This window comes from Watersipora subatra, chromosome 10 (genome assembly GCF_963576615.1).
Source record: "Watersipora subatra chromosome 10, tzWatSuba1.1, whole genome shotgun sequence".
NCBI lineage: Eukaryota > Metazoa > Bryozoa > Gymnolaemata > Cheilostomatida > Watersiporidae > Watersipora > Watersipora subatra.
The window spans coordinates 42,718,372-42,790,460 of record NC_088717.1 but is presented as its reverse complement, the minus strand read 5'-3'; the positions used below and the strand labels follow the sequence as shown (position 1 = coordinate 42,790,460).

Sequence of the window (72,089 nt, the reverse complement as noted above, 5' to 3'; positions counted from 1 at the left end):
TGTTTTTTTCAATATTCAATTTTTTTAGTAACAAAATTTAAGTCATCTTTTTTATTCGGTGTTCACTGAAATTGATGTCATTTTTTGCGCAAACAAGCTATTCTTAGATTGAAAAGTCACTTTTTTGGTTAAAATCTCAGGGGTCGGACAGTCTCTAAAACAGGCACCATGTGCACACCAAATTTCACGTCCTAAGGAGTATATTATCCCAGTCATCGCATTAACGTGCTATGGGTATATTTTTGTAAACTAGATACATTAACGTGGTATGGGTCTATGGGGTCCGTTAGTAAGGCTTGTTAGAATGTAGAACTTGATTATAATAAATTATGTAATCCATAATAGCTAACTGTTGTAATCAATTTAAATAGAGGTATTAAATTTTCACCGCTACTACCAATGTTGATGGCAGTTTCTGATAGGGCGATAGCGGAAACAAACTAAGGACCTTTGTGTGAAAGCAAATACCGCCCCGTATTAAAAAGGGCATAGATTTATGTTTACAGAGCTGATTGGCTGATTTGGCTAATTGCGCATGGCGTGAAAAAAATCTTGTTTGTGTATTTCTATTCACCTTTTACTGGCAATCCCGCCGGGGCCTGTCCATGTACCCTCTTCTGCAGGACAGTATTCACCTGTTTGAAAATGGTACTGCAGGGAGAGTCCAAGAGAAATGCCGAGCGTCCTCTCGGTGGGGGGAGGGGGGTTCGGGGATTCTCCCCCGGAAATCTTTTAGTATAACTAGTCAAAATGGTGCAAATCTAGCACACTTGGCTCCTGGTGGGGCACATGTTCTAACATCAAATTTGACATTATAATCCAGTTTTCTAAATATAAAACTGTTTATTGAGATTGTCTTTAACAACGCTTATCAAAAATATAATGTGAATGAGAGCTGCTAAAGGGGTTGGCCACAGCTAGCATGTGGTAGAATTATCACCGGGTACAACGCTGAATGGTGTAGGAGAGGAATAGTCTCCTATGAAATAGTTCAGTTTAATAATATTGTACAGTTGAAAAGTAAAATTAATAGAGCGCCATGTTAAAAATAATGCGCTTATACTATAGTCTATAATACTGAGCAAGTAGTAGTAGATTTACGTTTGAGCTATGCATGTTACATGCATAGCTCAAACTTAAATTTATTTCTATGAACAAAATATTTTATACATAAGCATTCATTTACATATCTACTACTACAAAAAATACAACCATGTACAATTGTATTTGTATGAAATGCTTGGAAGCATTCCTTTCGGTAGAGTCCGACGCTATAACGTTGCCGTACGAGCTACCATAACGATCGTTTTTCTCTGTATATTCCAAGTATAATAAAAGTCTAAAAAGTTTACATCACTTCTATCATCTGAATTATTGTTATTTTAATCACACCAAAAATCACTTACGATCGGAGGTTCAAATAATATTTTATTTTACCGCTTTGAAAGTCGAGCCGGTGTTTACTGGTATTTCGAGCTTTTATTCTTTTCCAAGGAGGCCCGATTTCTTTAGCACGAAGCAACGCCTTTTGGATAATCGTTTCATATTTGAATTTATCGACTAATATCTTGTTGATGATATTTAAAACTTACTAGCATTCATATCCTTTGTTTAACGTTACGAGACGGCAGTTTTGTAAACGTCTACAGAAAGCGACATAAGTGTCGTTTCCCCACGCAACCGATAAACGACATTTTGATCATTTCCCCAGCCAAGGTGTTAAAATCAAGCAAAAATGACATGAATTCCGGAATTTTGAGCCTCAAAAAGTGGTACTGCCATGGCAGTAGCTGCAGTATAGGAGGATACGGCCCTGCTCTTCTGTAAATGCAGTGATAAGGGTGTAAAACTGTGTGTTATGGTGACTATAAAACATGCAGCGCAAAAAGGGTTAATTTTGAAATAATAGTTGGTGGGCTATGGGTCATTTGTTAAAACCCTAGGAAAATGGGCTATGGATCCAATTCCAAACCTAGGTGTGCACATGGTGCCTGTTTTAGAGACTGTCCCATCCCTGGGGCTAAAATCAACAAATTTTGAGGTCAGACTCTGTATTGCCCTAATTATTAAATTTCACAAGGTTTGCCTCATAAAGGTTTCACTTTCATATATTGGTATTTACATGCAACAAATTTTTTATCCATTTTTAACAGGTTTATACCATTTGTAAATATTTAAGTTGTTTCATCGCTTTTCTTTTGCAACCCAATGAGTTTCACTCACATTCAATCGTTTTATATCATAAATTTGAGAATTCCTAGTTTTTTTTATTGTCGATGCTTTACATCGCTAAACATACGAGTAAGTAACAGACAGTTGTATCATCCCTTATCCAAGAAAATTTCTACTTCATCAAGCGCTGTATCCTTGCCAGCTTCCAATCTCACAGTTATTATGTAATTTTTGACTGATTATCTTTTTAGTTATTCCAGTTCTCTTTCAACTTGCCGCTTCCCAAAAGATGATGGGAGCCTGGAGTATTCGTCCATCAAGTACACGGCTAATCAAGCATTTGATGGAATCTTTCTCAACGGTTTGTTGTTGAACTCTTATCAACGTTCAATTGTCCTTTAATCAAAGCGAATTTCATAACGCACTTCTATTTACACCATTTACACCTTGTGGCTGATACACAGGACAGCTTTTTATGTAGTCCGCCTGTTTCCTGTGTTCCAGATTCTTGTTAAACCACCATCTAAAATGTAACTCGTAATGCTATGCACTTTGCAGAGTACTCCACTGCCAACTTCTCAGTACTGGAAGGACTTCAAATGATTGATGTGACTTTTACGTCGGGAACAGATTACTCCATCCTCGGAATCACATCCATGCAGGATTGCTACACTTCCTGTCTTTGGAGAAACGCTGAGACGTGCTTCTCATTCAGGTGAATATCGGAAATATTGTTTATTGCTGTAGTTTTTCATTTGCTGACCAACAAAGTTGGTTTATTTTTAGAATGCTCGTTTTGAGACTGTTGCAATTTTCAACAATTTCGATCTAATCCTAGAAACTGATGCTTCGACGACATAAATCTTACTAGGATAGTAATAATGTTAGTGGCCTGATGACACTAGGCAGAAGTACACTGATGTTTCTCCTTAAGGATGAACTTGCACAGGGTTTTAGTAGGTTTTATCGGAGAGTATCGGTATTTCTCTATCATTTGCAATCATTTTTCATATTTGAGGTGATCTGATGGCCAGAACGTTTAACGATTAAAATCGACAAAACTTGATCGCGGTTAAAACACTCGGATCAAGCAACAGTGTGATTATGACGTCTATAGTTGTAAAAAGACCGACAATATAGAAATGCATAACGCTACAACTTGAACGCAATAGCCGATACCAACTATAGCAACGGTAGCAACTAGTGGCATCATTTTACAAATATTTTTCTGCTGAGCATTTTAATCAAGATCAAGTTTTTTCGATTTTAATTTTGAAACATTGTGGAAGTCAGATCATCTCAAATATGAAAAACAACTGCAAATAATAAAAAGTACCAATAGGCTTACTTTCTGAGAAAGTCTGCTAAAATGTTGTGCAAATTTATTCACGTTAAAATCTTGGTACAGGCTGCTGAGAGTTATCTCAATGTAGGTCTGTATACAAGTTTTGTATACATGGTCCATACATCTAGATAGAAGAAAGAGAAGAGACTGTCAAGTGTGTGTGGTGAGGGAGGCTCAAACTTAACATATACAGATAAGAGATGACAAGCTCTGGGAACAGAAGTGATCATCTGTAGAAATAACTAAAATTAGCTCTAATAGGCATACATACATAGCGATATAAATTCAGACAGAAACACAAATTAATTGTCCCATGAGACAAGATACATTTTCCGTACTTAAAACATAGCTGGCAAAAGTTCTTGAAACTGCCACAGAATCCGATTAATATGTGCTCACTTTTTACCTTATGCTTTTTTAATTCTTGTAGTTTTTCTGCTGGTGATAAAGAATGTGTTTTCCCAATCGGAGAAGGAACTGTAGAGCTGGATGACATCACAGGAACAGCTAGTCTTGGCTATGAGACTTTTTTGGAGACTAGTTAGTACTCAGCGCACTACTACTATATTCATAGCTACTTAGTACGACTATAGTCAGAGTTACTCACTTTGACTATAGTCAGAGTTACTCACTCTGATTATAATAGTCAGAGTTACTCACTCTGATTATAATAGTCAGAGTTACTCACTTGAACTATAGTCAGAGTTACTCACTTTGACTATTATAGTCAGAGTTACTTAGTTCGACTATTGTCAGAGTTACTCACTTTGGCTATAGTCAGAGTTACTCACTTTAACTTTGTCTAGAGTAACTTCTGATGCACTCAGATTTATTCGAGTCTTATTATTTTTAGAGGAGTAAAAATAGAATATAATTCAATTATAATATCATTGTAATAAATATATATAATATAACAAAACATAATATAACTATTTATATTTTTAATTTAAGTTTTACTACTTTCTATTCTATTTTGTTTGCAAATGCGAGTCATTGAGTTACATATATATAGATTCTATGATACCTGAGTTCAATCCTGTAGTATAGTGAAATACTTTTAAACCAATTTGATAGTGAGTTTTATATTATCACTCTGTTCAGTGTAGAAGCTGGTCTATTTTTCATTATGGAGGTACTTTGACAATTTTATATATAAAGATTTTGTTTATTGATCCTTTTACTTTATCCATTAGATTTTTGTAAAGTATACTTTAAAACTCTGTTCTTTTTATATACTTTCTAGTAGTACTGCACAAGTTCTTGTGGCCTGAGATATAGTAAGACTCTCTTTTGTAGTCAGTTACAATCGCTGAAATCTTAGTACTAATAATATTCTGCCCATTTTAACCAATGGAATTGAGCTAGGATATATAGCTAATAGGAGGCTTTGGGAGCTGCGCTAATTTTTCTATCAATTACAACAAATAAAAGAAGTATTCGGTGATGAGATGTTTTCTGTTACAGACTATACACATGCCAACCTAACGGCCCAAAGCCGTATGAGTATATCCGATGTCATCTATCACACAGGCCTAGTACCAGGCGAGGATGACAACTTTCTGTCTTCAGGTTTGACAAGCGAACAGGACTGCTACTCATTGTGTCTCTTTAGAAATAGAGGGTTCTGCTTCTCTTATAGGTAAAAAATGACAACTTTGCAGTTTATCTGCTTATCGATCTCGTAAGACAGAATTTTCGCTTTGAGTTGATTTCTTGTATTTTAAGACAAACCGTTTATTAGACAATTTTTTTAATTTTTGAGGAGCTTTAAATCATTGACTTCTTTACTCTTTCACTGATAGATAGTCAATGGTTGGGTGAACAAGAATTGCCATAGGAATGCTAACAAATGGCTTTATTGAGATATTTTGTTCCATGTCTATGCTATGAGTGCAGTCATGTCTTAGTGGAGATAAGACTACTTGTAAGCGATATTCGTACCAAGTAATTGTTCAATATTCTATAGCCTATTTGATACTTATATGTTTTATTACTGAAAGTTCATGATTAGTAGAAAATTCTACTATTTAATATTGGTTTCTTTAACTAAACCTGGTAACTTTGCCAATTTTTAGATGTTTAGGAATGTAATGTCATGATAGTGAAACATTGCATGGCTCCTCTGGAAAACAGTTAAATGACTACCGTGTAAAACTAAAATATTTTTATTTAAAATTGTTTATCAATAATAGGCAAAAAGTCACAAACTACTGTAGGTGATAGTCAAGTAAAGTTATTTTTTCACTCAAGTTCACGCTTAAATATTTAAACTATTAATCTTTAAAAATTGCTGACTTCAATGTTTTTAAACAAATCTGGGGGTCTGTCACCCTCCTTTTCCTTTATTTAGGCAAAATCTATTTTTGCTTAGATTTTAAAAGATATACTGTTATTAAACTGCAAGATCACTACACAACCCATTGATACTTCGAGCCTTTTAGTCAGCAGAGTTAATGATTTAATTCAGTTGTGTATTGTACTCATAACGTGTACTGTACTTGTAGTTATGCTAGTAATGGCTACATGTGTGCTTTCCCTTTCGCCGGTCCAAGCACAAAACTTGATGAAATCGACAATACAGCGAGCTACAATAATGCGAGCTACACGACCACTTACTTCACAGGTATATTTGTCTCCACATTTTGAATTACTGGAGTTGTCTGCTGTATGTTCCTGTGATATCCAGCTAACTTTTTGGGAGCATAATTTAATTTGGTGCAAGTGAGTCATGTTTTTACTAAACAAGCTGCTTTTGAATTTATATTTAATACTTTAATGATTTTGTTTAATTTGATGTTAAACCATGTCTTTTGATGTCACCATAGAAACTACTGTATTTTCAATTTTTCTTTTGTCTCAAAAATTTTAATCTTAATCTTATAGAATAATCTGTTGATCATTCTATACTTATATATATATTTATTATTATATTTTTTTTAATATTATTAATATTATATTATTACTTTATTTAATATTATAATTATTTTTATTTATATATATATATGTATGTAATATATATATACATGTACATATATATATATTTCATATGTATTCATAAATTGATATACTATACGAAACATACGAAAATGTATATATAATTATATATGTATTTTATATATACATATAATATATAATAATCAACAGCCCACACTGTGAGCTGTTAATTATTCTATACTTATATATATTTGTATATATTTATTATTATGTTTTATTTAATATTATTAATATTATTACTTTATTTAATATTATAAATATTTTTATATATATTTATATATGTATGTGTATGTAATATATATACATGTACATATATATATATATATATATATATATATATATATTTCATATGTATTCATATTTTGATATACTATATGAAACATACGAAAATGTATATATAGTTATATGTACATATAATATATAATAATCAACAGCCCACACTGTGAGCTGTTAATTATTCTATACTTATATATATTTGTATATATTTATTATTATGTTTTATTTAATATTATTAATATTATTACTTTATTTAATATTATAAATATTTTTATATATATTTATATATGTATGTGTATGTAATATATATACATGTACATATATATATATATATATATATATTTCATATGTATTCATATTTTGATATACTATATGAAACATACGAAAATGTATATATAGTTATATGTATATTTTATATATACATATAATATATAATAACCAACAGCCCACACTGTGAGCTGTTGGTTATTCTATACTTATACATATATTTATATATATTTATATATATATAGGTATATAATATATATACATGTACATATATATATTTCTATATTTTTATGTATTCATATATATTGATATATTATATGAAACATACGAAAATGTATATATAGTTATATTAATATTTCATATATATATTTATGTATACACATTCTGTACCTCATGGTTCATATCCTACAGGACATATATATATATATATATATATATATATATATATATATATATATATATATATATATATTTATGTATACACATTCTGTACCTCATGGTTCATACCCTACAGGACAATATTCTTCACATATTTATATTTTGCAAAAGTTATGTTTTAGGCATTTTTGCAGACTATTTTATTCATGGGGGAACACATACACAAATAAATTAATCCGTGTATCCGGCTAGCAATAGAGTGCAAAATCTCTGTTTGCGTGAAGCACGAGTTTAACTTTCTATTTGATTTTCTAATCTATGTGTAAACGTATCTGTAAACGTATCTGTAAACGTATCTGCAAATCGAATCATACACATATCATGTCTAAATAAAAAAAAAACTGTTAATTTCATCAACTTCAGTATTAGAAGTTGATGTAGGTGATTTCACTGTGAAAAACTGCAAGAGCAAATTTTGACGATGACATGCTGAATTCTGAAGAAATTGTGCCAACCTTGAATAATTATGTAAAGAATTGTGATGCATTAGCAATGGGTGCAACTGTAACCCCGGGATGATGGCTACAAAAAATTTTGGAACTCAGCTGTTTACTAGCTAGGCCCGGCGGCTAGTTTTAAATTTTTTAGTAATTAGTTTTCCCTTTTTGTTTAAGAAAATAGATAACAACTAATTATTTGCCGGTTTTAACCATTCATGGAATTGTCTGCCCGCGAGTTTGTGAATTTTTAATCCATAGAATAATATCATCCGTTAGGGTACCAACTAAACTACTTATGTTGCATGCTCCCTAGTCTTTCCATCTTTCAAATGATTATTATTATTTCTTTCATACCTTATTAGACATGTTTTGCTATAAAATAGGCTTTTTTACCCGGTTTGTAATATTTAATCTTGGAGTCTTCAGAGACTTTGTCTTAACTTGTGTCAAATGATGCAGATTAATGCTTTCGATTTTCTGATATTGTGGTTTAACCGCTGCGTGGCCGCTATAGTAGTATATCAGCAATATACTAAAGCTGGTTTGTCACAAGGGATACTTACTTGTTACCTGGTGTTACCTGCATGCTGTCATTTTATCCCAATATAGGGGCACTAGCTAATCACGGGACCCATTGGTGTACATGTAGATGCCAACTAAATTTACTATTAATGTGGCAATGCTTCGGATTGTATAACCTAATGTCAGTTCAAATGAAAAGTTGAGCAGCTCTCGTCAACTGTTTGAAATATAAATTATATATACATGTGTATATATATATACATGTGTATATATATATACATGTGTATATATATATACATGTGTATATATATATATACATGTGTATATATATATACATGTGTATATATATATACATGTGTATATATATATACATGTGTATATATATATACATGTGTATATATATATACATGTGTATATATATATATATATATATATATATATATATATATATATATATATATATATATATATATATATATATATATATATATATATATATATACGTATATATAGTAACTAAAAGCAGGTGCAAAAGCATATAAAAAAATAACTCTACACTAAAAACCTAAAAGACATATATACATGTACATGTATATATTTCATATATATATATATATTTGTTTATAATTAAATGATGTATAACATATATCTGCTGTATAATATTTTGTATGATAGATTTTATGGTTTATTGTAGAATATGGCTCAGCAGATTACCCTCTCCAATCTGATGAATATCTTCTACTCAGACCCCTCAAGATATATATAGAGAGTGACTCCAGCCTCAACTTCCAATCAAACGGAGTAGAAGAAAACAAAGACTGCTATACTCTCTGTCTCTCAAGGCACGAGGGCACCTGCTTCTCCTTTAGGTATTTAAATTCTCTTCAATCTCATGAATTCTTTACTTGTAACACCAAGTTTTTATAATTGTTTCCATAACGAGGATGATGCGTATTTGGAGTTGCACACCCGTTGAGTTACTTTGACATAAGTGTGTCAATGTGCAATTGCATGTTGCGGATAAACACTGACGCCTTGGTAAAAGGATTTCTACACCGGAAGTCATTGTGGTGCATTCTGAACTGTTTAAATAGAAATAAGAATCACTGAAGTGTGCAGAATGTTCAACTGGAATAGAATAGTATTTAGTCATATAGTCATAGTATTTAGTCATATAGTCATAGTATTTAGTCATATAGTCATAGTATTTTGTTGCACATCATCATTTTTCCACTATTCACATGCATGAAACACACCGTAGAAGTTTGTGAGTAACAAATCGACTTTCAAATTTTTGCTGTTTTCATCTTGAGGAGGATGCAAACTTGCAGATTACCTGCGTCACGGAAACAGTGATTACCTGTGTCATGGAAACAGTGATTACCTGCGTCATGGAAACAGTGATTAACTGCGTCACGGAAACAGTGATTATTAGTTAAAAAGCATTTTGTTACTGTGCAAGGTAGCAAACCATCATACCTGATCATATCATTCGATACCTTCATAAGGATGTTTTGGATTTCTAAAAACTGCATCTCCTGCTTATTCTCAGATGTTTAATATCTCTGGTTTAATATTTTATAACACGAATCTGTTGTGTTAAATTGTTTGCTCTAAAAATTAGGAATCTTTTTGCGGAATTGGGAACTTCAAAAGCTCCTGAAGTTATAAATGAATCCAAGATTTCAATTCAGGCTACTAATAAATGGCAACTTCTTACGTAATAATCTTTTATTTTTTGCTATATTTTGATGTGTTAATTAAATGTGTACCAAAATGCAATATATACACTGATTTTTAAATGACCATTACAACCAGAACCGCTGTTCAACTCGTTATTTAATGACTTGAAAAGATTAAATAAAACTTTGTCAGTCGTTTACAAAATGCTTTTATCTCATCAATTGCGCATTTGCTTAATTAGAAATTCTAGCAGAACTCAAACAACATCAATGCTATATAACTTTGTAGTCCTATCATATCAGTCCCTCAATGATATTGATTTTTAATTTTAGTTACAACAACGAGACCAAACACTGCATTTTTCCTCTTGATGATGATTTGCATCTTGATGATGTCACTAAAATGTCGACAGATGGATATGAGACATTCCTTTTCACTGGTAAGTTCTTCAAACTAAAAGAAAAAACTTTGTGTTGAGTTAATCTCCTCTTTGAATATCTTAAAGATGCTTGAGTATGTGGTTCTCAGCACAAGTGATGTTTAAAAGATCAAGTTAACTAGCGGAGACCAACTCAATTAGAAAATTTGTGAAAAAAGGGTAGTGCATATATACATTCAAATCTATTAACTGATGCAGCAGCATAATGTCAATTTGAAGAAGCACTCTTTCTCACTACGGTGGTAAGTCTTCATTTTCTCTCTGTCATTGTGATCATGGAGTAAGTGGCCAGCTTGTCAACCCTATATAGTTGTAAGAATCTAAAAAAGGTTTAGAGTTTTATTACTGTTGTTGTTATTGTCCTCAGCATGCTATGATGTATCTATTATATATAACTAGCTGTGCGACCCGGCGTTACCCGGGTATTAAATATCAGCTGATAAACAATGAAAGGTAATGAGAGTTACCTGCCACTTGCTACTAGCCTGGTACAATGCCAATGGAAATTTCATTTAGTTCACTAATAAGAGCTCGGCTTCTAATGACGGTACGTCAGCCTAGCAGGTCCACCAATCTCTGTGGCCGAATCGGTACATCGTTGGACTGGTGAATGGGAGGGTCCGAGGTCAAATTTTCTTCAGTACGAATTCTTTATTCCAAGACTTTAATAATAGCTATAGCGGGTCATACCGAAAACAGACGACAAACTTTGAGAAATATATATATATACTAGCTGTCCCTCCCGGCGTTGCTCAGGTATTATAAATCAGTTTACAAAAATGGGATGTGATGAGAGTTGTCTACCACTTGCTTTTAGCCAGGCAAATTACCAATGGAAAATGGTATTAAAAATCAACTTATAAACTATGAGAAGTAATAAGAGTGGCAAGTGGCAAGTGGCAGGCCATTGCCAAATGACTTGGCACATTGCCAATGGAAAATTTCAGTACACTTGCAATACCACTAGGCTTCTAATGGCGATACGCCATTACGTTGTGTCAGCGTTGTCCAGCTACAGCTATTCTAATCAGAGCTATTATATTGCTGAACATACCGAAAACAGAAAACATACTTTATGAAATATATATAGATAGACTAGCAATCTGGCAGTCCTCTTGAGAGTGACGTAAGAGATCATCATGTGTAACAAGTATATGCATAGTTAATCCAAGTTTCAGTCAAGGGGCCAAGTGGTGTTAGTAGGGGTTGCGTGCATGATTTCAAATCGCAAAATCGGCGTTCGACTCTAAAGGGGTACAATTAATTTTTCCAAGTGTTCCTGTGTTTGGGTGAAAAGACGGACCCGGCTCATATTATATATAGCAAAGATTATATTAGCGAAGCATTATTATTTTAGTGCGCTGCAGATCATTTATGGTTGTTTTGTGTAGACTACAAGAATGTCACAATGCCACCAGTTTATTTCACCAACCTCACTGATGTCATTGTCTATACTGGAACTAGCAAAAATGATATAAATAATAACTATATCATTGATGGAGTACGGAACATCCAGGACTGTTATGTCCTCTGTCATGAACGAAATGAAGGTCACTGCACCACTTTCAGGTGAGAACCAAAAATCTTTTGTAAATACTTTTTGTTCCACTTGATAAAGTTATTAAAATTTTGCGCTTCCAAAGAAATGATAAACTTTAATTCAGGTGTGTTTTATTGTTGTCATGGCATACCATTAAAATATATTAGACAAATTTTGTAAAGTAGCACCGACCATAGTTGTGCGGTTTGCACATTTTTCAATGTATCGTCAAAGGTAAAGCTCAGGGTCTAAAAAGCTGTTCAGGCACATTTTAATGGTTGTAAAATATTAAGGCAAGAGGGTCTAGTTGGTGATGAGTGAGCAACCATATTTTATATACATGTAAATAAAAACAAATAGCTAGATCATCCATCGGCCAATAGCTGAACAGTATAAGTCGCTGTGTGACTTCATAGAATGATTGCTGTGCGATATCTAGTCAATAACATGTTTCCCTTTTTATGACATTCATGCATTAGCACAATCATCTAATATTGGTGCATTTCATCTGAAACCATTGACTAATAATTCTGGACATGGAAAATGAAATGGATAGTTGTTTGCACATGTTGACATCTCATCCAAGAACATTGTTTTAACTTTTCTTATAAAGGAGCTTGCACAGAATTTTAGTACATTTTAACAGAAATTGTCAGCATTTTTCTATCATTTGCAATTGTCTTTGATGTTGGAGGAGATCTGACTGCCATGATGTTTTACGATTAAAATCGACCAAACTTTTTTGCAGTTAAAACTCCCGGTAAAGCACTGCGTGCAAAATGACATCACTAGTTCTTATCGCTGCAATAGTTGATATCGGCTATTTTTTTCAAGTTGCAGCGTTACGCGTCTCTATTCTGTCGGTCTTTTTGCAACTATAGATGTTATAATCACATTTTCGCTTTATCTGACCATTTTTACCGTGATCAAGTATGTCGAATTTTATCTTGAACCATCCTGGCAGTCAGATCACCTCAAACATCAAACACTATCGCAAATGATAGAAAAATACCGATACTTTCTGATCAAATTTTGCGCAAGTTCATTTTTAATTAAATGTTCATAAATACCTAGCCAACATTTTTAATTATCACTCCTTTTGGGTGCACTTAAAATCGTTTTTTTAAATTTTCAAACAATTCAATGGATAGAGAAAATATATACAATATCTTGATAATGAGAGCACTATCAATCGCATATGATCTCATGAAAGAAATTCAAATTAAAAAGCGCTTAAAAATTGAAAAGCGTTTAGCTCATTTATAGTGTGGTAACTTGGGAATAAATACCATGTTGTTGTGTTCTAATGCTTTTATCATCACATTGAACTCACGGTTCAATGTGATGCATTTTCAATTCAGGTTTGAGTAATTTCTGTAAAATACCAAATGATTATGTTTAAAAAGTGACGAATCATGGCTTGCAGTGCAGGCAATGTACTTCATTGTCGGGCAACATATGTAGCAATAATAGTGTTTTCATGTTTTACTGGAATGTTATACATGACAATTTGGAGTATTATTTTTATAAATGCATATATTCTATGTGACTGAAGCTCTGGTTTCATTTGTACTTGTTGAAACTATATGCATTAGTAAGATTAGTAAACCTGGATTTTACTGGTTCAAATTTTACACATTAATAAATGAGAATTGTCAAAATATGATTGATTGAAGTGTTCCCTTTGAAACCTGTCAATGTGAATTATATATATCAGCTCTCATAAATTTCTTACCAAATTTATAGTAAGCTCCACTTTAGTATCCAGCACTTTATGCCGATGTCTAGCCTAAACTTTATTATATATATATTAAAGTTTAGAGCCTAATTATAGCTTAAACTTTAATATATAATACATATGTTTTAAAGTTTAGGCTATATATATATCATAGATAGCCTTATATATTATGTATATATTATATATAATATACGTATATTATGTTATAGATTACAATATACAATTTAATATATAATATATATTATATATTACAATATATAATATATATATGATACATATATTATGTGTTATTGAAAACCTGATTCAAAAACCCATCTGTTTATTACTGCGTCACAGTTTTAGTCATGAGCTGCAAATGAATTCATCAATCATTATGATTGCTGCTGTTCTTCAACAACTTCTGATCAGTGTTTTAGCAGTTTGGGATAGTTTTCTGTTTTTACTTCTAGTTACTCCGAAGAATCTGTAAACTGTCGCTTTCCCAAAGATGATGGTAGCCTGGTTTTCTCTGACACTCTCTACCATTCAAGCGCTACATACATGGCTGGTATCATCAATGGTAAGCCATTCTGTCACTGTTAGCATGATTTTCTCTGAAACTCTCTCCTATTTGAGGGATAGATACAGTGCTGGTGTCCTGAATACTGAGCCGTTATGCCACTATGCTGTGCGTGTGAAGTTATTTTTCTTTTAAGTTGTTTGCATATGGCTTTGTTTCGTTTGTGAAACTTTGTAATTTACATACAAATGACATGACAAACCATTAGATTAGCTCACTGTTTAAACTTGAATAAGAAAGAATGATTTGTCCAAACTTTGCAAAGAAACGCTGGCTTAAGTTGAAGCAGTTTTAATGTTTTGTAGTAAGTTTTTTATTTACGGCAAATATAATTCAATTGTGTGGTATATAAAAAAAAACTTACGGAAGTAGTTGTAACACAAACTATAAATACAAGATAACTCTGTCTTTATACTAAAATTAATAGTGATGCGATTTTTATCTTCATCAACAATAGTGGCTTTTTTAAAATTTGAGTGCAAGAGATTTATTTTCATGTAATATGTGGCTTCTACACATCCAAAATATAATAGAACAATCAATGTTATACAGTTGAAAGCCAATGTTAACAAACTTTAAAATGTAAAAATGAAATGTGGAATGCTGTGAGATGTTTCATTTTTATAAAGCTTCAATACTCAAAAACACTCAAAAAGGCGTTTTATTGCCATTTTGCCATTATGCTAACCTAGTTGACAGTCAATTTCTTTCCTAGTTGATGATTTTTTTTTATTTGCGTTCTAAATCTAACATTTTTTAGACAGTCGCAATTATTTCACTTTTCAAAGAAGTTCTAATTTGATTTTTTCTTCTTTTTTAGTTTTTGTTTTCAAGTTTGCTTTGTAATTGTCAGTTTTAATTTAAATTTTTCTTACTTTTTAATTTTCATTTTCAAGCATGATTGTAAAACATTTTTATTGTACGAGATTTATCCCTATAAAGTTTTGGTAATTATATTTTTTTGATTTTGTAGGTAATGCAACAGCTCTTCTTTCTGACATCAACACAATCACACTCACAAATGTAGCGTATACAACTGGCACAGACTTGGAGATGTTTGGTGTTACTTCTCCAGAAGACTGTTATACCTTCTGCTTGTACAGAACAGGCAGTAGTTGTTTCTCTTTCAGGTGACTATTTGCGTGTCAATTCTCCTTCTTCGTTATTTTTTTCCTTCTGTTTTGAAACTAATTTTGGAAAATAATTTTCAATTCAGGGTGCTTTCCTTTTATCATCTCTTTTTAAAATGTCAAGTTGTACCTGGTGACTTGGGATTACATTTTAAAACAGCTACTCATATTAAGTTCTTATGTTAAAATTTAAAAGTTTCCTTAGACTTATGGTCATACTTGTAATTTGATTTTGAAGTTATTTGCAATAGTTGGGCAAAAGTTGAAGTTTAGTTTGTGCTTTTACATTAAAAGCTGTTGTAAACTGTGAGATGAGTGTTGTAGTTAGTATATACAAGCTGTTGTAAACTGTGAGATGAGTGTTGTAGTTAGTATATAAAAGCTGTTGTAAACTGTGAGATGAGTGTTGTAGTTAGTATATAAAAGCTGTTGTAAGCTGTGAGATGAGTGTTGTAGTTAGTATATAAAAGCTGTTGTAAGCTATGAGATGAGTGTTGTAGTTAGTATATAACATTGTTTTAAACTGTGAGACGAGTGTTGTAGTTAGTATATAACACTGTCCAAAACTGTGGGATGAGTGTTTTAGTTAGTATATAAAAGCTGTTCTAAACTGTGCGATGAATGTTGTAGTTAGTATATAATACTGTTCAAAACTGTGGGATGAGTGTTGTAGTATATTAAATTATAGTATTGAAAATGGTGATAGCCTCCATTTTTATGAAGCTTTGGAGTTGAATGGAAAAGCATTTAAGGTGGTCTATTATGAACTGTCAGATATTCAGTAACCCTTGGCAACTGCATACCTACTACTGCTAGTAACAGGATTTAGTTCTCCAAACAGCATGCTTATCAACACGCTAGTAATAACGTAAGTTTTATTTCCTATAGCATGCCTTCTGTTACTTACAAGATAGTCTGCACATCTTATCACATGTCTCATGCAACTTGTTGCATGCAACCTCGATCATTTTTATGTGAGACTCGGCTTGTTTAAAATTATAAAGAAAAAACTGGGGGTAATGTTTTTTACAACTGTTTCATGGGTGATACCTTGATATTATGAATCGGGAAGACACATTATCAAAATATTATGCAAGCTCAACTAACTTTGACCATGTTTGAGATGGAAGCAGATGAATTATATTGATAGGGAAGGATTTTATATGTTAAAACTATCTTCCAGTTTTTACATGAGACGAGTGTCTTGCATAGACTAATAAAATTGCACTATCTGTTGAAGTCATGCGGAATCAGATGGGGGCTGTAAATTTCCAATCGATAATAGTGCAGGGAGTCTTGATGACATTGTTGCCACTCCAACAGATGGTTATGATACACAGGTCAAAACAGGTGAGCATATCGTGTTTCACAACTTAATTTTGTACAAAAAGATTTTAGTTTCTAATTTGGGCTTCTTTTTTTCTGTGACGTAACAAGAGAGCTTTAATCACATGCATGTATCGTTAGAATAAGTTGTGCTATGATTTTAAACCTGTTGCATGCTAATGTTTGCACCACAGAGAAATTTTACTTCAGTTGACTGCTGGCCATTTTATTACCAAGTTTCCATACAACGATAGGGCAGTGACACTTGGGTGCACCAGTGCGAAAGGGCTACTCTGGGCCAACAATCAGATATTGTTTGCATCGGGCGCTATAATATCGGACGCTATGTCAAGGTCCTATTTAAGACCTATGAGCACGCGCCAGTGCGACACCATTGGTCGACAAGGTCGTTTTCATGGCACAAAGATTGTGCATCGCACATGTGTTTCGCATCCAGACAACGACACTAAATGAGTCCGACACAGCTGTTTCCATGATGGCATATGGGGGTACATATATGGGGTATATGGCATACGCTATATGGGGGTATATCACTATACCACCGCTATATGGGAGTATATCACTACACCACCGCTATATGAGATTATATCACTACAACACCGCTATATGGGAGTATATCACTACACCACTGCCATATGGGGGTTATATCACTACACCACTGCCATATGGGCGTATATCACTACACCACTGCTGTATGGGGGTATATCACTACACCACTGCCATATGAGGGTATACCACTACACCACTGCTGTATGGGGGTATATCACTACACCACTGCTATATAGGGGTATATCACTACACCACTGCTATATGGGGGTATGTCACTACACCTCTGCCATATGCGGGTATATCACTACACCACTGCCATATGGGGGTATGTCACCACACCTCCACTAAATGGAAACTTAGTATATATGGTACTATGTTTACTAGTGCATATGTATGCCACTGTTGTATATTGTTCTCATATCATTATATAAATTGCAGATTATACCGAGACTAATCTCACAGAACGAAACAGTATTACTGCTACAGGTGTCGCATACCACAAAGGTTTAAGTGGTGCCGATGCTGGCAACTTTTTGACCTATGGTGTCAACAGCAAACAAGACTGTTACTCACTTTGCCTCTTTCGCAATGGTGGAGTTTGTTTCTCCTACAGGTTTGTGACTCTCTTTTGTCTGGCTCCTTTGATGTGCACAAGATGTAATTATCTTCTGTAGCTAACCATATTAAGGTTATGAAGCGTTCTGTTATTCAGCCATATTACCCAGAATAACAGAAAGGGTTAACCCAATACCTTTTTAAAATTGATCTCTAAGGTTTTTATAGACTAGTACGCTTGTAATCTTCTGGGTCATGTGAGATTGTCATGTGTAATAACTATGTGCACAATTATTCTTAGATATGTAAAGGCGGGGGAGTGGTGTAGTTGAAACATGCTTGGTTTTGAATCCGAATACATGTGTTTGATTCCTGTATATTGCAATCTTTTTTCCTAACACTCTTAGCGTCGGAAAGACGGCCAGATATACGAACACAGTTCTTGTTATAGTAAACATTTTCCCCAATGCAGTCAATGACCAGAGACATCTTCATTTTTTTGGAAAGATTATAGTGTGCGAATGGTATTGGCATGTAGAATAATATGATCTTTTGCTTGCATATTGTTCATGATAGCCCATTGAAATAATCAAAATCAGTTTAAGCCATCTGTTGTTAACCATTAACTGAGAATGGTAACAATTACACCATTTAGGATTTTTTTTGTGCTCCATCATTATAAAATCAATATTTTAGTGCAGCCTTTGTTGAGCCAACTGGCAAAAGCTCTTGAAAAAACTTGTACATTCTATTTTGTTAGTAATCTTTTTGCAAGCTGATTTTGTCTATAGTATGGTTACAAGTCATAACTACCTTGTCAGAAAGACCATATTTTACAGAAGTTTTCGGTAAACCTTTTTCTTTATATTTAATAATTTGTAATGTTTTTTGCTTAATTGCACCACAACTTCAATCATCTTTACAAATAGTTTTTCAAGTTGGTTAATCGCTTAACTGGTTACTTCTACACGTTTTAAATTTATCTGTCATTTATAATTTCTATAGTAAATATTGTGTGGTATAACTTATTAAATTAAATTATTAAGTTACAACTTAAATATGGTATCATCACTGTAACTACTTTGAGATACGCTAAGCGTTAGCTCTCATCTCCGATTGTTTGTTTCAGTTACTCAGCTCAGAGCATCACCTGTATTTTCCCTCATGCAGACTCGCAGACATCTCTGACAGAGATCAGCACTAGTGTTGGCAATTACACGACTGAGTACTTTACCAGTAAGCTCTTTCACATTAGCTGTTGTCTTCTCCTTCAGTAACTTCTTTCATGTTAGCTGTTGTCTCCTCTCTCAATAACTTTTTTATGTTGGTTATTGCCCTCTCCCTCAGTAACCTCTTTACATTAGCTGTTGTCTTCTCCTTCAGTAAATTCTTTTACACTTGTCTTCTCTCTCAGTAAATTCTTTTACATTAGCTACTGTCATCTCCCTCAGTAAGCTCTTTCATGTTAGCTGTTGTCCTCTCTCTCAGTAAGCTCTTTCATGTTAGCTGTTGTCCTCTCTCTCAGGAAGCTCTTTCATGTTAGCTGTTGTCCTCTCTCTCCCTCAGGAAGCTCTTTCATGTTAGCTGTTGTCCTCTCTCTCAGGAAGCTCTTTCATGTTAGCTGTTGGCCTCTCTCTCTCTCTCTCAGTAAGCTCTTTCATGTTAGCTGTTGTTCTCTCTCTCAGTAAGCTCTTTCATGTTAGCTGTTGTCCTCTCTCTCAGTAAGCTCTTTCATGTTAGCTGTTGTCCTCTCTCTCAGTAAGCTCTTTCATGTTAGCTGTTGTCCTCTCTCTCAGGAAGCTCTTTCATGTTAGCTGTTGTCCTCTCTCTCAGTAAGCTCTTTCATGTTAGCTGTTGTTCTCTCTCTCGGTAAGTTCTTTCATGTTATCTCTTATCTTCTTTCTGTTTTGTTTTATGTTCAACTCAACTTTGAATTTTACTAGTAGCTCTCTGCTTTATTTAGTAAACTTGAGAATTTGCTGGTTGCGTGTATACAAGTTTAACGGCATTAAACTATGATGGCACTGTAATAGAATATTATGATATCTCGACCTTTGGGACCTCAAAAGAAAGGATTGCGACCAAGGAAATGTCTTATGATGTTTATGGCAGCCCTTGTGGTTAAAAATACCTACAATTAGTTGTTCACTTCTTTTAAGTTTCTACAGACAGTGCAGTTAAATCTTCTTAAACATCATAATTTCAAATATTTTCACATTTAATCGATGCTTAAGTTTCGTCTTTTTTATATAAGCTTCATTAATTTTCTCTAAATGTTTCTTTGGAAAATGTGATATAGTCGTGAAAGGAATATTAAATAATGATACATTATTTAAAGACTATTGAGTTCTAACGCATTTTATTTCTTTGAACATGTTTGTGATCAAAGTTAAAACTCATGTTTTATGTCAGTTTCAAGTTGTTTGTGTGAGTTAGTTACATTTTCTGATTTAGATGATTTTATGATTTTACTGGAAAATTACATTGATCATTTTAAAGTTTATCATGCTATAAATTTTTGATGCTCGCTCTAAACGCCTTTACAAGTGAACTATATACGTCTTTACATGAGACGTATATAGTTTACATTTACAAGTGAACTATATACGTCTTTACATGAGACGTATATAGTTTACATTTACAAGTGAACTATATACGTCTTTACATGAGACGTATATAGTTTACATTTACAAGTGAACTATATACATCTTTACATGAGACGTATATAGTTTACATTTACAAGTGAACTATATACATCTTTACATGAGACGTATATAGTTTACATTTACAAGTGAACTATATACATCTTTACATGAGACGTATATAGTTTACATTTACAAGTGAACTATATACATCTTTACATGAGACGTATATAGTTTACATTTACAAGTGAACTATATACGTCTTTACATGAGACGTATATAGTTTACATTTACAAGTGAACTATATACATCTTTACATGAGACGTATATAGTTTACATTTACAAGTGAACTATATACATCTTTACATGAGACGTATATAGTTTACATTTACAAGTGAACTATATACATCTTTACATGAGACGTATATAGTTTACATTTACAAGTGAACTATATACGTCTTTACATGAGACGTATATAGTTTACATTTACAAGTGAACTATATACATCTTTACATGAGACGTATATAGTTTACATTTACAAGTGAACTATATACGTCTTTACATGAGACGTATATAGTTTACATTTACAAGTGAACTATATACATCTTTACATGAGACGTATATAGTTTACATTTACAAGTGAACTATATACATCTTTACATGAGACGTATATAGTTTACATTTACAAGTGAACTATATACGTCTTTACATGAGACGTATATAGTTTACATTTACAAGTGAACTATATACGTCTTTACATGAGACGTATATAGTTTACATTTACAAGTGAACTATATACATCTTTACATGAGACGTGTATAGTTTACATTTACAAGTGAACTATATACATCTTTACATGAGACGTATATAGTTTACATTTACAAGTGAACTATATACATCTCATAATTTACTTGTAAATGTTAGCAATCTGAAATGTGTTGTATAATGTAGCCTGTTGGTACTTGATCACATTCTTTCTCGTTATTCTCATAGACTATACAGCTGACAGCCACAACATGTCTAATGCACCATCCGTGGTAATCGGTAATCGAATGTTCTATATAACTGCTCTTTCTGAGCCAGAGAACTTTCAGTCAACGGGGGTAGCTTCTCTGCAAGACTGTTACCTCCTCTGCCTCTCAATAAATCATGGCTCCTGCTACATTCTGAGGTAAAACTTTCCTTTATTTTTTGCATCATAAAGTTATACAGTAGCGCATCAGTAATTTTCTTTTAAGAAAATGACTTTCTACTCACCAAGTTAACGATCGACTAGCACAAAGCTTTAGGAGATTTTATAAGCAGGTATCGATATTTTTCTTTCATTTGCGATTGATTGTTTGTTGATGTTTGGGATGATCTGACTTTCAGGATGTTTCAAAATTAAAATTGAAAAAACTTCGATGACGATAACTTTGAAATGACGTCACTAGTTGATATTGGCTATTGCATTTAAGTTGCAGCATTGTGGGCCTCCATTCCATCAGTCTCTTTGCATATTTAGGCGTCATAATTACACTTTCACTTGATCTGAGCGTTTTAACTACAATCAAGTTTGGTCGATTTTAATCTTGAAGCATTCTGTCAGACAGATCACTGTAAACAACAAAAACTATCACAAATGATAAAAAATACCGATTGTTTTTGACAAAATCTACTTAAGTTTTGGATAAGTTCATTTTTAAAAGAGCAACTTTCTCAAACTCAAGCTAATTCTTTGATGAAATCTACTGTTTAGCGGCACATAAATTGACTTTTAAATCTTTGTTAACTTTCCTTTAGCCACTTGAACTCGGACGGCACCTGTATAACACCAAAGGTAGATGCAAGCAACAGTTTGAAGACACTTGAGAGGCCTTATACGATTGATTGGCAGAGTTATGTGTTTAGCAGTACGTGCATTCATCTTTATCTGTTTTAGTGCTGTCTTTCATGAGTTATTATTTATGGGCTACCTTGCCAGAAAAACTTTATTTTGTAAACTGGTCATGCGCAAGTCGACTTCCTCATAATTCCATGGCTGTTGCTTTCTTAGAATCACACAATCATTATGTTTCTTCAAAATGAAAACGACAAAAGCTCACAAGTCGAGCAAGTTTTGAGTCTCGCAAATTTTTAACTATTGTTTTGTGCATGTGAAAGATGAAAACAGCATTTGCGAATGATGCTCAATAAAATTTCATGCTTGTTTTTTATTTCGTTTTAAACATTTTCCACAATTTGGCCAATCGTATTTTGAAAGCGTGCTGTTAGGCGAGACAGGCGCCTCTATGACCTTTAGCGTAAACTTCCTTATTTTTTTAAACAAAGCGCTTGTGTTAAGACGCAACATGCGAATGGCCATTGCAACACTAATTGCACGGTAAATCAATGTGCGCACAACTCCAAATCTGAATCATCCGCACGATCAATAGAAACAGTGATAGTTATGTCGCCGACATTGCTTATGGAATGAAGTGATAAGAGGTAAATCCAAGTTTGAGTCTTGTTTTTGCTCTGGCTGAAAACAGCTGGGTTTTGCTTGGGTATCAGTCTTCTGCTCAGATCTGCAAGGCCATATAGTAGAATAATACAATACTTGAACCTGGATTTTATTCTGTTTTTACTTCATACCACAAATTTGTTGTTTTACCTGTCGACTTGTTTCTAGTCATTCCAAGGACTAAAAAGTCTTTATACGATGTAAAAATATTTATTGCTTTAAAGAAAACATTTACTTTTTGTTAACACCTTTCCATTGTATTCATGACTGTATAGACTTCAAAGTCACTTTGGAGTTGTGTCTCCATAGTGTTTGAACTCCAGAAAGCAATAATTTATGCATATTCTAACTTATTTCTTTATTATATGTATATTCACTTCTCATAGCTGACTTAGCACACAATAAGATCCTCAATGCTGCCGACGGTAGACTTACAACTGGTTGTAAGATAATTCACCCATTGGTGTTTATGAAAAAAAGTTGCAAAATCAATCTGTTTTTAGCTATACTTTAGCATAGCAAATAATATGAAAACGGCTTAGCAATCAAGTTAACTTTAGTACTATGAAAGCACAATATTCAGTTTTCGTTTTCATAATTTCATTATAACTTCATTTCATAATAATAACTTCATTTTAACATTGAAGTTGAACATTTTTAAACCCGTTTGACATTAGAAATATTATAATAGTGTAATATACCAGCTTGTGATGACAAAGAAAATTAATAAACAAAAAAATTTATTTGTTTTTTGCAATGTTTATCATAATTATGTTAAAATGCAAATTAATTTTTGCTTAATATTTGGCTTCCTTTAAACAAGCTCTCACAGATATCTCAAGTGCAAAAAAATATGTATTTGTTTGTATTATTACTATTATATGTATATTATATAGAATATATTATATAATTTATATTATTATATAATATAACATATACAATAATATATAATATGTAGTATGTTATATTATATATATTATATATATTATATCATACATATATCGTTATATACATAATATATTATATATAATTGTATATGTATTATGTATTGAATATGTATTATTGTATTATTTATAATATATTATATATGTGATATGCTATATATAAAATATTATATATAATAGTGTATACATAATATGCAATAGTAATAACATATCACCAAATATTTAGATCAGTTGGGATAGTTGTGGTTGTCAATCTTGGCTTCACCCACTTATGCTTTCATTCTACGTATAAGATTGTTTCATAACAAACTCCCTCCAACTTAACATAAAATTGCCTTTTTTTGTGGTAAGTTGCACCTCCTTTACCTGAAAGTTGAACGATCAAACCAGCTTTACCTTTTCCCCATTGTAATAAGTTTATGTCAACTATAGAGCCAGGTGTATATTTGCTAGTTGTTGGTATTCCATGAGGCAGATGAAAAAATGTTCGCTAATAAAAGATTTCATATTGTAGACTACACTACTACGAGTATACCGGATTATATCAAACTCACTGATAAGGTTCATTACGCCGGCCCCAGCAAGACTAACCGAGAGTTCAACTTCAACAGCAAAATTGTGTTAAATGAGCAGCAGTGTTATGCTCTATGTCTCCACCAGAATGAAGGACGTTGTTTGACATTTAGGTAATGGCAGCTATCGAGTACAGTCGATGCCCCTATAATGTAAACCTCTTTGTACGAGTATAGTCGACGCCCCTATAATGTAAACCTCTTTGTACGAGTACAGTCGATGCCCCTATAATGTAAACCTCTTTGTACGAGTACAGTCAATGCCCTTATAATGTAAACCTCTTTGTACGAATACAGTCGATGCCCCTATAATGTAAACCTCTTTGTATGTAAATTCAACTGAGCGTATTTAATTTATGTAAATTTCTTGCAAAGCATCATGGGATATTTCATATGCATAAAGTGTCAAGTTGGTGCAAGTTCTCAAAATCAATTTGAATAACGAGAGTTTCATAGCCTTAAAAATATAATTTTTTCTCTTGCCATACTTGGTAAAAAAAACTACGTTTAGGGGTGTGTATATATATAGGTATTTTACTACTTTTTTAGCTGTTTTACTTTATTTAGTATTTTGATCGATTTTGATCTTGAAACATCCTGGCAGTCAGATCAATTTAAACATCGGAAACAATCGCAACTGATAGAAAAATACCGATACTTTCTAAGAAAATCTACTAAACCTTTGTGTAAGTTTATCTTTAAATAATTTGAAAAATCTCATTGAAGATCGTATATCGTTTTTTTGCCTGGAAAATCAAATAAAATGCATTTTAGTCCTATTAATCCAATTTATATGTAACTGATTGCTATGAAAAGTTATATGGCCCTTAGCCGGCATTTTAACATTTTAATAAATTAGTTATTTTTTTAATACCAACACATAGATGTTTATAGCTTTATTTAATAGCAATCAAGCTTTAATGGTATGATAAAATGTTTTGCCAAAACGTTTTATCATTTCATTAAAGCATGATATCATTTCATTTTATTACATTATTTTAAGTTCAAACATTTCATTGGGTTTTAAATGTTTACATTTTCTCTTTTTTATATAAGCTCATACGTTTTACTAAATCGAATTGCTTTTTTATTTGAATTGTGTCTTTCATACATAAAAGTTTTAAAATAAAGGCCAAGTTTTTGTTGCCAGACTACCATTTAGATTTAGTATCAAAGGTTGATAAGATCAGAAAATAGTTTTATCAAAACTTTTACATGTACAGTCATACCTCAACATACGAGCTTAATACGTTCTTGGACTGAGCTCATTGTCAATTTACTCGCATCTCAAAGCACTATTTCCTATATAAAATAATTAAATAAGAATTAATCTGTTACCATATTATGAAAAACTATTTAAACAGGATATTGCGGTAGAAAAGTGTTTTTAATTGTTATAATTCAGTACCTACACTAACGAAGTAACAAATACCTATTAAGTTGTTATGATCTGGAATAAAATGTAACACGACTATGTACACTATTGAATGGAGTTTTTACTTTTGAGACAGGCATTGTTGATAACGGCGATTTGAGAGAGTGACTTGAGTGAGAGCAATGCATTCAGTTCACTAAACTTTTGTGACCATGTGTAATAAAAACTTTAATTTTAATTTCAATGAATTTATCTTACTAAACACGCACTTGAAGCTAAGTTTTAATCTTTTATTAAACTTACTTTAATTTTGTCATTATATTTTTTGCATCTGTTTCCGGTTATGGGCTTTTGCCTCACGTTCACTATAACTTTCAGACAACCCGTTAAAAACTTTTTTTAAAACTGATTTGAGGAGAAAGAACGAGCGATACTGTCCTTGAAAGCGATCTCTTGCATACTTGGTCATATAGTGTAGTGGCCATCGAGAACCAGCTCATTTGCTCATATCTCAAATATTACTCGTATCTGAAAAAAACTTGCTAGAAAGTTGGCTCGTATCTCAAACTTCGGGACACTCGTATGTAAAGGTACTAGCTGTATATATTTAGCATTTCTAATTCATTATGTTTCTTTTGGGACAAAATTTGAAAACTATTACTTGAGCAGATTTTATTTTATTGTTGTGTAGCTGAATAGGTCAATGATTTTTTTGATTTTCTGGTTTTTGATTTTGACTGGTTGATACTTTAACTTACAGTTACTCCGAGTCAAATGAGGACTGTCAGTTCCCTGTTGTTGGTGAAACTGATAACCTTGGAAACTTGTCACAAAGTTCATCAGCTGGATACATCACTACCATCATGACATGTATGTCTATTCAAGTCTGAAATTCATAATAATAAATTATTTTAAATGTAATATCTAAATTTTTCACTAGCTGGCCAGCCATAATATAGGTCTCTGTGAGTTTTTTACAAACTTTTCTGAAAATGCAAATATTTTTTATTGAGGTTAGCAGTTGGGTTTAGTTTATTTTGTTATATTCATAGTTTGTTTGGATTTTACTGCAAGACTACCTCTATAGAATTTTAAATGTTTTTTATTCAATGTTTTTAACCAACTTTGTTAAACCAATTATTGACCTACTATCGTGTATTTTAAACGGAAATAGGAATGTCATATATATATATATATATATATATATATATATATATATACATATAAACAAGATCTTTTTACTAAAAATTTTCTTGAGTTTTTAGTGATAGTATAATTCAGAGAAAATATGGTATGTTTGTGATTTCTAGAAAAATAATCATAATCTGTAATATTGGTGTGACCACAGGATCTCCAATACCTTACTAGTTACTCCTACACATGATTAGCTGGTCCAAAAGTTTTAGTAGTTTATGTATAAATTTAGCAATTTTTTTAGTGTTTGCTGATTCCTGAATGTCATCTGAAATAAATGAAAAAATCATAGTAAACCGTCTATTAGGGTTGACGTAAATTGATGACACAGGTGTAGAAGTTTGAGACATACTTTTTGTTGTATTTGGGTGGTTGAATGTCCTCTCAAACTTGCCATAAAACTATCTTATGCAGAGAAAATGATTAACTTTGGTTGCAGTAATCACCAAGCAAAGGATTGCTTGTTTAGGATTGCTTGTTTAGGATTGCTTGTTTAGGATTGCTTGTTTAGGACAACTGCTTAATGTCCTTCTACCAACTTATACATGATAGTGTTATACGTAAATGATATATAAAACAGACTATTTTAACTCATTCTTTCTAGAAACGCTATCCATAAATGAAGAATGTATTGTTGTTCATAACAATAGTTTATTGTAGCAGTGATTTCTTTTAAGTTGCTAGGTAAGGTGGGTGCGCGTAAGAGCCTTGGGACAATTTTATTACAGCGTATGTTTCCGCAAACCTCAGTGAAAGGCTTTACGTCGTATTGAATGACACCGTGCTCTCCCTCGGAGATAACTATGAAGTTGGAGTTGACACTATTCAGATCTGCTACATTCTTTGCCTTCAAAGGAATAATGGCACTTGTATCGGTATCAGGTATGATGGCATGATATGGCTGCCATGTTGTATTTGGCAATGAGTGTCTAAAAACAAAATTAAGCTTTTTAAGTACTTTTTGTAATTACTTTATTCTTATTGTTAAGGAATTCAATGGTTTGACTTTCAATATGCTCTAGATAGTTTTTTATTTTGAAAACATGTGATAAGTGCTCGGCACTGGAGTTTTGTAACCTGGTCACCTAGAGCAGGGCAGCAAAAATTAATTGTTTTAAGACAAATCTTTGTGCATGAAATATGATGAAAATGTCTTTGGCAAGTCCACTGCCAATTTTTGTGCTACCTTGTCAATTTTATTTCTAAAGTTTGAGCTTTTTAACAGATCTTGTCTGCAGCTGGCAGGTAGCAACAGGTGTAGTTTGTATCTCACAAATAGCAGCAGGTGTAGTTTGTAGGTGGCAGGTAGCAACAGGTGTAGTTTGTAGTTGGCAGGTAGCGACAGGTGTAGTTCGTAGCTGGCAGGTAACAACAGGTGTAGTTCGTAGCTGGCAGGTAGCGACAGGTGTAGTTCGTAGCTGGCAGGTAGCAGCAGGTGTAGTTTGTAGCTGGCAGGTAGTGACATGTGTAGTTCGTAGGTGGCAGGTAGCGACAGGTGTAGTTCATAGCTAGCAGGTAGCAACAGGTGTAGTTCGTAGGTGGCAGGTAGCAACAGGTGTAGCTTGTAGCTGGCAGGTAGCAGCAGGTGTAGTTCGTAACTGGCAGGTAGCAACAGGTGTAGTTTGTAGCTGGCAGATAGCGACAGGTGTAGTTCGTAGCTGGCAGGTAGCAACAGGTGTAGTTCGTAGCTGGCAGGTAGCAACAGGTGTAGTTTGTAGCTGCAGCTGGCACTCGTCAACAATCGGCATCATTGTTCCGTTTTGCCGGCTTCAATAGCTTTTGTGACTAGTCATAGCACAAAATGGGTCGAGCAAAGCTTTGTATAATAATGTTGACATATACTAAGTATTTTATAGAGATCGTAATTTGATGGTGTGTTATAATTACCACGTAACAAAAGATGTATTTCTAAAGTAAAACTGTGAAAAAAATTTTGTATGTACTTTAATAACAGTACTTATGCTGCTGTCATTTGAGTGCAAACTACCTTCTTCGTCTGCTTAACTTTCATATCTTATACAACTTTCTCACTATAAACAGCTATACAATTATATTCTTATCAGTGGTGAATGTATTTTAAAGTCTTGTGTTTTGTTAGTATCCCTGACTAGACAATTAATATGTTCTCAGTGCTTTTAAAGACTAACTTGCACAAATTCCAGTAGACTTTATCAGAAAGTATTGCTATTTTGCTATCATTTGTAATTGTTGTTGATGTTTGAGGTTATCTGACTGCTAGGAGGCTTCAAGAATAAAATCCTTAAAACTTGATTACGATTAAAAGACTCAGAACAAGTGAGAGCGCGATTGTGACATCTATAGTTGCAAAGAGGTCGGCAGAATAGGCGCTGAATATAACGCTACAACCTGAATGCAATAGCCGATATCAACTACAGCAATGATAGCAATTAGTGACATAATTTGGCAAGTATTTTTTTTTCTGAGCATTTCAATCACGATCAAGCTTTTTCGATTTTAGTCTTTAAACATCCTGGCAGTCAAATCACCTCAAACATAAAAAAATAATCGTAAATGATAAAAACTCCCGACGCTTTCTGATAAAATCTACTAAAATTTTTTGCGAGTTCATCTTTTCAAAACCTAGTAATAGTTAATTATTTGGTTTATTCGAGAATTAATCGCTTGTTTTGCTGGTTGTCAAAGGCAGCTAGTTTTAAATAGGTTTTTGGCTTTGTAGAAACTTTTGTACATTATAAGCTAATAGCATCTCAATTCTCAAACACGACGATTAAATTAAACCATGCAATGCACAATGTATTGAGCACTTGATATGCATTCAGCTATGTAATTAACAATTGTAAAACAAATTAAAACTTTTATTAAAATATGCAAAATAAATTAACTAGATGGTGTGAATCATTTTAACCTTTGTAGGCCACATGTTGCAAAAATAATCCTTGAAAAATTTGAGTTTAATAATTAGTTTTATCTAACCAAGAAGATTGCCTTTGGTAAACTGTGAAAACCTAGTGCCATTTGATTGCGTGACATATTAAAAGCTTTGGTAAACTGTGGAAACCTAGTGCCATTTGATAGCGTGACATATTAAAAGCTTTGGTAAACTGTGGAAGCCTAGTGCCATTTGATTGCGTGACATATTAAAAGCTTTGGTAAACTGTGGAAACCTAGTGCCATTTGATTGCGTGACATATTAACAGTTGGCAAGATCCTTCAATCGCTATACAAATTGTATAAATTCTCTTTTTAAGTTTTGGTGTACGTTAACTAATACAACGCTGCTAGTTTTTAGTTAATTTGTTGTGGCGGCTAATTTGCATTTCAAGCGAGCACTTTAGCTGGTCTACATCATTGATTGATATTATCTATGCAAATAAAACCCTGTTCCTGCTGGCTACTAGCGCATTACAAGAAAAGAATATTTGTATTGGCACTGGCAAAGTAAACTTGAAAAGTAAATGATTGTGCTTGTAATTGTAGTCTGCTTATTGAACAAGTCGGTCTACAGCGTGTCTGATTGCCTGCCACATTTTTAGTCTGTCAGCAGACATTCAGAATCCTTTGGGAACTTCACCAGCTGACCGAGAGCTTGTCCGAATGTGTACCAAATGCATTTGATTGTCGATTAGTGCACACACAGCGTTAAATGTGTTGGTTTTCCTATAGCCTTGCTATCATCTTGGCATTTTGAGTTCGCGTAGCTCTAAACAATTGATGATATTTTAAAGTTCTTAAGATTGTGAGATGCCAGTGTGTTTTTTATATTTGGTTTTGTTTGAATTTACTTTGTTTGGTTTGCAGCTACAACTTTGATACCAGTTTCTGTTCCATTCCTGCTGGTGATGTCGCCCTCTCATTAGGTAGCCTCGTAGCAACGGACACTGTGGGAGCCTACACCCTTGTTTTCTCAGGTAACCTTCTGTAAAAAAATAACCATTATTTTGTTATAGTGAATTGCATATATTTATTCTTTGCTGTTAAAATGCTGTACACTAAGTATTAGTGAACCTTGTGAATGATGTATTAAGTGAGAAAGGAAAGCCACTGGTACACTAATGCGCTATTTACTGCAGTGCATTCATAAAGACAATGCATTCATTCGTGCAATTCTCTTTCGAACGTACACTAGTTAGTGCAGTTTATTCATTGGTGAAGTACATTCATTGGTGTAGTGCCATAATTACTGCAGTACACTATTGAGTGTGATGCATTCATAAGTGCAGTGCGGCTATTAGTGCAGTGCATTATTTAGTATAGTGCATTAATTAGTGCAGGGAATTAATTAATGCAATGCATTAATTAGCGCATTTCACTCATTACTGCAGTGCATTCATTAATGCAGTACACTATTTAATGCAGCACATTAAACAATGTACTGCATCCATAAGTTCATTTTGTTCAATGTTACAACTCGTTTTTTAGTTTAATGCATTTAATTTAATAATGTTGACCATTGTGCAAACTAGTTCTCTCAATGAGCTGTGCAAATTTTTTCTTGGTAACTTTGTAACCTTTTTCAATTAAATTGTTGTAATTTTTCATACCGAACGGTAAGCATTTGTTAAGGCGCATTACATAGACCTTACATACAATATTTTGCCTATACAATTAGATATAACTTCAACGATAGTAATGTATCATTAAATATGTGGTAATGTACAAAGATTGGTTCAACTTGTAGACTATGTTCCATCCCTTATGTCTGACAAGCTCTACATCACTGTCCATGATACTCTCATGCTGGCTGCCGTTAACTTTGAGACGGGTGGAGCCAAATCTCTCCAAGACTGCTATACTCTCTGTCTTGAAACAAACAATGGAACTTGTTTTTCTCTCAGGTATACTTCAGACACCAAAACATTCTATAAAATGTTCAAATAGTTTTTGATTCTTTTGTTTATTAGAGTGTCTTGTAAATGTGTATGTTTATGGGACAGATGCTTTCTTTTTCAGGATTATGGTTGTTTTACAAAACTTGCACCTTAATATTATACACTTACAAGAAAATTTTTAGAAAAGTAGTTTTAACCACAAACTTTCAAAATATTTAAGTTATTTTTTGCTTTTCAGCAGTACTAGCATCAAAAAACCAAGACATTTTAACCTGTTGTAGCTGTCATATAAAAATATTTTTGCTGAATGTGATTAAAATAACAAGGTTGATTTTGAACAAATATACAATGTTAGTCGTTTATTGTAAACACAACAGATGTTAACTGTAGCAACCTCACAGAGCACTGTTCCTAGCCTTGCTAAGCACTCCATCAAAAAGCTTTTAAACCACAAGACTAAAATTGCACATATTTGTCACATAATCAATTTTACTCTAAATATAGACTGCGGAAACAAATATATTTTCTTCTTTACTCTTTAGATCACAGGCTAGGTCAATAAGTAAATTTGTAATTTTGAATCTGAATTGCCGGTAGCAATTGAGGATGTTGCTACTCAGTCGTAGTCGACCTTTGTTTCACCTTGAATTTTCATATCTTAACAGAATGATATACTGTATACACGTCAGCATGTCAGAAAGCTCTCTGCCTAACAGCTATATCACTGCTCTAGAGATGTGGCAAAATTGGAGCAGTTCAACTGGTTTTCATTTTGTTAACAAACTTTGTGACTTTGGAAAAACTTTAAAGCATTCTGTAGGTTTTTCCTTTTGAGAAATTTTTTCTCAGCCTATTAGTATTTTCCTGGCAGCCTTAGCATTGTGACATTCTGTGTTCTTGCCTGAATCAACGAATCTTCCCAAGGTGCTGCTACTTGAACAAAGCCATCAGGCAAAGATGTGCTGACCTAGCTGGTTACTTTACGCGATAAACTCTTAGTTAGCATGTTGTCAAGCCAGTTACATCGGTCACTGGCATAGTGGATAGAGTTGAAAAGGTAAAGTGAAAAGCTCAGTTTATTTTCTATGAGAAAGCCGACACTAAAGTTAGAAAAAATTTCAAGTTAAAATGTGTAAGCATCTGGCCAAAAATAATCTTTCAAAGTACATTAGCAACGTAACTTTGTTTTTAGACGTAGTACATCGATGTCATTTTGATCATGGTATTCTTGAGCCCGCCTCAGTTGAAGAACCAAGGTTGCATTAACACACCAAATTATTTACATTTGTTTATTAGCTTAATCTTAGCTATAAAGTTATCTTACGGAAACATGAGTATTGTGATGGAAACGTATGTTGCTATCTCCTTTTTCTTTATATCATTTGGAGTTGTACTCCCTTTTTCATTTATGTAACCACGCCCCTAAAAGAGGCTGGCCTTTGCTACCTTATTTGCATAATCAGCTGTATTTAAGGCAGAGCCTCGGCTCATTTACGTTGTTCAATATATGCCTTGCATTTGGAACCATACTCTTCTGTTACTTGCGCAATAGCAGAACCACACCGAGCACTTACTTTACTCCAAGACTCAGTCTATGGACTGTGCTTTGGGAGTAAAGCCACAGAAACACTGTCGACCCCGTCGACCTCAGGTCGACCTTGTCGAACTAGTATAGTACCACTCAGGGAGCAATTCCTGTTGTAAGGTGGTTGATGTGGACCGGTGGTGTAAGTCGACCTAGTCGCCTCCGCGTGTTGGTCACGGGCAACCCTTACACAGCCCCTGTGAAGAGTGAATGCAGACCGGTAGAGTAAGCCGACCTAGTCGCCTCTACGTGTTGGTCGCAGGATCCAACACAGTATATAACAGTAATGATGGGATACAGGAAACTTAGACCCATGCCTAGTCAAGATCGAAGCACACTATTCAATAATTCTGATTGATCTGAAATTTGTTAAAGATAAAAAGATCGAGGTTTCATTTTTATTCATAAACAAACTGAATAATGTTTTAAGATTCTCAGGAACTGATCGGAGATTTAAAAGCAAATATTTTTGTGTTCTGGTAGAAGGCACGTAGCACATGCGCGTGAAGTTTGAAGGAAATCGATGACAAAATGTGAAGCGATTGCATTTACGCAGACTAAGACGAACGCAATAAAAATGGTCTTTATTACTATGGATGACAAAGTATATTAAACCATGACTTTAAAACTTTTTTCTATATTGTGTTTTTTATTCTTTCGATTGTGGACATTAAACAGACTATATGAAGCGAAAATGGTATTGTAATATTACACTGGCAGTCCCATTTACCGTGAAAAATCATCAAGTGTAATAACTATAAACACAACTATTCCAAAATGTGGCTGAGTGGTAAAGTAGTTTGTGCATCTGTTCACCAAACTGAGTACCTGAGTTCAATTCCCGTCTGATGTATCTTTTCCTATCGCTCTGATCATGGCTACAGGCGGACAAATGGGCACGGTTTTTATTGCAGTAAAGATTTTTGTGGCAATATCCTCCTTAACCTCACTCGTATTACATTGAACTGTTTCTCGAGTTGACTTCACTCAAAAGTTCAACTTTGAGACTACAAAACATAAAATAATGCTTTTTGAACAGTTATTGATTTTTGATAAACTTGGCTGATATTTCACTTTATGGTTTGCAGTTATGCATCAAATACAAGCACCTGCACTTTCCCCATTGACACTGCATCAATTACCATTGGTGATTTAGTCTGGTCAACAGATGTGAAAACACAGTCCTACATTTTCTCAGGTATTTTCACTGAACAGTTGCGTTACTATAAGTTATTTCTGTAAACTCTGGTAAACCAATTGTGTAGATAAATTGGTCTTAAATTTGTTAGTGCATGCATTAATCAATACATTTATTAGTACATGCATTAATCAATACATTTATTAGTACATGCATTAATCAGTACATTTGTTAGTGCATGCATTAATCAATACATTTATTAGTGCATGCATTAATCAATACATTTATTAGCGCATGCATTAATCAATACATTTATTAGTACATGCATTTATCAAAACATTTATTAGTACATGCATTTATTAATACATTTATTAGTGCATGCATTAATCAATACATTTATTAGTACATGCATTAATCAATACATTTACTAGTACATGCATTAATCAATACATTTATTAGTACATGCATTAATCAATACATTTATTAGTACATGCATTAATCAATACATTTACTAGTACATGCATTTATCAATACATTTATTAGTACATGCATTAATCAATACATTTATTAGCGCATGCATTAATCAATGCATTTGTTAGTACATGCATTAATCAATACATTTATTAGCGCATGCATTAATCAGTACATTTGTTAGTGCATGCATTAATCAATACATTTATTAGTGCATGCATTAATCAATACATTTATTAGCGCATGCATTAATCAATACATTTATTAGTACATGCATTTATCAATACATTTATTAGTGCATGCATTAATCAATACATTTATTAGTACATGCATTAATCAATACATTTACTAGTACATGCATTAATCAATACATTTATTAGTACATGCATTAATCAGTACATTTGTTAGTGCATGCATTAATCAATACATTTATTAGTGCATGCATTAATCAATACATTTATTAGTACATGCATTAATCAATACATTTATTAGTGCACGCATTAATCAATACATTTACTAGTACATGCATTAATCAATACATTTATTAGCGCATGCACTGATCAATGAATTTAGTAGTGTACACATTAATAAATGCATTTATAATTGCATGCATTAATCAATGCATTTATTAGCGTATCTATTAATCAATGCATTTATTAGTGCATGCATTAATCAGTGCATTTATTGTAGCATGTATTATTCAATGCATTTATTAGTGCATGCATTAATCAATACATTTATTAGGATATGAATATATCAATGCGTGGAATGTTTTGTTGTTATGTAAGTTCATTAGCCAAATGCCTAATGCATTCATCAGTAAATTAGAATTATTAGTGCAACAAATTGGTTAGTGCAGCCATTTTTTGCTAGCTGATATGTTTGTATTGCTTTTCTTTTAATAATTGATAGTTATAGAAGAGTTTGGTCAGATAGTATTGATGCTTGACATAAAAGAAGTGTTAAGATCGAATGCTTAAACATGCCTGTCACAAGTTGTGTATTCATTAGTGCTCATCAACCATATCGCAAATCTTTATAGACTATGCAAATGTGACACTGCCAGTGGAAGGATATATGATCTTCTCCAATGTTTTCTACTATCATGCCCGTGGTGGTATAAATGGAGTATATTGGAACTTCATCAAAGAAGGAGTAACTGATATAGACGATTGCTATGCACTCTGCTTGACTAGACATGATGGGCGCTGTGTTGCTCTAAGGTTTGACTTTGTTATGTTGTATTATAGCCAAGTTCTTTGGATCACTGTTTGCTATATTATAAAGCAACTTTTACCGTAAATTATATATATATATAAATTATATATATATATATAAATTATATATATATATTTTTGTAGAGTACATTTTTGCTACCTTGTTCTGCTGTAGTTATAACTTTTTGCATTGTAGCTATGACGATGTATGTTGTAGCTATCACAATGCGTATTTATGTCTCAAGGTGTTTCTGTCTACCTATGACAGTGTGTGTTGCAGCTATGACAATGTGTATGTTAATTATGACAATGTGTATTATAGCTGTGACAGTGTGTGTTTCTGCTATGGCACTGTGTGTTGTTTTTGTGACAGTGTGTGTTGTAGCTATGACAATCTGTGTTGTTTTTATGGTAATGTGTGTTGTAGCTATGACAATCTGTGTTGTTTTTATGGTAATGTTTGTTTGTTTGTTTGTTTTATTTCATCAAAAAGTATGAAAACAGAAAAAAAAAAAGAAAAAGAAAAGAAATAATGATGAGGCCCAAACTGCGCAGTAGCATTGCTAGTCAAGGCGCTGGGCCACAAGTTAACAGCAAGCAGCCAGAAACTATGTGTGTTGTAGCTATGACAATCTGTGTTGTTTTTATGGTAATGTGTGTTGTAGCTATGATGGTGTGTTTTGTAGCTATTCTTCCGGGACGCAGAAGTGCCGATTTGCATATGATGATGGCACTCTCCAAATTGGTGGCTTGAAAAACAGTTCTGATAGTGGCTTTGACACTTACTTTTTTACCAGTAAGTATCTTAAAGTAATAAATATGACACTTACTTTTTTGCTGGTGCCTTAACTAACTTATTAATTTTGAAATAATTCTACTTGAAAAATAACAGTGTTTATTAACAATTTTAATAAGTGGAATAAGAGGAATTGTTATAAAAGAAGTAGACCAATCTATATACAGTGAAACTCGGATAACTCAAACTTCAAGGGACCAAGCAAAAGTGTTCGAATTATCAGAGCGTTCGAGTTATCAGAGCACTGTCACAAATGCATGTATTTACTTATTTATTAGTAGATACATGTACATATACAATCTATAATATAAATCAAAAGCAAAAATGGCTTGTTTCAAATTAAATGCTTCTAATGTAAAGTTTAAAACATTTTTATCAAAAAGTATAGAGATTTTTCTATCACTTGAGATTGGTTTGTTGTTTGAGGTGATGTTATTGCCAGGACGTTTTTTAGATTGACATTGGCAAAACTTGATCGTTGTTGAAATGCTCAAAAGAAAAGACATCTTTTTCTTTTGAGTGTTTTACCCACGATCAATTTTGCCGACTTTTCTTGAAGTTTATGCAAAGATTACCTCACTTTACCTCGTTTCTCGAAACTAAAATTTGGCAATTGGTGTACTGATTATGAGGTAATGACCAAAATTGTGATATGCTGTTTTCCAAAATCCCTCCCATAACACCTGAAAGAGATATATGTTGCTCGCTATCTTGTTTTAGCGTTCTTATAAGTTATAGTAAGAACGAATTCGAAACAGCTAAGTGATTAAATTTTAGTTGAAAGTTAAAGTTCAATTTAGTAAAATGTATACTAAAACTTAGCTTTAAGTATGTGTTTAGTAAGCTAAATTCATTTACATGTAAGTTAAATTCAATGCTCATGTTATACTTTTGCATCGAAGGTAAGTACTTCCCACAATACTTACTGCACGTAGTGCATTGTAGCATTAAATTTCCTTGCAGATCATAACCAGTAAATACACTAAAGTTACTGTAGATAACTTTAGTTAACATATTGTTCTGTTACTAATTTTTAATATGTATATAAAATTTTGATGATTTTTATTAGGGAGTGTTTGCATAAGATAATTGCTATGAGTTTCTATACCACTCTATACGTCTATACAATATTTTTGCTACAACACTGAAACATATTACCATCATATAATTGAATAACAAATAATTTTTCATTATAGTCGTAGCAAGACAGATTTATTCAGCCATTACTTGCTAATTATTTTAGTTGCTTTTCATCACCTTTAAATTTGTTTTATTTTGTCTCTCAATATATGTATTTCAAACAAGGTTTTTTTCATTATATAAAATTTCAACGTTACAGCCATTTGAAAAAGTTTAAAAACCTTTACAATTGTTTTATTTTTTTCTTAATTTATTTGAACTGTACAAAACACTTTTCGCATGATATGAAGTTTGAAAGTTGGATTGGTAATTGTTGTTATATGTTAAATAAAAATAAATTTTCTGTGAAAAGAGTTTTTTATTACTTGGGCAATGCCAGGCATTCATCTCGTCTATACTATAATAGAAGCAGTGTCTGTCTGTCTGTCTGTCAGTCTAAAAACACTCTTAGAACCTAACTTGACAGCAGGTATTAGCCTGGCTACAAAAAAGTTATATTTCTGTTAAATACATGTTAGAACCTGACTTTTCGACTCGGCAAAGCGTTTCCGTATGGGCAAGAGTCGCATAATTCAGCTTTAGCAAGCTTTGTACAAATCGTTTATGATTACTGAGTTGTCAATAAATTACTCTGTCATATTTGTACTTAAACGAAAGGAAATAATTATTTGCATTTTAATAACCCATTCTGAGTTTAGTTTCGCTTGACAAATTTTTTTTTACTTTTCATTGCAATATATTGTTAGCAATGATCAGTCAGGGTAGACGCATTACAGCTCCGACATTTTACTAATCGTAGATCAATGTATTTTGAGTGATTTTTATTGAGCAGTAGTATACCTGAGAGTTATTATTCATATTTTTTTAGTAATAATAAGGCTGTAAACTGTAACAATATTGATAAATCGTCTGTTTCAGACATGCTCATGGTCTTTCTAAAAGTGGCCGAAAAAGTGTTTGTTCTTACTCTGCCACGCATTTGTGGTCATTTTCGTGGCAGCTGATGTAACATTGTATGATGATTAATTTTGTATCGAAATATTTTTATAGACCATGTGGTTCAAAAGTTATGACGGCTTATATGCGCTCCTGTCAAATACTAAGTTTTACCGAACAGGTAATTATGTCTCGCTAAATAAATGAATTTGGTAGCGAAAGAATAAATTATACACATAGTGATTACTCATGACGGTCTTTCACGGTGCACGGGTTTGCCGAGCCTCCTCCGAGCGTACTAGTCGAGATAAGATGCAAACAGGTGAACAACTGAATTGCATAAATGTGATCTAATGTAAGGCTAAGTTAGTCCGTGGTGGCTCCCAGATATATCCGCTAATTGCAGACAGGACACTCGTGATACTAGAAGAGCAAGGTTATGTCACTGTCTCTGACGTGCAACTCACAGATGCAGCTAGCAATTATATTGCTATCGGTGCCACAACAGTACAGGACTGCTACTCTGCATGCCTCTGGAACACTGATGACAACTGTTTCTCTATCAGGTATCAAGTTTGTTTTCCATCATATTTTAGATACAATTTTCTGCACTACTTACAATTATATTTTACTGGCCCTCTTTTTATCTTCTCCTATTTGCCTTTTTATAGCTGGTTCAACCTGCTGTCTCTTTTTATAGCTGGTTCAACCTGCTGTCTCTTTTTTATTTTTGTATTTATTTTTCTTTTATCATTTTTCAAGCTTTTAAAATTGTATTTGCATTATATTTTACTGTATTACTATCTAGTCATAGCTTTGGCTGGTAGAGTGATAATCCATAATTAAATGCATGTTGAAAAGATGTGATCTTATCCATAGCCGATCAGCACATTTGAAAAACTAGAGCTGAGAAGTTGAAAGTGTGTCATTTAACACTTTTAGCTACTTGCATCTACTCACTATGGTTATATATCCTCGTTAAAAATGATTTCTTTTAATGAGCTTGGTTTTTTAATTCTCTTAAAACTATTGTACGCATACTTTTTGTTTTTAAATCTATTCTCTGTACTCCTAGCAGTTATGTATTATATCGGTTAGCTAAGCAACATAGGTCTTCCTTTTTTTCGCAACAAAACGACTCTTGTTGCACTTTTTGAAACTCGAGGAACTCTCATTGACTGTATGAGTCAATATGATCACTAAATCAACAGATGTTTGGTAAGATTAGTTTTTCAAGACTGCATAAATCAGCGAACTAAGTCAAATCAACAGATTTTTTTGGTGTGAATGATAGTTTTCAGTTGGAAAGTGTTCAAATGAGATCATAGAACTTCTTCCTTAGATTTCAAAATTTAGTGCAGCTCAGACAATGATTAACCTGTGTTCTTTGCATGTTTACCTTTCGGCTGAAAATGTTGAGCGCAAGCTATGTTTGCCCAATCCTCATTGGCAGCACTGAGAAGCATATTACATGCCAAACAAAATAGCCGATAAAACACCACAAATTGGTTTGCTTAGCGTAAGACTAAATTATTAGACCATAAATAATTTATTTTACAACAAAGTTTTGTTCAAATTACCGACAAGATGTTTTGTCAGAATTAAAGTTTGGTCATTTTGTGTATGGTAAAGGTATTTTTGTGACTTCACAAAAACATTTGAGTTCTAGCCAATTAAAATGTTAAAATCAAATGCTTTAGATACCAATAAGATCCTGTTAAATCATCAATAATTTGTTAAACGGTGTAATTAACAACAAGAAATAAAATTTTTGGGACTTGTGAATTATCATCTGATTATCATTTGAATTTACACAGATTATCGTCTGATTTTACATTCAAACTCAATAAAATACTAGTAAATATATTTTGTTCTTTTATAAGAAAGTTGGTAATGTAGGCATGTTTTATAAGTTGATATATACAACTATCCTCAAGATGTACAAGCATGAAAGATCTTGAATCAACAGAAAATTTAGCTATATATAAAAAAGTCCAGTTTCATATTACGTGAAAAACTTAAGAATAGGTAGTTTTAGATCTTATCCTAAACTACAATTTTAGCGTGTTAGAAACAAAAAAGTATAAAGTTATCCGTCAACATTATTTCTTCATTGACTGACTTTTAAAATGTTCTCTGGTAGATGCGCTCATTATGTTACAATGTAGGGAATGAAGTTCTTGTAGAATAAACAGACTGTTTGTTTGTTTCAGTTAGTCTTTTACAAAAACTATTTTACTGTCTGAGTTAACGATGAACTTGCACAGAACTTTCGTAAATTTTATCAAAAAGTATCAGTATTTTTTATCATTTGCAATTGTTTTAGATGTTTGTGGTGATTTGACTGCCAGGATTAAAATCGATTAAAATTATTAATCGATTTTAAAACTTTTAAAAATTTTAATCGATTAAAACGATTAAAATCGATGAAACTTGATCGTAGTCAAAAGCTAATATCAAGCGCAAGTATGATTATGACATCTATAGTTGCGAAGAGACCGACAGAATAGAGCCGCGTAACACTGCAACTTGAACGCAATATAGACACGTAATACTGCAGCTTTTAATGAAATGGCAAATGAACTACAGCGACGATAACAACTAGTGACATAATTTCGGCAGACATTTTTCTTCTGAGCGTTTTAATTGAGATCAAGTTTTATTAATTTTAATTTTAATGAGCTTATACAAAATTTTAATAAATTTTACCAGAAAGAATTTTTTCTATCATATGCGATGGTTTTTGATGTTTGAGGTTGTCTGACTCCCAAAATGTTTCAAGATTAAAATCAAAAAAAGCTTGATCATAATTAAAATGTTCAGATCAACAAAAGGATCGGACAGAATAGAGACACGTAACACTGCAACTTAAACGTAATAGCAAATATTAACTAAAGCAACGATAACAACTAGTGACCTTGTTTTACACATACTTCCCTTCTATGCATCTTAATTGCAATGAAATTTTGTTGTTTTAGTATTAAAAATTTCTGGCAGTCAGATCAACACGAGCATTAAAACTCAAAAACAATCTCGAATAATAGAAACATACTAATAAATTCAGGAAGAATCTAGTAGTTTTGTGTAAGTACATCTAGAATGATAAGTTTGCTGAAGCAGAATCAGTTTTACAAAAGTCGAAAATGTTGAAGTTGTCTAGTTTATGTTTAGAAATTTTTCACTGGGTTTTTCTGTTTCAAAAAGCAAACAGCGTGACGCAATGAAAAGACATTGAAAATAGTTTATGTTAATCTAGCGTAAAAAGAGATCGATGAGAAAATATAAAGAAAGCCATTACAAATTTTTTTTTTTATATTAACTTAAGAAGTTATCGATGTTATAATAGGAAATGGTGTTGAGTTTTACTTCTATGCAAATTCAATTTTAGTTATCTTGCTTCGGAGAATAAATGCTTATTTCCTTCACCTGCTGGAAGCTTGACACTAGATGATGCTGTAGTTACAGCATATGCTTCTGAAAACACCTTGGTGATAACACGTAAGTGATTTGGCTTATTTTTGACTGCACTCGCTTCATTAGGCCTAGCTTGTATGATTGTAGCAAGATGTAGATCATAACCTTTGAGTTTGTACAACTCAATTTATTATGATGTAGAAAGCATCAAGTATTAACTTTCAATATGAGAACGATGCCAAAATAATGTTAGATTTTTAAAATTTAGTAGATCAATTTTAGCGATAGTGAGAGTATTTGTATTTGTGGTATAATATTAAAAAATTGAGAATAATTCAATTGAAATGGTTTTTATAAAACCATGATATATATCATTTTATTAACTTATTTTTATTTGACGCAGAATTAGTTAAAATATGTGAAAGTCAGCTGAGCTACAAATAATTTACAATAATAATAAAAAGCAATAATATTTTGAATGTTTGTTAACTCTTGCAACTGTCTAACTGAAGTGCATAAAAATATGTTTGTTAACTCCCTGCCATAGTAATATACAACACACTTTTTAGTGATGTGGCATTTATTGCTTTACAATTTGACGGCCCATTGAACAAGCCAATATTTGATCTTGGATGATTTTTCAAAGTTAAACATCTTGCCAGTTGCCTAATGGCTTGAAGAGCTATATATAACTTAATAGCTTTCTTTGCTGTTACCACTGTTACTAAGTCACATACAAGCGAGAGTTTATGTATGTTTAAATATGTCTTATTTGGTGCGTGTTTGTAAGTGTGTTTAGAGTCAATAAGAGTCAATAAGCATTCAGGAAATATATGAAGCTCCTTTGATCATTTTTAATATATCTTGGGTTGAAACAGAAACAATGCCATTACTTCTCATGGATGTGCTAGAAAGGCAAAAGTTTGTTTTATTGTAATTGTTACATTTATTTGTTGCACAGCTTATGCCATCGGAGCATATGCCTTCAGCAACCAGTATCTTGTAAAAGTTCCGTCTCTCATACTGTGTTCGGGCTCTAGTTGGGCAGACGTCAACAATTTCGCAATAGATGGTGTGAACAATGAGGAAGACTGTCTTGCACTCTGCTTTGAGCGCAATAGCGGAAGATGTCTTACCTATACGTAAGTTGATCTCGGATTCTTTCTCTGTGGCAGCTTTTGACACAAACACACTTGATACACATGTGTAGTCATTGATACACACTAAATCTTTCATCATTTAAACGACATATATGATATTGGGTAAGTACCTGTAAATGGTATGTAGATAAAGAGCTTCACATTAGTCATTGCAATACAAACTGTAGAGATAATGTTTTCTAAATGTGAAAATGTTTATAAAATATTTTAAAAGAGCTGTAGACATTTTACTTTTTTCCATATAATAAAACTTTATCAATATATATGTATGTTATTAAAGTTTTGTGGTGTGAAATAAAGTAAAATGCCAACAGTTCTTTGAAAATATTTTCTACGCATTTTCACAAATATATATCGCTTTTTACATATACATATATTTTTTATAGATACATATCCTTTATGTGCTGAACTAACATACAGTATTTTTATGGCTAGTAAGTACAAAGGCGATTCGATAAGTAAAGATAATTTTACAATAAGTCAAGTTGTAGTTGAATTAGATACTTTATTTATTTTTTATTTTTCAACATAATTGCCAGACAAGTCAACACATTTCTGCCATCTTGGTACCAGTTTCTTGATCCCATCTGCATAAAATTCTGCAGATTGCCTTCAAAACCATTCGCTCACAGTAGCTTTGACCTCGTCGTGAGTCTCCATATGAATCCCTTCGGTATAGGACTTTAGAGCACCAAAGAGATGATAGTCAGAAGGTGCAAGATCAGGGCTGTAAGGTGGGTGGTCCAACAGTTCCCAACCTAGTTGGTTTATGGTCTCAGTGGTTCGAGTGGCAGTGTGGGGCCTTGCATTGTCTTGGTGGAGAATGACACCACGAGATTGCATGCCTCTTCTCTTGTTCTTAATGTCCTTCTTGACTTGCTGTAGCAGGTAGCAGTAATTTTTACTGTTTACTGGGATTCCCTGCTCAAGAAAGCTTACTGTAATGGGGCCTCTCACATCCCAAAACACTGTCAACATCACTTTCTTGACACTTCTCTGTGCTCTGAACTTCTTTGTGACAGGAGATGATGGGTGTTTCCACCTCAATGACTGCTGCTTTGACTCTGGCTCATAGTGTGTCACCCAAGTCTCATCACAAGTCACAAGTCTGTTTAAAAAGGAATCACCTTCTTTTTTAACCCTGTCCAGATTCTTCCTAGACATTTCCAATCGCTTAGCTTTGGTGGCATCACTGAGAATTTTGGGTACCCACCTGCAGCACACCTTTGAGTACCCAAGATCTTCATGAAGAATGGAATGCACTGTTCCAATGGAGATGCTCAATGATTCAGCAATTTCCTCTACCTTTATCCTCCTGTCTGCTCTGACAAGCTTGTCCACAGCCTCCAAATTGGATGGTGTAGCTGCCTCTTTTGGCCTGCCTGACCTTGGTTCATCCTCAATAGAGGTCCTTCCTTCCTTAAAACTGCTAGCCCATTTGAAAACTCTGTTTTGGTTTAAACAACTGTCACCATATTGAGCTTTCAATCTCCTATAATTGTCACTTGGTCTGACTCCTTCACTTGACAAAAATCTTATTACAGCTCTCTGTTCAACATGTGAGCAAATTTCAAGAGGGGCAGCCATTTTGAAATAGTCTCCAAAAAATTTGTAGCCTCAAAGTTATTGAAAAAGATTACAGTGTGAAGACAACACCTAAAAGAACATAACTCCAAAAAATGATGCATGTATTACAATAATATTCTAACTTGTAAGGAAATTATCTTTACTTATCGAATCGCCCTCGTAACACATCAAATGGTAGGATGACAGAAGACAGGAATACTAGCTGGTATAGCTATGGGTTATAGCCATTAAATTGAATTGCAGGTACAGAGAAGATGTGTTGAGGTGTGTCGTACCGCATGACACTGGCTCCCTTACACTTGATACTCTAAGACAACAAAGTAACCACAGATTCTTTGCACGGATTGTTGCCACTGGTAAGCACTCACATTTGTTTTTATTCTTGAATATTCATCATTAGATTTAATGACCTGGTAGTTATGTTTCACACAATATCGGTATCTGAAATTTTGGCCCAGCAACTTTAGAGACGGAACTAAATATTTTATGTGAGCCAGTCTCTTTACGCTTCATTCTTATAGTCATGTAAGCCAAACCAGCATATTTACACACTTTTTATTAATGAATATAAAATAAAATATCTGCATTTTTTTACAAGTCAGCATACTTATCATCAATAGATAAACCTATATAAGTCAGCATACTTATCATCAATGGATAAGCTTATATAAGTCAGCATATTTATATCAATGGATAAGCTTATATAAGTCAGAATACTTATATCAATAGATAAGCTTATATAAGTCAGCATACTTAGTATCGATAGAAAAGCTTATATAAGTCAGCATACTTATCTTCAATAGATAATCTTATATAAGTCGGCATACTTATATCAATAGATAATCTTATATAAGTCAGCATACTTATTATCAATAGATAAGCTTATATAATTCAGCATACTTATTATCAATAGATAAGCTTATATAGGTCAGAATGCTTATATCAATAGATAATCTTATAAAAGTCAGCATACTTAGTATCAATAAATAGGCCTATATAAGTCAGCATACCTATTATCAATAAATAAGCCTATATAAGTGAGCATACTTATTATTAATATCTAAGCTTATATAAGCCAGCATACCTATTATCAATAGATAAGCCTATATAAGTGAGCATCCTTATTATTAATATCTAAGCTTATATAAGTCAGCATACTTTTTATCAATAAATAAGCCTATATAATTCAGCATACTTATTATCAATAGACAAGCTTATATAGGTCAGAATGCTTATATCAATAGATAATCTTATAAAAGTCAGCATACTTAGTATCAATAAATAAGCCTATATAAGTCAGCATACCTATTATCAATAGATAAGCCTATATAAGTCAGCATACCTATTATCAATAGATAAGCCTATATAAGTCAGCTTACTTATTATTAATATATAAGCTCATACAAGTCAGCATACTTATCTTCAATAGATAATCTTATATGTCAGCATACTTATATCAATAGATAAGCCTATATAGGTCAGAATACTTATATCAATAGATAATCTTACATAAATCAGCACACTTATATCAATAGATAATCTTGTATAAGTCAGCATACTTATATCAATATATTATCTTATATAAGTCAGAATACTTATATCAATGGAGAAGCCTATATAAGTCAGCATACTTATTTTGAATAGATAAACTTATATAAGTCAGCATACTTAGTATCAATAGATAAACGTATATAAGTCAGCAATCTTATCCTCAATAGATAAGCCTATATAAGTCAGCATACCTATTTTCAATAGATAAAATTATATAAGTCAGCATGCTTATTATCAATAGACAAGCTTATATAAGTCAGCATACTTATTATCAATAGATAAGCTTATATAAGTCAGCATACTTAGTATCAATAGATAAACATATATAAGTCAGCATTCTTATCCTCAATAGATAATTTTATATAAGCCAGCATACTTATTATCAATGGATAAGCTTATATAGGTCAGAATACTTATATCAATGGATAAGCCTATATAAATCAGCATACTTATTATCAATATACAATCTTATATAAATCAGCATTCTTATATCAATAAATAAGCTTATATAAGTCAGCATTCTTATATCAATAAATAAGCTTATATAAGTCAACATACTTATCATCAATATATAATCTTATATAAGTCAGCATACTTATCATCAATAGATAAGCTTATATCAGTCAGAATACTTATATCAATAAATAAGCTTATATAAGTCAGCATACTTATCATCAATAGACAAACTTATATAAGTCAGCATACTTGTCATCAATAGATAAGCTTATATAAGTCAGAATACTTATATCAATATCTAAGCTTATATAAGTCAGCATACTTATCATCAATAAATAAGCTTATATAAGTCAGCATACTTGTCATCAACAGATAAGCTTATATGAGTCAGAATTCTTATATCATTAAATAAGTTTATATAAGTCAGCATACTTATCATCAATAAGTAAGCTTATATAAGTCAGCATACTCATCATCAATAGATAAGCTTATATAAGTCAGAATACTTATATCAATAAATAAGCTTATATAAGTCAGCATACTTATCATCAATAAATAAGCTTCTATAAGTCAGAATACTTATATCAATGGATAAGCTTATATAAGTCAGAATACTTATATCAATAAATAAGCTTATATAAGTCAGCATACTTATCATCAATAGACAAACTTATATAAGTCAGCATATTTATCATCAATAGATAAGCTTATATAAGTCAGCATACTTATCATCAATAGACAAACTTATATAAGTCAGCATACTTATCATCAATGGATAAGCCTATATAAATTAACAAAGTCTCGCAGCTTTAGCTGCAGTCTAACGAAATTTGGATTTGGTTTTTCACAGTTTATACGCATTGTGAAGATCCTTTTTAAATAAATGGCCAGAAAAGTATTTTATTTTGCACAGACTATGCAGTCACCATGCCTGCCAGTCATGTGCTGGTAGCTGATCAGAAGTGGTCTAAAAGTGGAAGTAACAACTTTGAAATATCACCGATTGAAAGCGCCCAGGACTGCTACACCATATGTTTGGTGCATAATAGCGGCAACTGTTATTCCATCAGGTAATTGTAAACTTGTTTATCTATCTAGCTCTCCTCTTTCATGCATGAGACATGTATCAAGATGATATGCTTATATCTAGGAATATCAAAGTGTTATTACTAGATGCTGCTCCAATGTGATTGATAATTCTGCTTCAATCTTTCTACTAACAGTACCTAGGAAATGTTTTTCACCTCAAAGTACTCACAGTCTCTACCCTTTGATCACTTATGCTTTTGCAAAACATGATTGCCAAATAGTTAATTTCCTTCATCCAGTCTTACGCAAATACCCATATTTCTTGACCTCAGCATATTGAAAGAATCATTAAAATACTATCCATAAAAAAGTCATGCATAAAAATATCATTTGTAGAAACGTCAACCATAAAATGAACATAATTTTAGTCCTGGTCATTTTGTGCTAACAAACTATCTTCTCTGCCCACAGTGACTTAAGACAGGGTATCAGATTATTTTCTTATGAAGATATTAATTACTAAGATTCAGGGGGCATAGTTATATAGCACAGGCTAAGTTTCTAATGAAGTTTGTATTGGTATCAGAGAATCATTGAATAGAGATGAGTTCAATACTATATATCAAACTCAATAGAATGTAGTGAAATATTGTGGTTGTATAAAAAAGGAAAGCAGTTTTGACCAATCAAAAAACATATGGTGCACGTATACGATGCAATTTGGATTCTCAACTGTTTTTTCAAAACGATTCAAGCGTATAATTTGTGTTATTTATTGCTTGTGATAGATGAGTCATTCACATTCAGCTGACCTTTCGGTTAGTCCTAGTTTAGATTAATAATTGAAAGGTCAATATGTGTAGTTATTGCTGCTCTATTTCACCATTATTCTTTTATTTGTTCACCAGCTATTCAGACTCACTTGAAGAATGCTTCTTCCCTCTTGACGATGGTACGACAGTTATCACTGATGTTGATAAAGATGATAGCAACCAGTTCAACACATACCTCTTCCTGCGTACAGGTGTGTTTTCAATCACTCGCTGCCTCTTGTCAACCTATCACGCACCGAATATCACTACTGTACATTTCAATTTTAGTGGTAGTTGTACATACCACATTGCCATTCAGCTGAATCTGAGTGATTGTTAAAGCAATGCTCTTGGGCGAAGATTGTTTCCAGAAAGTTCTAAATCTTATGTTTCTCTGAAGGTGCATTTATTGAAGTTGCTTCCACACCGACAAAGTCTGTTTGGCGTAAAATGGAAATTGGTCGTAAAACTGCTTCGTACCAGTCACCGATATAAGATCGATGAATTCTGCATATAGCATGCAGCATTTGCAGCGTTTGTTTGTTTTTGATGGCTATCATTGATGGAGTAAAGCATAAAATTGAACAATCATATATCACTGTAAAATAGTACCAAAAAACAAGCCAGTGAAATAGATATCGATGTTGTATTTCATTGGCTAAAAAGTTGACCTATTTCGTATAGTCAGAGCTTGAGTTGGTTTGGTGAACAGACTAAACCAACACCATTGGACCAACTCGGCACCATTGGACCGAGTTGGTCCAATGGTGTTCACAGTTTCCATGCTAAATTTTGCTATTAATTGTCTCAAGAAATAAACTTCTGTCACAAGGCAAAATTTATAATAACATTGTGACTTTCATCCGTAACAAGGAAGATCTAAGAGTTTTAGTTTGATTTAGTGAAATGATAGTCAATGCAAGGAGAGCACAACTACTTAATGATTCCATTTTAAAGGGTATAATGAGTCACTGCCTACAAACACTGAAGTGACTGGCTACATCTACCACAAAGGCATTAGTTACACGGATTCAACAAACAACTACGAGGTTACATGGGTTAGCTCTGCCGAAGACTGCTTTAGAGTCTGTCAGATGAGCAATGCTGGCCAGTGTATCGCCTTCAGGTACGCTGTTCCTCAGTTTTAGTGTCTCCAACTTTTCTAAATGACAAAAATCGCGTGATTTTGACTGTAGGTAGTAAGCTTTATGGCTTTTCATAAGTTATTAGTACTCTGGAAGTCTGATGCCTTGTGAGAGATCGTCAGATGTTATAAGTAACTGCGCAATTATTCTTAGAGGAGGAAAAGTGTTTGATTAGCAGAGGTGAATAAGTGTCGGTCTAGCGAGCGAAAAGTTGCAAGTTCAAATCCTGTTGAAAGGAATCTTTTTCCTAACCTCGAAGCGGGACTTCCGTAAAAGCACAACTTTCATTATAGCAAAGACTATTACAGTCTCAAGTGCTGTAGGGAATCGTCAGGTGTGTCAATAAGGCACAGATAATAAGTATGTGCACATTTATTCTGAAACTCTGGTAATTGAATGAATGGCGCAGGGGGAGATGATGATTATTTTGAACTTTGAGAGATGCAATATTTTTCCCAACTTCCTATCATGGACAGACAGACGGACAGGCACGGCTCTTATTATAGTAAAGATTGTCTTATCAAGTAACATTTGCTTGCCATTGCAAGATCAAAGACGAAAATATTACATCTTTTGAGTATGGCTTTCTATGTACTACATGGTGTCATGGCGGCCGCATGTTTTTCTTGTCAATGAAATGTCCTTTCATAGGGTCAGATAGCCTACTTTATATTATTGCAGAGACATCACCCTGCCTGTCAGCTTTTCAGTCTGGATGTTGAAAAACTAATCAAAAATAATATATTTAAAGTGGTATACAAGTTATTCTCTAGGGGAAAGTACAAACTCTGATGCTGTGCTTGAAAATGAGACAAATGCTAGACATATTTGAGATTTTAAGGCTTGGCTTTATCTCTGAGCTGAGACCTTTCAAGATATTTTACAATTTATTAAAGTTGTAAGAAAAACAAGTTCTTGACTTTAAAATAGGGTAAATAATTTCAAAAAAGTGCATTAGGTTTTTAAGCGAGATTAATGTGATGTCAAGTTACTTCTGCATTCATAAAACTGTTTGTGTCATTGTAGCTGGGGTTCTGACACTTGTTACATACCCCTTACTACAACATTCACAGAACTGGCAGATACATCTGATGCTTCATACACAACCTACCTGATATCGTGTAAGTATTTTTCTGACATTTCATTTGAAGTTTTTTTTAGTTAAAATCTTGCCAGCTCCAATATTGTCTTTTGCATGTCGCAAAATATTATTTTCATACAGCCTATACGATGTTTGCTGCCGGTAGCTACATGGCAGCGAGTGGCACTGCCTACCACAATGGATTGGTTGAAACAGATCCAATTTACCACTTCCTGATAGATGCTGACTCTTACAGTGACTGCGCTACCATCTGCTACATAGTCAACAGTGGCAGATGTGTTGTCTTCAAGTAAGTATGATGCGCACTCTTGATGTCGTCTCATTTCTGCCAAATGGTCGCCAAATACACAGTTTTGAAAGTATTCAATTCTGACCCACAATTTGTGATTTACTAGCATTATTCCTCGTTACGCTAAGGATGTTTAAGGTAAGTGGTTTCTTAACCAAAATCCATGAATGCGCTCATTGAAGACATTTGTCCTTAACTGTTTTTATTGTTCTAAATGTATGCGAATAGATGTATAAACAGCGGCATATTTATACAGCAAATGAAAGTTGTAAGATGGCCAATTGAGCGCTGCATCGCTTGGAGTTGCCTGCTTTGTCATATATATGCGTAGTTAGTAGGCTCTTGCAACTCTTTTCTCACATGAGAACTTGTTAACATCTTGCAGCATCGCTCTTATTGTAGGCTGCTAAAAGTTCTTCAACTTTTGCATGCGGTGGAGTGGTGTGAGTGGTAGAGTGGTGCTCTAATAAACTTAACGTGATGAGATTGAGGCCTATAAAAGACAATATTTTATGAAGCACTCTGATTAATGTTCATATTAGTTCTTTGTCGTGACGGTTTCAAGCATGTTCCAAATATAAGAGTTTTATAAGATAGCAAATTTATTAAATTTATGTTTTTACTTTTATTTCAGTTTTGCTTCATCAACCTGTTACATCCCATTTGATTCAGGAAGTCTTGATGCTTCTTCGTTGACACAGAAAGCTTTGTCGGGCTCTACAGCTTATATCTTAGTTAAGACCTCATCAGGTACATACATTCCATAGAGCAATATACATTCCATAGAGCAATATCTATAAAGTTAAATATAAGTTGAGTCTATGATAGATTACTTAACTAAGTTTAGTTGAAGTTACTTCAATTAAATTTTTCAATAAAAAAAATTTTAAGTTAAAAGAATTAAATCAAAATGAATATTCAAATTGTGATTATGTTCAGTAACTTATGCTCATTTTAATGTTCCATGTGAGCTGTTTAGACCGAAGCTTCTTTAAATACATCTATTGAACTACTGAGTACACGAGTGCTACATTTAAAATACATCTATTGAACTACTGAGCACACTGGTACTACATTTAAAATACATCTATTGAACTACTGAGCACACTGGTCCTACATTTAAAATACATCTATTGAACTGCTGAGCACACTGGTACTACAATTAAAATACATCTATTGAACTACTGAGTACACTGGTGCTACATTTAAAATACATCTATTGAACTGCTGAGCACGCTGGTATTACATTTAAAATACATCTATTGAACTACCGAGTACACTGGTACTACATTTAAAATACATCTATTGAACTACTGAGCACACTGGTCCTACATTTAAAATACATCTATTGAACTGCTGAGCACACTGGTACTACAATTAAAATACATCTATTGAACTACTGAGTACACTGGTGCTACATTTAAAATACATCTATTGAACTGCTGAGCACGCTGGTATTACATTTAAAATACATCTATTGAATTACCGAGCACACTGGTGCATTTGACGATATGATATAACTTTCAGATTTAGTCTTTTAGCTCTAGCATTTACTTATGTCTGCAAATGTCGCTCTTTCTTAAGAATCGTATATTGTCCATTTTGTCTTACGTCGCTCCAAGCTGGTATCTTTTTGTATCAAAAACATAAAGAAACATTGGAAAACTTTCAAAAACTGTGCTTCAGAGTTGTGCCACCTGATATGAACAGTTATGACCAGCATCTTAATGCTGAGGAGCTAAACATGTTTTTAGATGTTTGCTGTGTAAAATACACAAATAGCATCTCTAACCTGCCTGATCAACCGATATCATCCTACTTTTCCAGACAGTCTACTAAACCTTTTACCGAATACCAACATCTTGCCAATTTATATTAGAGAACAGCGTTATGCAAAAAAAACTTTTTCTTTCATTACTCAGAAGTTAATTTACTTAATTTTCTTTCGTTTTTGGTTTTGTCTCATGGTCTAATTTGGTTTAAACGGCCTTGACCTGTGTCAATAAAGTTCATATTTGTCTATAAGATTTGATAAAGATCAAAACAACATTCATTACTGATTGATATTCTTCAAAAGAGAGGTTCCTCTAGTAAGTGTTTTTTGGCGATTCTGTATGAAAACTCTGATCTTCTCCGCAATAATCTGAAAGCATTTTAACCCTCTGACTTTTGACAGCATATAAACTATCAGCAGCAAACGAGTTCTAGAATCAAATTTCCAAAGTAACAAAATGCTACTCGGGAACTTCATAGCGTGAGGCTTCAAGTGCAATATGATATCATGTAGTTGTCCGCCCATTGGTTTTTTTCAAGGTTTATTAAAGGTAGCTGACAAAAACCAAGTTGTAAACTTTGGAAAGATGACAAAATACTGCTCGACTTATTTAAATTTTCAAGCTAAAATTGCAATACAAAATTTGATTCATTTACATATAATTTTTGTTGCAGATGAAACTGTCTACTTGAGCACCTACTCCCTCCTCTCATCGCAGTACATGTACCTTGGTAATAGCTTAGATGATGGTTCGGTCAACACTAAATCTACTAGTGTTGTCAGCACCGCTGAAGACTGCTACAGACTCTGTTATCTGTCTTATGGAGAGAACTGCAAAGTATTTACGTAAGACCTAAAGCTGACTATTTTTTAGTTTAATTTTGTTTTATGTTGAGACCGCTGTTAACCGCTATTTGCTGACATCAGCAAATAGACTGCAGGTTAATAGACATCAGCAAATAAAAACCTTAAAGTTCAAATTTCAATAGGGATAGCTTAGGTAAAAGTATATGAGCAGATAAAAAACCTTCAAGTCCAAATGTTGATTGGGACTAGGCAAAAAGTATTTCTAGTTGCAGCTCTGATGATCTTGCTAATTCTTTTAACGAGATGCTTTTTTATGCCAATCACTTTCTCATATTTGTCAAATAAATTGCTTTAAGGGGCTAGTCAAACTTCTTATCATTTAAGAAATAGTATACTTACCTAAAAACTTGACTATATATTCAACTCTCTTTTAGAATTGTCACACAAAAAATGCCAGCATTCAACGTTCCTTGTCGTATATCACCAACTGCTGTTCATGACTAGTTAATACAATTAACCACCTACATATTGGCTTTTAGGTTCGGCTCTGGAACATGTGCATTCCCTTCCCAGAGTACCGCTTTCTCTTACCTCTCAGATGTCAAACATGGCACTGATTCTAGCCTGAATGCTTACTATGTCTTTGATCCTGCCTCCCGCACTGAAGTCCACTGTAAGTTTTATTCCAGACAGTTGCAATGTCTGCAAACACAAGTTCATCACTTGCTGCACACATTTTTTATACTCGGGTCATTGTATTTGCTTCAAACTTATAAAAAATATGTAATAATTTAAAAACGTACATGTACAAGTGTTGTTACTAATATTTAATTTAATCATTTATAGAGGTTAACAATTCTTGGTGGTTAAAAAAGCTATTTTTGCCAAACACTTTGGAAAGACCTCTTTCTTCATGTATTAATGTATTAATATATATAAATGTGAGTGTCTATATGCCCAGTCATATCAATAAACTTTTGAAAATGTAAAATCTACTTTGTGAAAGATTTGAACTCAGATCCTCTATTTTGGGAGGTAACGAGTTTACCCAGTAGACTATGTGTGTAGCTAAGCATTGTGATTACTAATCGTGAAGACATTCATTTCATCTGAAAACACGCATAAAACATTGCATCACGCGTAAGGTCTAGCTGGCCTTACGGCCTAAGGACCTTACTAGAGAATACCTAGCATTGCATGAGTGATAAAAACAGCTTATAAACTGGTGAAGATGATGTAATTCAAAGTAATGTAGGTAATGTAATGTTTGTAAACTGTTATTGTTACCGTGCAGCGCAGGAAATTTAGTTAGTACATGTATATAGCAAATAACAGGTCGCTCACTTTATTAATAGGCTAAAAATGCAAAAGTATGATTGTATGATTTGTATGATACAATCATAAGTGGCTTAATGCTAGCAGGCTTGTTTTAAATACATAATGGCACACAATGTAAGTTAATGAAACTCTTGAAACAAATATGTATTGGTATGCAAGTGAATGCAGCCTGTATATCTTGACACATAATGCAAGTGAATGCAGCATGTATATATCATGACACGCAATGCAAGTGAATTCAGTCTGTATATTATGACACGCAATGCAAATGAATGCAGCCTGTATATCATGACACGCAATGCAATTGAATGCAGCCTGTATATCATGACACGCAATGCAAGTGAATGCAGCCTGTATATCATGACACGCAATGCAAGTGAATGCAGCATGTATATATCATGACACGCAATGCAAGTGAATTCAGTCTGTATATTATGACACGCAATGCAAGTGAATGCAGCCTGTATATCATGACACGCAATGCAAGTGAATGCAGCTTGTGTATCATGACAGGCAATACAAGTCTATGTGTTTCAGTATCAATGTTTTGGTATAACCTGCTATAACTGAATTTTAGCCTCTGCATCTTACTCATACCTTTCCAATCTGAGAATTCGTGATGGGAGGTCTGGATCTGAATACGAGATGGTCTTCTCAAGTGTTGTAGACCTCAATGCCTGCTACAGGCTTTGTTTGCAAACTATGTCAAGTTGTAAAACTTTCAGGTAATGCTTAGCAATTTCTCTACTTCACTTTGACGTGTTTTTTATACATCTGTTTTTCAATTCTTGATTTGCTGAGCTGTCTAGTAACTTAGCATAGCAAAATAAGTAAATTTATTTTGAATGATGAAATCTTTTATTGAAATAAAATACCATAAATATTACTTGCAGCTATGACCCCAACACAGACCTTTGTTATCTGACTACAGTCGACTTCCACGCTCACTGGACATATGTTGATTCTATTTCTGGCTGCACGGGGTACTTTACCAAAAACTCAGGTCAGTCTTTGGAACACGTTGCCTTGGGTATCATCTACACAATATCTTGCTGCCATGTTTTTGCGTCTACAGAAGGGATGACTCTGATTAGCAACAGATTGGCATTAAATTGAAAGAGCTTCTTTTACGAAAGAGGATTCTGGTTAGAACTAAACAAAAAACTATAAAGAAGCTGCAGAGGATAAACGAGGTGATTTCAGTCAAGTCGCTGATTTCAACCAATGAAAATTAACCAGATGTTGATATTTACCCTTATAACCACTGCTTGGCATTATCACACATGATGTACATGTACTTACTTGTAGGTCTCTGGAAATTGATGACTAAGCATATAGCATACGAAAATGTCATGCCTGATGATGCCTACAATCACGTAAGTGATAACCCAATCAAATGCAGACTTTTTTATGAATGTGTTTACATGAATTAGATGTTTGCATAATGAGTGCATTATATTATTTCAAGGAATTCAAGCTGTACTTTTTAAGTGAATAATTCACTTGAATAAATACAGATTACACATATTCTAGTAATGCCACATTTGCTGTAGCAATAGGAGTGAAGTGATTAAAGGATACTTTGTGCATTCATTTTTTCAAATATTCAAATTTTGATTAAATAGTATTTGACTGTCTGTCATTTAAACGTTGCCTTTTTAGGTATTTAAAAATCATGAAAAAATAAAAATAATCCTTTAGCACTAACTGCAAATTTTCATTTCTAATGCATTTATAATGTTGTTGATGTAATTGGTCAATATTTGTGAGAATAAAATAAATAGTTGATACTTGTATAGGACTCAAGCTTCCAACAGACAGTGCCAGCTGCTGATCTCTCAGCCAGTGATTCTTACACTACAAACAACTATTTGAAGAATCAGATGATTGACTACTGGGATAGCCTCTCTTCTAAGTACAGGGTGGGTTGCAGCAGTTATACTGTCCTCCAAGTACTGGGTACAGTACAACAGTTAGACTGTAGGAGTTGTCTGCTGTTGGAGTTAGCTGCTATATGTTAACAGATAATAATTCAATGAAGATGATCAGATGGACCTAAGGAAAAATCTGAATAATTGAGTTTTTATTCCAAACGAAAACCAAGAATGTCTGAATAATAATTATCCAAATAAAACTCGGGCTATGATTCTTGTTCTAAACAAAAAATCTTTTAGATTCATTCTCTAATACATCTAAACCCATTAGTACAACTACATGTAGTTTAGTCGATACAGAAATGAGATGGTAAATTTTTCAAAATAGTGGGAGTTCATTTGGTGACACATGGATTACTGAACTTAATTCGATTTAAGAAAGTACAAGTTTTGTAATTAAAAAAAAATTGTATTCTGTTACAAATCTATTCGCATGAGGATTTACATTTCTTAGCCATCGTAAGCCTAGCATGCAATCTTAAAGAGCACAACCGACTTGCCGATACCGAAACAGTTCATTACTCGATTTCGGCTGTGAACACAAATGATACTTGTAGATTAAAATGGATCTTCTGGATAAAACAGGAAATTTGCTTAAGACAATGCAGTACAATGCTACTAGCTCGACACGCACCAACTGGTTCTCTGCCGGAAACTTCGTATCTTCATCTTACTCAGACCTGTCTAGCTCTCACGCGCATAAATTCTGGACAATGGGGTGAGTTTTGCTGTACCGCTAATATCGGGTGATAAGTATAAAATTGGTAGATGTTCAACGGCTTTGGTCATGTTTTCTAAATGCCTTTCATTGCTGATAAATACATCATAGACAAACTCCAGTTCTCTGTTCGCAATGTAATTTGAGCTTAATATACGCAAGTATTATTAACAGAATATAAACTATTGGATCGTACATATAAAGATGAGCTTATACAAAATTTCAATAAATTTTACCAGAAAGTATTTTTTCTATCATATGCGAAGGTTATTAATGTTTGAGGTTGTCTGGCTCCCAAAATGTTTCAAGATTAAAATCGAAAAAAGCTTGATCATAATTAAAATGTTCAGATCAACAAAGAGACCGGACAGAATAGAGACACGTAACACAGCCACTTGAATGCAATAGCTGATATCAACTACAGCAACGATAACAACTAGTGATATAATTTTGCATGTGTTTTTCTTCAGAGTATTTTAATCGCGATCAAGCTTTGTCGATTTTAATCTTCAAACATTCTGGCAGTCAGACGATCACGAATGATACAAAAATCTGATAAAATCTACTAAGATTTTGTGAAAGTCCATCTTTAAAATGTTCTCAGCAGAAATTACAAAAATCCAAAATTTCTTTTAGTTGGTTGTCAGCATGTTGTTAGCTGACTACGTTATTCTGCGCACCATTCTGCAGCATGTTGTTAGCTGACTACGTTATTCTGTGCACCAATCTGCAGCATGTTGTTAGCTGACTACGTTATTCTGTGCACCAATCTGCAGCATGTTGTTAGCTGACTACGTTATTCTGTGCACCATTCTGTCAGTTCAGTTTTTGCTCCACTTTATTTGATTTTAATATTCTGCTCCGTTTCCTTAGTGACTCTGGAAGAACATTTTATATATGTTACACTGAAGCTACTTGTACTGGAGACGCTGGCTGGCTGCAAATATCTTCTACAGCAAACTCTGGTTGCGCAGAGTGGGACTCTTCAACAAATGTACCAAAGTTCCTCTACTCTGCTGGCACTGGATACGTCACTTGGGCGAGTGGAGGTACAGTTTTTTCTAGTTATTTTGTCTATGCAAACTGATGTTACAAAAACGGCAAATTTTACATTTGACCCTTTTGATCTGCAAAATATATGGAACCCCAGCACTTGTCAGATAATGTCATTACATTTCAATAAAATCTAACACGATAAATAAAAGTATCATACTTTTAAGATATTGTATTTAGTATTTATTTGTAGTTATTTCAATGATCAAACAACTTGCTAGAAACGAAAAAACTGAGCTCAACAAATGACTGTCTACATTTTGTTTGTGGTTAGGAGATATCTTTATTACACAATTTCTTTTAGAAAACACCACTAAATCTATGATATATTGGATGTAGGCGCAGGGGTGTAGGCGCAGGGGTGTCATCAGATGTTCTTTTAAACCTCAGCCTTAGCAATTACATTCAATTTGAAAAAACTTTTTTGAAGCATTGAGAAGGTTTCTTTGCATCATAATTGACTTTGACATAATTGGCCATGAAACTAATGTTTGTAGGATCCGAATTCTATGTCTTGATGATCTATATGAGCTTCAACTAGCTGCCAAGGAGGATCCCATTCTGATGAAAAGCCATTTCAATGCTATAAAATAGACCCACACAACAACATTTGTTTGCAATTTCTCTTTATCTAAAGCTATCTGTTAGAAATTTGTGCTTGTTTAAAAAACTTTTAACTATATTTGCAGTTATTTTTGGTTTTATAGAACAAAGTCTCACGGACCGCAAAATTTGCCACACTTATTTTATTTTCTTATCGATGCGGTTTTCTACACTGCAGTGTCTTGTAATTTTGATAGCATTTATGACAATGCTCATTGGCAAAATCTTTTATTTGTGTTTTTTGTGGAATAAATCTAAATTTTGGTTAAATGCAGCCTATTATGTATGGTCAATAACATAATGATTGGTCACACAAAGTGAACATACATAAAAAGTGAGAAATTTGCAGCACAGTTTGAATCAGATAACTGTCAGTATCTATTTGTCCTTTTGACTTAAAACAGATATCCAAATAATGTTCTAAAGCAGTTCTTGACACTTATATCACAAATTAATGCATATTTAAAAGATTGTTCAATAGAATTGCCTTAGTAAACCTAGTTTTTAGTAGAAGAGTAAACAGTTACTTACCAGTTCTCCCTCGTTTGTATATGTCTAATATTGTATATATCTATACTAGGTGAATACCTGATGTTCCTTGAGAAATAAAAACGTTTTTGCACAGTAATTTATTTTATTTAAAACAGTAAACATTAATGAAATACTTGTAGACATATGTCATTACCACACCACCTAAGAAGGAAATTAATGCAGGATCTTTTCTTTGGCGACATTAGATAATGTGTAACTTTTCAGAATACATGCATTTAACGGATTTCTTTTAAAGAAAAACTATAATACATGTAGAATCAAAAAGTATTTTGTAATTAAAATTTTATATGAAAAATGTCTACAAAAATGATTAGTTAGTATTAATAATAAAGAAACCAACTAAGGGATAGGAAAATTACCATTGTTTAAAGCACATCAATTATAATTATCAGCACTGTTTCAGCTTATTCAGGCTCTTCAATATCTTGGCTTTCAAATCAGCCATTGTTTGTCATGGTGAGACAGACATTGGTTGATGTTTATAGGATTTCCTCAGAAATGTTCGATGCAATAGGCTCGCAAATTATGATGTCACAATTTTCATATTCGGTGTTGTGTGCTTTTGCCGCTTATTTTTATCGCTTACCGCTTATATTTATCAACTACGATAATGACGCTAGTGGCAGGTGAAGGTAGGACAGCTCCAGAGAACGCTAGTGGCAAGCTGTTGTATTCTTGTAAAGAATTGAAGCCTGAAGTAGTTTAAATTGTAATGTAGTTTATTCACTGATGGAAACACACAACTTGAACTGAAAATGTTGTGGGTATTTATATGGAACCAAAAGTAGCTTTATAAATATTAGCTTAGTATAAGGTAAAAATACAATAGAGCGCTATATGGCTATCTTGCTTCAGATGTAAACAGAATTGTTATAAGCAAAAGGATTACTATAGCCATAAACTATTATCTCATAATTGTCACAATCCCTTATAGCTCAATAGCCATAACACCTCCTTCCTAGCCTTTGGTACATCTATGTAGTATGGCGGTCTGCTAGTCTTTTAGATAGTCGGGAGTTTTCTGGTCCATATTCTTCTCCTGTTGGTATCCTGGGGTTTTTCCATGGTTGACGGCTATTGGTAACCTCTGAATGGCTTGGTGATACATGTGGCTCCAGCCCCAGTACCATCTTGTTGCTTTTCACCGTCTGCTGGCTCCGAATCTTTCTCTACTCCATAGCGGGGTAGCAGCTGCTCAATGTGTCGCCTCCATGTTGGTCCTCGGAGAATCACCTTGACATTCACAATTCGGGCTTCGAACACTTTGGTGGCAATGGCTGGAACCCATCGAGGTTCTTTATCCCGTCGAGCACCGCAATAGAGAGCATAGCAAGGGCTGTCAATTGTGTAGGTGTAGATCTTTGCGATAGTAGTTTTAGGTTCAGCTTCCTCGTTTTTGTCAGTTTCCTTGCTTTGTCGTCCTTGGGCCTGATGTGCCGGTGAGGGCAGAAGAACATCGATTTTGCAGCGTATTTGCCATTCATTCAGTAGCTCACTCGTTGAATATCCTTCTGTCAGTGGCGTATGCTGGTAATGCATGAGAAATTCTGTTAGTGCGAGCTTGGGTGGTAACTCCGATTTCTTCAGAGCTTGTTTGAATGACTGCACCAGCCGTTCTACCGCTCTGTTTGTCGCGGGGTGGTAAGGTGCTCCGGTTAGGTGGACTATTCCACGGTCTCTGCATCATCTCTGGAACTCTTCTGACTTGAATGTGGTGGCATTGTTTGACACTATAGTGTGAGGATAGCCAAAATGTGCAAAGTCTTGTTCCAGTAGCTCTGTGGTTGTCTTAGTGGATGTTGACGTGATTGGATGAATGCATGGATATTTAGAATAAGCATCCACTACTACCAGCCAGTTTGATCCCAGAAAGTTGATTGCGTGGTCGATATGTATACGACTCCATGGTTTTTCTGGTAGCATCCACGGATGGTTAGGAGGCTTAGCTGGTTGGTTCTGATGTTCAGTGCAGGAGGTGCATTGCTTACATGCTTCCATGATGTCAGCCTCAATCCTCGGCCAATACACAGCAGATCGTGCCAGCTGCTTCATGTGTTGCATGCCAAAATGTCCTAGATGAAGTATCTGTAGAACTTGTGGTTGAAGGGTGAGCAGTATGACAACTCTCGATCCGTGTAATAGACAACCATCGGAAATGGAGAGTGATCCAGCAATCTTCTTGAAACATGGTACCTTGTAATCCGCGTGGTGAACTTGGTTTTCTGCTTCGGTGTTTGTTTCTTCGATTGCTTTAGGCCATCCTTCTCTGGTGTAGCGAATGATAGTATACAGAATAAGAGCTTTCAAAGTCTCTTTATGTAGCACTCCTGGATCTGTCGGTTTTAGTTGCTGACCAATGATGCGTATCGTGCAGACTGTGTCCATATCTTCGCCATCTTCCTCCTCATCAAAATGGTGATCCGGTCCGACAGGGAGACGACTAAGCGCATTTGCATTGCCGTGTTTGTTGGTCTTCCTGTATTTGATGGTGTATTTGTATTGACTAAGCTGTAGAGCCCATCGAGCTAATCTGTTGGCCGCTAATGCTAGCATTTCTTTAGTCGGCCTGAACAATGCTAACAATGGCCGATGATCGGTGACTAATATGAAACGTCTGCCACACAGATACTGGTGAAACTTTTTCAGTGCAAAGACGATAGCAAGTGCTTCTTTCTGTATCTGTTCGTGCTTCTTCTGCGTGCTGTTCAGCGTCTTTGATACATTGAAAATTAGTCACTCTGAACCATCCGAGTATCGATGGAAAAAAACAGCGCCCACTCCTACTGATGAGGCATCGCAGGAAATTCCAATTTTTAGTGATGGATTGAAATGAGCTAGTACAGTCTCTGTGCATAGCATCTCTTCGAGTTGTTGAAAACTGGCTTCTTCAGATCCCCATATCCAAGGCACATTTTTTGAGTGAGTCGATGGAGTGGTTCTGTTACTGTTGACAAATTTGGTAGAAATTTGCTGTAGAACACCACGGATTCAAGAAATGAGCTAAATGATGAGATATCTGTGGGTTTGGGCATGGCTTTGACTGCATCTGCCTTTTTACCATTGGCTATGCCTCGGTGAGAAAGTAGATGTCCAAGGTAGTTGACTGCAGGTTTTGCAAATTCACACTTCTCCCTCCGACAGCGTACGCCCTTCTCATCTAAGCGTTGCATTAGTTTTCTTAGGTTGCTTAAATGCTCCTCCGCTGTAGAGCCGCTGACTAGAATATTGTCCAAATTCACTGCAACACCTTCTAAGTTACTAGTGCGCTGCTCCATGATTTCTCGGAAATAGCCTGGTGCCGAACTTATTCCAAAAGGAAGTCTCTGCTGTAGAAGAACTCCTGTGCGTATTTAACGCCAGGCGTTGTTGGCTCTCAGGAGCTAGTGCAATTTGGTTGTATGCATCAGCCAAATCTATCTTTGTGAATCCGTAACCGCATTTTAGCTTCTGCATCAAGTCTCCTGGGAGTGGCATGGGTTGACGATGTGTTTCTAGTTGGCTGTTAATAGAAACTGAGTAGTCCCCACATACTCGCAGCTTTCTCTTTTGTTGACCTGGCAGTAAAGCTTTCCTGATGGGCACTACTGACGTTCCATAATTGCTGAACTGCACCGGCTTCCAAATCCCTCGTTTGATTCTTGCTTCATATGCTTGGACTAGATCCAATTCCATGGTGAATGAGACTGGTTGGGCTTTGCAGAAAACAGGTTTAGCGTCAGCCTTGAATCTGACTTCCAATTCGAAGTCCTTGAGACATCCAAGCTCTGGTTGAAAAGGTTTGGAAACTCCTGGCAGAGTTGCTCACAGGCTTGCTGCAAAAATTGGTCAGATTGGAGATCCTTAAATACCATGTTGACTGTGTTAACTTTGGTTGACGATCTGAGTTTCATCTTATCATCGACTGATATCTGCAGTTTCTGTATAGCGTCAAGTCCAAGAATGTTAAGATGTGGAATTTCAGTCACTACGAAGTTTAAAGTCTGACCATCCGCTTCTTTATCAGGAACTGTTGCTAACATTTGGAATTGTCCCAATACATGTATTGGATGCTTTGATGCCAATTCATATTGTGCTTCGGTAGGCTCCAGAGTCGGTTTATCAAGCTTCTTCCAAACGTCTGTCGTGATGAAGTTTTCACAAGCTCCGGTATCCAGCTCCATAAGTGAATTCCGTATCTTTAATCTTCAACTGTTGCTGTAGTTGGAGTAGAGATGCAATTCTCTTTACAGTCTCGATTTCAGTTGTAGATTTGATTATCTTGACAGGTTGAGTTAAAGTTGCATTCTTCTTTTTGGTTCGGCAGGCAGGTTCAATGTGACCAAGCTTTTAACAAAAGTTGCATTGGGAATTCTTGTGTGCACAAGTGTTAGCCAAGTAGTTTTTTCCACATCTATAACAGCTTGGAGGTGGTCGGTTCCCCTGGCGGGCGCTGGATAAAGAACCGCTAGGCCTGTTGATTGCTGGTTTCTTCCCAGACTGAACTTTGTTAACACCTGTAGCCTTGGATCCATGTGCAGCTTCTTTAGCTACTTTAGCGGCGTCCTCAGTCTCTGTAGCCAATTCTGCTGCTCAGGTGAAAGACAGCTCGTCGATTTTAACTTTGAACAGGGCTTTCAGAACAGCTTCATTGCTTACAGAGCAAATGAACTTGGTCCACATAGCTTCATCAAGTGGGTTGGTGATGGAGGCAAAATCACAAGTATTGGCATCCTGACGGATACGTGCAGCCAGCTCTTGTACGGTCTCTTCTGGTTTGCGCCGCATTTCACTCCAAAACTTGAACCTTTCTCCGATGAGGAATTTTTTCAGATCGTACTGTTCTTTCATAAAGCCAGTTATTTCTGCCATGGTCAGCTGGTTGATGTCTTTTGGTGGGGTCATCTGAGCTGAAAGATTTGTTAGAATCTTGTATGTTACTGCTGACTGACGTGAGAAATATTTTAGGCTTTCGATCCTCTGCTATAGTGTGAGCCGCTGCAAAAGTATTGAATCTAGCCCAGTAATCTGTCCACAACTCAGATGTTGAATCAAAGGCAAGAAAATTAGGTATAGAAACCGCATGGCGCGTTTTCGGTTCTTTAGATGCGCCCTCTACCAACATTTGCATTAACTTTCTATTTTCAACTTGTTGTTCCTTAAGCATTGCAACTAGCTCTGCTACTTCGCTCATTTTAACAGCAGTTGAAATTTGGAAATACAAATGTATTAACTCACAAAACGACTGCAGCGTCGGTGTTGTAGGTAGAGGGTGGTGTGTTTCCTCAGGTGGATAATGTGAATCTTCTGCTGTAGGTAGCTCTCTAACTGTATATGTAGCTGATATATACTTTGAGAACTCCCTTGGTATCACTGTCCACTCAAGAAGATCCCATCCTTGTCGCCAATTTATCCTGTTGTATTCTTGTAAATAATTGAAGCCTGAAGTAGTGTAGATTGTAATGTAGTTTATTCACTGATGGAAACACACAACTTCAACTGAAAATGCTGTGGGTATTTATATGGAACAAAAAGTAGCTTTATAAATATTAGCTTAGTATATGGTATAAATACAATAGAGCGCTATATGGCTATCTTGCTTCAGATGTAAACAGAATTGTTATAAGCAAAAGGATTACTATAGCCATAAACTATTATCTCATAATTGTCACAATCCCTTATAGCTCAATAGCCATAACACAAGCGAAGACAGGACAACTCCAGAGATCCAATGAAGATGACAAAGGAATCAGTGTCATTAGCTATCCATGTATTATTTCTTTGATAAATAACTCAGATTCCAAGCACCATACAACGTTTTTCCAATGATATTATGCACTAGCCCTCCCTTTTTATTGTAATGTTGAGGGGCAGGACTGAGGCTAATTAGTTTCAACCATTGCCTGATCTCGCAAGAGTGCAATTTACATATAGTCCTAGGGCCACGCCACTGCAGGTCATAATTTAATTGATGTGATTTCATTTCCTTTACCACCGTGGGTGGTTAACCACCGGGTATGTTGTTAGTAGTCAATTCTGTTTTTGTTTAAGTTTGTTGTAGAAGTCAATTGAATTAAATCAATCATTGGGGTTGACTCACTGCTCTCCGGGATTGTTCAAAATAGAGAAGCCTACTGTATATATAGTACTTTATTGGCACTTGTTTCAATTCACAAATAGAAATTTTTTTCAAATTAGGCCATACAACAATAGTAAAACAAAAAAAATGGAAAAAAGCAACAGTTGGCCTTCAAAATTGAACCAATAGTCCGACAAATAGTGTTAAAAATGCCTTTCTCTGCTAAAAGAATGGATATTAGGTGGAAGATTAATATCTGTAAATAACTAATAAATCTGTAAAACTGTAAATAAGATTAAATCTGTAAATAACTTAATCTGCCTATAAGCTAGTATCATACACAAAGTGATTAATTTAACTGTCCAACACACCTGTTTTTTATTTTCCATAAACTAATTTATTCGAATATAATACTAGTATTAGAATTTTTATGTATTTTTCCTTTTGATATTTAATTACTAATTAGTTATTAATCAAGTTATTAATCCTTTCTGTATAGTACAAACAATGCCATCATATAAAACGATGTGATAATAATTACTATAAATGTTTAAAATGAACGAAAGGATAAAAAAGTAAAATCTAACAATCACCCGAAATCTAATAACCCAGAACATGTGTTTGTATTGGTCGGGCGTTAGCACGATCCCCTGGCATTGTTGATTATCTATAATGCTAGTTTATTATTAGCGCTCTCTGGGTTTAAGAGCACTGATTGTCACAGAAAAGCGCAGCCTCAATGGCAGGGAAAGGGATCGACAATTTAAGGCTAAATGATAATTATGACATCACATTGTGGGAACTACAACCAAGTGTTTTTTTCTTGTAGGACATGCTTTTGACACCCTGTTTTTCATAGTTCTATTATTCTTTGTGTATGGAATATAGGCTCATTCAAAAGCCAAGACTCTGAAGTACTGAAATATATGATAAAAGTACTTATGTAATTGATGTGCTTTAAATATACACCTATATAGACGTATTAGCCAGTATAACTTGCCTCTGTTTATATTTTGGATTACGTGTATGTTACAATTTCCATTTCCATAATTCATTTCTATATTATTTCTATTTTCATAAGATTTCCATATTTCTAAAATAAAATTTCCATATCTATTTCCATAAAACTATTTGAAATATTTATGTTTATGGAAATGGATATGGAAAAGTAAACATTTCCATAATATGTTTAGTGATCCCTGAATTCTAAATTATATGGATTTAACTAGTTTAAAACATACTTGAAGGAAGTGTTAATGTGCATTTTAGTAAGCTTTTAACTGAAATTTTATTACTGATCTGTTTGCGAGCGCATTTTCACCATAACGAATGATGCTGAACTGAGATATGATCGCCAATTTTTAACTTCAAGAGAAATTATTGCTAATACCAATTTGCAAAAACAAATTAGCCTTATTACAGCTAGGACAAAAAAGCATCATGTTTCATAGAGTTAATGGAGATTATAGACTTTCAATTGATACGTCATTCAGCCTGTGAAATCGGAAAAGGGTATATACAGTATTTAGTGAGAGCTATGAATTATAAGAGCCTCCGTCGACTCCGAAGACTCGAGATTAAACAATGGTTTACAAACCTGCGGTTGCAATCTTTGCGAGTTTAAAATCTAGCATGATGTAAGATTTTAATTCCAAGATTTTAGTAGCTATCACTTTTATTTAGTAGCTAGATTTTATTGGCTGTAACTGGACATACCGAGCTACACGCATACAGAAAAACTTTGAGATTTATATATATAGAAAACAAAAGATATATATAGATTGTTAAAGCTTTACAAGATGTAGGAAGGATTTGAATATATTTTATAAGTTTCTTTTGTGTATTTGACTGCAGAATGCTCTATGTAGAACTGCTTGGCAACACGGAATCCATAATTCATAAAAATAAGTTCCGTGCAAAAATGAAAGTGCTATTAATTTTGCCAAAAACTGTCTCTATAAAGTGTAACTTTTCATGCAAAAACATCCTAACAAGTGCAAAAGATTCATCATTCTACATTAATCTATAAGTTATTTAATCTATACATTATTTGTCGCTAGAAAATTATAAACTATTTGATACAAATTTTTTAGTAAGCTTGTAAGTAACGTCTCAAGTCACACAAGCGATTTTTATACACATGCATCAAAATTTTCAGTTGGAGACTTCTTGGCCACTACTATTGACAACCAGCGACAGGTACTCTTAATAAATGACAGACCACAGGTGGGCCACCAGTACAATATACGGAAAGCATAGTAGAATTGTGAACAGTAACTTACAAATGTCTTCCATCACTTCACTGCTAGCGCGTAGAGTCTCAAAGCTATTGATATACCCAAGCTGATTGGGCAGCAGACTGTTTGAAAAGCTAGGTTCCAAGCCAATCACAAGCACTGAAAGGTTTAAGCATTTATTCCTAAAAGCTTTTTCTGATTCTATTCAACAGCTTTTTACTTGACACACAGAAGGGTTTAGTCTGCAAGGAAAGCTGAGTCACTGAACACCTGAGTTAGTTGATCACTTGAGTCACAAAGATTTATGCTTTGCTATCTTTGGTAGAGATAGTGAGAAGCAAATAATTAATATACAAAAGGTAGACTAATGTACATATAAACAAGCAATTCATTGTTGCATTACATAATTTTGCTTTAAATCCATTCAAATGTTAATTTTATTCATAACCTTTTTTTTTACACATCGCCATTCATAGAGATGATTAACTAAAATTCATCAATGAATTCAAAGCTTTTATTATAAAAATATACATAAAAAACTAAAGTAGAAATTATAAGTACAAAAGTATATAAAGAAACAAATTTCTAAAACAAAGAGGAAAGTGATTCTAGAGATGTTGAGAGAGTTAAAGTAAACATAGATTACTAGCTGATCATTTGACTTTGTCATGATAAATGCTAAAAAATAAAAAATCACTGAGACTACAATAAATAATAGGACAGTATTTTTAAAAGCGTAGAAATAATGCCATACAAAAAGCAATGTAAATCGTGAAAATTTTTCATCAAGGATTGTGAAGCTACTAAATATTAACATGATGTCATATCATATTATAAAAATTAGAGACAACCAATCTGAAACAGGTCTGCCTCTTGTTTTATATCATTGTTGCAGACAGGTGACGGTGTCTTTAGTTGAAGCTCATGTATATCATCAGAACATCAAAGTTGGCTTCTAAAGCACAATTTTAAAATCAATGATATAAGCAAATCATTAGACTATTTCAATGTTCTGTAAAGCAATTAAATATTTTACTATAACATGTATGTTTATTGAATTCTACAAACAATTAATACTGCAAACAAGTACTCGTCGGTTTGGAATATAACATGCCAATTGCAAGCGGTATATATACTCTACAGCTATCAGTAAATGGTTTAACTAGCAATTAATAATTTAAAGGTATTACAGGAAATAAATACAATAAATACAGAAAAGATGGCAACTAGAATGGCATAAACATACAAAAATCTAAGCACTTGAACGATGCTTTTAGATGAATGTATATCTCAACCTTTTTGCTACTCTTTCAGAAAATGCTTCAATACATGAAAATTAGTCAAGTTATTTTTAACAGTTTTTGAAAATAAAAACCGCATCTCTACTGTTATGAACTACAAATAGTCAATGAACAATTAACTCAAAAAAATTTCAGAATTAATTGCTAAGTTTAAAAATATTTCTAAAGATATTTTAAAAGTAGAAACTAGCTTTTAATTTTTCAATAAAAAAGCAATATGTTATATAATATATATAATATGCAATATGTAATATAATATATATAATATGCAATATGTAGTATAATATATATAATATGCAATACATAATATAATATATATATATATATATGCAATATGTTGGAGATAGTTTAAGCACTGATGCACCATTTCTGCAAATGTGTCATGTCAACAGAACAATCATCATGATCATCGCAAACTGCTGCAAATTTTATGAAAACCATTAATTTAGAAACAAATGCAATTTTTTTTATTTGAATTAGTATTCAGATTTCATTTTTCAACATAATGAATTTTGTAAAATGCAAAGGTCTCAGAGATGCGGCTAGTGACTGAAAAATTACAAAATAAGTTCCTTATTAACCGAGAAACTCTCTATCCGCACTAGAAGTACCCTCGCAAATATGTGTGCAACTCTAAGCCACATATATTAATATATTATAAATATATACACATATATTAATATATATAAATATTAATATCTCATCATAATTTTTCAAACAATGCTCACTCTTAAACCACGGGGCAGCTAAAAATATGAAGCCATGGAGCTATTAAGTACAAAAACAAAACATTTTAGATAAAGTATTTTACTTTTGTTGAGAAACTGTATAAATGGTTATCATCTGTTCGATTGATAGATAAAATGTTTGTTTAATATCACTACTGGTAACTGATAAATTTGTGTGAATTATAAAAATATCATATGCAGAACAAGATCAGAGTAGATTTAAATAGCTTGGTAATCAAGTCTAAAAGACATGAAAAAAAACCTTCATGTTTTAGCAACCTTTTTAATCGCAATAACAACAAGCAAATTAAGACAAAATAAAAATTTAATAAAATTAAAATGAATTTTGTAAAATGCAGAAGTTTTCGAGACGCAGCTAGCAAATGGGAAATTTCAAAAATTAATTCTTTAGCAACAAAGAAACTTGTTAAATACAGTTTAAACTTTTGGTATTTAAACTGTATTTAACAAGTTTAAATACCTGAAAAATATGTCTACAGCTATACAAAAAAATATTAAGATGCAAAATAATGAATTAAATCAAATTAAAAAAAACATAAAAACCTTCTCATTCTACAACCTTTTTCATATCAACAACAGTCAACTATAAATTACAAAATAAAATGATTTCAATAAAAGAAAACTAGAAATTATAAAATATTAAACTCACATTAAATTATGGAACTAATTAATAAATCATAGCATTTTTTATCTCAATATAAGCAAAATGCCAACTTCGGAGAACCAAGCTATGTTTTATAACTAATTATCATAAGTACACTTTAGACATCACCCTGATGCTCTGAAAGAACTGTGAGACTGTTCATTACATTTAAGTTATAAATAATTTATTCTAACCACTTCATATGATCATATGATCATGTGACAGTTGCCGTGCTTGCTGAAACATCTCGGTGACTAGGAAACAAAAACTTTAAACTGTAAAAACTCATTGAACAAGTTACTTCATGCAACAAGCTGCTTAGAGACCTTTTGAATAATTTCAACATAAACTTTAATAAGCCATATGTTTTTGTTCATTTTACAACTGAATATTACACATTTAAAAGCTGAGATACTTTAACAAGACATACTTCCACTAGACCAGGTTACATATTTGTTGTTAGGAGAGTACAGGAACATGGGT

At 33.6% G+C, this 72,089-nt stretch overlaps 2 protein-coding genes and 1 long non-coding RNA gene across 3 annotated transcripts; 2 read left to right on the top strand and 1 right to left on the bottom strand.

Moving 5' to 3' along the window:
* The first annotated feature begins 36,294 nt into the window (after positions 1–36,294).
* LOC137407386 (uncharacterized) lies at positions 36,295–39,829 on the top strand. Its single transcript, XR_010979953.1, has 3 exons — positions 36,295–36,431; positions 37,112–37,221; positions 39,704–39,829. It is a non-coding gene; the product is annotated as an uncharacterized lncRNA (long non-coding RNA).
* Positions 39,830–44,483: 4,654 nt separating this feature from the next.
* LOC137407097 (histone-lysine N-methyltransferase SETMAR-like) lies at positions 44,484–45,458 on the bottom strand. The gene has a single exon (XM_068093702.1). The coding sequence runs from the start codon at positions 45,456–45,458 to the stop codon at positions 44,484–44,486; it is 975 nt and encodes a 324-aa protein (XP_067949803.1).
* Positions 45,459–45,748: 290 nt separating this feature from the next.
* Positions 45,749–60,197, top strand: LOC137406435 (uncharacterized). Its single transcript, XM_068093019.1, has 16 exons — positions 45,749–45,814; positions 48,379–48,535; positions 49,403–49,518; positions 50,264–50,432; positions 51,478–51,572; positions 51,674–51,842; positions 52,477–52,592; positions 54,291–54,462; positions 54,963–55,096; positions 56,339–56,486; positions 56,655–56,764; positions 57,070–57,137; positions 57,561–57,683; positions 58,253–58,413; positions 59,287–59,462; positions 59,964–60,197. The coding sequence occupies exons 2-16, from the start codon at positions 48,393–48,395 to the stop codon at positions 60,005–60,007; spliced, it is 1,944 nt and encodes a 647-aa protein (XP_067949120.1). The 5' UTR covers positions 45,749–45,814; positions 48,379–48,392; the 3' UTR covers positions 60,008–60,197.
* The last annotated feature ends 11,892 nt before the right edge of the window (positions 60,198–72,089 follow it).

Bases quoted from the DNA above. Each gene is read 5' to 3' on its own strand.
- LOC137407097 (XM_068093702.1), bottom strand. From the start codon at position 45,458: ATGGCTGCCCCTCTTGAAATTTGCTCACATGTTGAACAGAGAGCTGTA.
- LOC137406435 (XM_068093019.1), top strand. From the start codon at position 48,393: ATGCCTGCCAGTCATGTGCTGGTAGCTGATCAGAAGTGGTCTAAAAGT. The intron at 48,536-49,402 runs GTAATTGTAAAC...TTTGTTCACCAG, and splicing joins GGCAACTGTTATTCCATCAG to CTATTCAGACTCACTTGAAG. The intron at 54,463-54,962 runs GTAAGACCTAAA...ATTGGCTTTTAG, and splicing joins GAGAACTGCAAAGTATTTAC to GTTCGGCTCTGGAACATGTG.